The following is a 72,089-nucleotide window of genomic DNA, read 5'->3' as shown; positions in this document are numbered from 1 at the left end:
TCAGGCCATCATCATTCCCCCTGTCTTCCTCCTAGAAGTGGCCGTCACAGCCAATAACCCAGGCCTCTCTGTCACTGAGGACTGTGGGTGCCATGTGAACGAGCCAGGTGAGAATCAAGGAACTCTAACTCAACACCCGTAATGAAAGTATAATTTGGAATTAGAAAAATACTCAAATTCTCTTGCAATCCAATGAGGGCTATGGCAAAAACTGACTTTTCTTCAAAAAATTAATGTTTAAATGGCTAAATAATTGAACAGTGCACCAGAAGTACTTGCTACAGTGATTCCTGAAATGCAGAGCCTGTTGGAGTATTTTTCTAACCCCAAATTATACTTTTGTTACATTGTTTTACATTGACCACCAAACGTTGCCAATGCTAGCTAGCTAGCCACTTAATGTCACTTGTTTTCTCAAAATGTATGTTAGCTACCTAAGTTATCCATGTTACTAATACAACTCCCATCTGCTGTCAACATCAGGATACGATTCGAGAGCACTAGTTACCTCCAAAAGTGTGTATAGCTTTGACTGCATGCTGACAGTGAATTCAGCATCATTCATTGGCTAGCTAGCTACAGTACAAACATCATTTGACCAGGATCCCATGAAGGAATTGTAATGACAGTCCACCACAACACACAACATACCCAAAAGTTTCCTGATTAGCAAGCCATTGTGTATTAGAAACACAGTTTGAAATCATTGTGAGGGGATTTCGCCAGTGGTTCAATGGGGAATTGGGCAAAAAGTTGTTTTGAGGTTGCATCAGTAACCAAGGGGGGTGGGGCTTAGCGAAGGGTCAATTGTTTACGCCAGGGATCATCAGCTAGACTTAGCCGCAGGCTGATTTTTCTTGTGTGGATAGTCAGGGTGCCTGAACATAATTACAAATCATTTGTAGACTGCAAATTGACCTCACGAAACTCATGCAGACATAGCATTTCACTAAAACATATTCATTTCAAACCTTGCTAACATTTGCATGGGATCACATATCTCGCTCTATTAAGCGTGGGAATACTTTGGAACCGATTTCCAAAAATAAAATCACTTGGAGCTGATTCGTTGGTGTTTTTACAGTCTCTTATGCCCAACAATAAAAACAAAAATTAAATAAACTGTTACTTTGCTCATAAAACTTGGGGGGGGGGTACAATCACCCGCAAGCTAAAATTCAGCCCACGGGCCACCAGTTGGGGAACGTTGGTTTATGGTATTCACCTTATGGTGCCCCGCCCACTTGACCCAGATCCCGGTGGAAAGTGATTGTTTTCCTTCTTCCACTCCATTCACAAACACTGCATGAAAAGCAGAGTTCCTGGGTGAAAGTGGATCTTCTATTGTATATTGGAATCTAGAGAAGTAGAACGAAAACAAGACGTTGAATTCCACCCACCTGAATTCCACCCACCTGAGTGGCTGCTAACCTCCGTAGTTCAATTAATCACTGATTGCTGTACTTTGTTGGAAACACTAATTGCTTCTGTAACTGCATGGACTGTTTCACTGAAAATAACATTAATCATGAGCTTGGTACACGTTTTGTCACAAATTCTGTTTAAGACTCTAGTCCAAATCAAATCAAATCAAATCAAATTTTATTTGTCACATACACATGGTTAGCAGATGTTAATGCGAGTGTAGCGAAATGCTTGTGCTTCTAGTTCCGACAATGCAGTAATAACAAGTAATCTAACTAACAATTCCAAAACTACTGTCTTGTACACAGTGTAAGGGGATAAAGAATATGTACATAAGGATATATGAATGAGTGATGGTACAGAGCAGCATAGGCAAGATACAGTAGATGGTATCGAGTACAGTATGTACAAATGAGATGAGTATGTAAACAAAGTGGCATAGTTTAAAGTGGCTAGTGATACATGTATTACATAAGGATACAGTCGATGATATAGAGTACAGTATATACGTATGCATATGAGATGAATAATGTAGGGTAGGTAACATTATATAAGGTAGCATTGTTTAAAGTGGCTAGTGATATATTTACATAATTTCCCATCAATTCCCATTATTAAAGTGGCTGGAGTTGAGTCAGTGTCAGTGTGTTGGCAGCAGCCACTCAGTGTTAGTGGCTGTTTAACAGTCTGATGGCCTTGAGATAGAAGCTGTTTTTCAGTCTCTCGGTCCCAGCTTTGATGCACCTGTACTGACCTCGCCTTCTGGATGATAGCGGGGTGAACAGGCAGTGGCTCGGGTGGTTGATGTCCTTGATGATCTTTATGGCCTTCCTGTGACATCGGGTGGTGTAGGTGTCCTGGAGGGCAGGTAGTTTGCCTGGTGATGGTAGTTTGCCTGGTGATGCGTTGTGCAGACCTCACTACCCTCTGGAGAGCCTTACGGTTGAGGGTGGTGCAGTTGCCATACCAGGCGGTGATACAGCCCGCCAGGATGCTCTCGATTGTGCATCTGTAGAAGTTTGTGAGTGCTTTTGGTGACAAGCCGAATTTCTTCAGCCTCCTGAGGTTGAAGAGGCGCTGCTGCGCCTTCTTCACGATGCTGTCTGTGTGAGTGGACCAATTCAGTTTGTCTGTGATGTGTATGCCGAGGAACTTAAAACTTGCTACCCTCTCCACTACTGTTCCATCGATGTGGATAGGGGGGTGTTCCCTCTGCTGTTTCCTGAAGTCCACAATCATCTCCTTAGTTTTGTTGACGTTGAGTGTGAGGTTATTTTCCTGACACCACACTCCGAGGGCCCTCACCTCCTCCCTGTAGGCCGTCTCGTCGTTGTTGGTAATCAAGCCTACCACTGTTGTGTCGTCCGCAAACTTGATGATTGAGTTGGAGGCGTGCGTGGCCACGCAGTCGTGGGTGAACAGGGAGTACAGGAGAGGGCTCAGAACGCACCCTTGTGGGGCCCCAGTGTTGAGGATCAGCGGGGAGGAGATGTTGTTGCCTACCCTCAACACCTGGGGGCGGCCCGTCAGGAAGTCCAGTACCCAGTTGCACAGGGCGGGGTCGAGACCCATGTGCTAGTCCACATGCCTGTAGCTCTGTGCACTGACAGTATCAAATTAAAAACTGGTAGCTGGTTTGATTATAATGACCTTTGGGTAGGTGTTTTGGGGAGATACATTGAGTGTATGTAGCCAAAGGCTTGTGGAGCCTCTTCCAACCAGGTGGATGGAATTCAACTGTTGTTTTCACAGTAGTCCCATATTGCCAATAAACAGTAATTTCACAACATATAAAAACGTGTTTGGGGCAAATTCAAGCTAAGTGATGAAGGTCAAATGGGAGAATTTCCCTTTACTATATCTCAATCTGTGTGTTGGATAAAGTTCCCCTTTTTATATTAATTATACAAAAATTCATGACTTGAGACTGATGCAAATGGTACTATGACAGCCTAGATGCACAGTGGAGAGTGCCTGCAGAGGAAGGAGAGAGGCATCTGGAGAGGAGTTCATGTGGACCTGATAAAAGGTGAGGAGGATGGCCTGCAACACGGCAAACTGACGTGGCTCATCAAGCCCTGCTACCAGAGCTACTTGACGAGCCACACCACACAGATCATGTCTGAGGAGTTATCGTCAAGGCAACCTACAGTGCCTTCAGAAAGCGTTCACACCCCTTGACTTTTTACACATTTTGTTGTGTTTACTGCAGCCTAAATTTTAAATATACTGAACAAAAATAAACGCAACATGTTTCATGAGCTGAAATTAAAGATCCCAGAAATGTCCCATATGCACAAAAAGTGTATTTCTCTAAAGCACTCTGTACATATATACAAAAGAGCATTTCTCCTTTGTCAAGATAACACATCCACCTGACAGGTGTGGCATATCAATAAGCAGATACTTTATTTAACTAGGCAAGTCAGTTAAGAAGAAATTCCTATTTTCAATGACAGCCTAGGAACAGTGGATTAACTGGCTTGTTCAGGGATAGAACAATATATTTTTACCTTGTCAGCTCGGGGATTTGATCTTGTAACCTTTCGGTTATTAATCCAACACTATAACCACTAGGGCACCTGCCGCTACCTGCGGTGATTGAATAGCATGATCATTACACTGGTGCACCGTGTGCTGGGGACAATAAAGGCCACTCTAAAATATGAAGACAACACAATGTCACTGATGCCTCAAGTTCTGAGAGATTGTTAATTTAATGTAATGTTAATTTCTCTACCATAAGCTGCCTCCAACGTAGTTTTACAGAATTTGGCAGTACGTCCAACCGGCCTTACAACCACAGACCACATGTAACCACGCCAGCCCAGGACCTCCACATCCGGCTTCTTCACCTGCGGGATCATCTGAGATCAGCCACCCGGACAGATGATGAAACTGAGGATTATTTCTGTCTGTAATAAAGCTCTTTTGTGAGGAAAAACTAATTCTGATTGGCTGGGCCTGACAACCCAGTGGATGGGCCTGGCATCCGGCTTCTTCACCTGCGGGATCCATAGATTAGGGCCTAATGAATTCATTTAAATGTACTGTTTTCCTTATATGAACTGAAAATCAGTGAAATCATTGAAATTGTTGCATGTTGCGTTTATATTTTTGTTCAGTATATGTTGAGAAATATTTTCAAAAAATTGTCCCACCCCTCCGACGATCCCGCAGGTATTCTTTATATCGGACTGAAAATGCTACACATATTAATGAAATGATGCTAGTAGCCTAGCATTTCACTCCATTGAATACAGGCGGTTGACCTCACAACCCTCATCTAATATTTTAAAAAAGGATTACAATAATGAGATGTATCCACCAATCCAAAGAAATGATAGGTGGGACCGAGAAAGGCAGCCGTGCCCATTGTTAGAGCGGAGAGAGATACATCTTGTCAGTATATCCATAATATTTAGTTATGTGAAGCTTGAGACAGGCATTTGTAGTTCTGCAGTTAATAAGCATTTCATTTTTGGGGGGGTAAATGCAGGTGAATATATTGATAAAAGCCATCTTGTCTGAGAGAGATTTACAAGGTTATGCCAGGGGGAGGCTACACAAAATACAGCCCCTATTTGAAGTGTTTCAAATTCCCCTATGGGAAAAATGAATAGTGGAAACAGGATTGGAACCATTTCCGTGTTTGACCGCTTGGTTTTATGGGTATTTTGATTCATACTGTGGTACTCTTGTAGTGGCAGATATTGGCTAGGATCTCACCTGTTTGGTGTACTTACTGTATCCATTTTTGTATTGATTGGTGATGTACTATAATGTGATGTATTAAACTTAAATATCTGACGCAAAGCTGCAAAATCGCTGTCAATTGGGGGGAATGAGTGCATGAAAGATTCTAGAGTTGTAAAATGTGCTTCACAGACCAGTTATCTACCACGACACTACGCTTGAGAAGAGAGTGAAATATTATTTTGTTCTGCAGCTGAAGATGTGTTCAGTGAATGTCAACGGGGACATGCTCACCAAGGAACAACATTAACATTCATGTCAGGGTGAAGACACAGGTGTAACATTACTAGAACACATCCACCATGTTGATTGCAGATTTTTCTCCGCTAACCTCTCTAACTCATTCAAACAGCCACACTGCCATCTTGTGGAGGTAGATATAATGGCATGCAGGGTATTGTTGATTACGGGCTGAGTTCCAAATCTGCTTCGTTATCTCCTTGGGGTGCATCTTAAAAATTGTCTAGAGTGGTTTCCTTTCCTGTTGCTTAGAATGGCTGTAAATGAAGGAGAGGAGACAAGAAGTGGAAATCACTTTAGACTGTTGTGGGCTGGCTGGTAGCCTAGCTGTTAAGAGGTTTGGCTGGTAACCAAAAGTTTGCTGGTTCATATCCCCAAGCTGACTATGTGTAATCTGTCAATGTGCCCTTGAGCAAGGCACTTAACCCTAGTTGCTCTGGATAAGAGCATCTGCTAAATATGTGAGATGGCGCCAACCATCTTCAGTTTTTTTTTTTTATGAGTCATCCCAATAGAGTGTTGGGTACAGATAGATTTGAATTATTTAGATGTTTGAAAGTGAGTTCATGTGACATTCTATGTTCTTGCCATTCTATTTCTTTAGTACAGTACTGTTGTCTTAGGAGGTTAGGAGTGGTAAAATGTTAAATCATGAACACAGAGGTGTAGAAATGTAATGGAATTCTTAAGTACGCTAGAGAATGATCCTTACCAGGCGGTGTCAGAGTATGGCCCTAAAATAGACTCCATTCACCCAAGACTGTTCTCTCTACTACTGCATGGCGAGCGGTACCAATGCACCAAGTCTGGAACCAACAGGACCCTGAACAGCTTCGACCCCTAAGCCACACGACTGCTAATAGTTTGTCTGGGTATCTATTGGACAATCTCTATTGACACTTTTTGCACTAGCTCTTTTGACTCATCACATACACTGCTGTTACTGTTTATTCTATATCCTGTTGCCTAGTCACTTTATCCCTACCTATATGTACTTATCTACCTCAATGACCTCGTACCCATCAACTTGGTACTGGTACACCGTGGATATAGCAATGCTATCGTTACTCATTGTAGATTTATTCCATGTGTTATTATTTTTCTATTATTATTTGTTTGGAAGGATTTCACTGTTCGTCTTTTTTTTTAATTTTTAGATTTAACCTTTATTTAACTAGGCAAGTCAGTTAAGAACAAATGCTTATTTATAATGACAGCCTAGGAACAGTGGGTTAAATGCCTTGTTCAGGGGCAGAACAAGGCAGGGATTCAATCCACCAACCTTTCAGTTAGTGGCCCAACGCTCTAACCACTAGGCTACCTGCCACCCCAGTCTACATCTGTTAGTTATGAAGCATTAGATTTGACCTCGACTCCAATGATTTCAGAGCAGTCATTGATGTTATTGATCATAATTTTTCATTGAAAAAACTCCCTTGCTATGGCTTTACATCACCTGCCCCCACATGGTTGGAGAGTTACTTATCCAATAGAACTCAGAGAGTGTTCTCAAGTGGAAGCTTCTCTAACATCAGAAATGTACAGTGCGGTGTCCCTCTGGGAAATTGCCTTGGGCCGTTACTCTTCTCTAGTTTTACAAAATATTTGCCACTTGTCCTACAGGAAGCTAAAATGACTGCATATGCTGGTGATTGCACACTATACACATCAGCACCTACAGCCAGTGAGCTCTTAGCAAGGAGCTACAGTGTCAGAATGGGTAATTAACAGTAAACTGGTCTTAAACTTAAAGATTTGTATTTGGTTCAAAACATTCTCTAAGACATAAACCTCAACTGGAGTTGTACATAAAGGGTGTGACCATTGAACAAGTTGAAGAAGTTGAACTCCCAGGAGTAACATTGGATGGTCAGTTATCATGGTCAAGTCATATTGACAAACTTGTTGTGAAGATGGAGAGGGGTATGTCTGTTATAAAAAATATGTCCTGTGTTTTTGACACTGAAATCAACTGTACTATTTGTTCAGGCTCTGGTCTTGTCCCATCTTGATTACTGTCCGGTAATATAGTCAGGTGCAGCACAGAAAGACCAAGCAAAGCTGCACCGGACTCAAAACAGAGCAGCACGCCTTTCCCTTAAACTAAACGTACAGAACTGACATCACAATAGTCTTTCATGGTTGAGAGCTGAGGAGAAATGTACTTTTTTAAATAAACATTTGTGTGTTGAAAATACCACTAATCTATTTGAATACACTTCAGACATACAGTACAAGTCAAAAAGTGTGGACACACCTACTCATTCAAGGGTTTTTCTTTATTTTGACTTTCTACAATTTGACTTTCTACATTGTTTTCTACATTGCATAATAATAGTGAAGACATCAAAACTATGAAATAACACATATGGAATCATGTAGTAACCAAAAAAGTGTTTTACAAATCCAAATATAGATTTTAGATTCTTCAAAGTAGCCACTCTTTGCCTTGATGACAGCTTTGCACACTCTTGGCATTCTCTCAACCAGCTTCATCACCACCAAAAACCCTGACATGTCTATCCCTAACTATAAACATTTTCCGCCAAGATAGAACTGCCAAAGGGGGCGGTGTTGCAATGTACTGTAGAGATAGCCTGCAGAGTTCTATCTTACTACCCAGGTCTGTACCAAAACAATTTGAACTTCTACTTCTAAAAATTCACCTTTCCAGAAACAAGTCTCTCACCGTTGCCGCTTGCTATAGATCACCCTCTGCCCCCAGCTGTGCCCTGGACACCATATGTGAATTGATTGCCCCCATCTATCTTCTGAGCTCGTGCTGCTAGGTGACCTAAACTGGGACATGCTTAACACCCCGGCCATCCAACAAGCTTGATGCCCTCAATCTCACACAAATTATCAATGAACCTATCAGGTACAACCCCAAATCCGTAAACACGGGCACCCTCATAGATATCATCCTAACTAACTCGCCCTCCAAATACACCTCTGCTGTTTTCAACCAAGATCTCAGCAATCATTGCCTCATTGCCTGCATCCGTAATGGGTCTGCAGTCAAACGACCACCCCTCATCACTGTCAAACGCTCCCTAAAACACTTCAGCGAACAGGCCTTTCTAATCGACCTGGCCGGGGTATCCTGGAATGACATTGACCTCATCCCGTCAGTAGAGGATGCCTAGTTATTCTTTAAAAGTCACAATCTTAAATAAGCATGCTCCATTAAAAAAAATAGAACCAGGAATAGATATAGCCCTTGGTTCACTCCAGACCTGTCTGCCCTTGACCAGCACAAAAACATCCTGTGGCGTTATGCATTAGCATCGAATAGCCCCCGTGATATGCAACTTTTCCGGGAAGTTAGGAACCAATATACACAGGCAGTTAGGAAAGCTTAGGCTAGCTTTTTCAAACAGAAATTTGCATCCTGTTGTACAAACTCAAAAAAGTTCTGGGACACTGTAAAGTCCATGGAGAATAAGGGCACCTCCTCTCAGCTGCCCACTGCACTGAGGCTAGGAAACACTATCACTACAGATAAATCCACAATAATTGAGAATTTAAATAAGCATTCTTCTACGCCTGGCCATGCTTTCCACCTGGCTACCCCTACCCCGGTCAACAGCCCTGCGCTCCCCACAGCAACTCGCCTAAACCTCCCCTCCTCCACCCAAATCCAGATAGCTGATGTTCTGAAAGAGCTGCAAAATCTGGACCCCTACAAATCAGCCAGGCTAGACAATCTGGACCCTCTCTTTCTAAAATTATCTGTCGAAATTGTTGCAACCCCTATTACTAGCCTGTTCAACCTCTCTTTCGTATCATCTGAGATTCCCAAAGATTGGAAATCTGCCGCGGTCATCCCCCTCTTCAAAGGGGGAGACACTCTAGACCCAAACTGCTACAGACCTATATCTATTCTTCCCTGTCTTTGAAAGCCAAGTTAACAAACAGATTACCGACCATTTCGATTCTCATCGTACCTTCTCCGCTATGCAATCTGGTTTCAGAGCTGGTCATGGGTACACCTCAGCCACGCTCAAGGTCCTAAACGACATCATAACCACCATCGATAAGAGACATTACTGTGCAGCCGTCTTCATTGACCTGGCCAAGGCTTTCGACTCTGTCAATCACAACATTCTTATTGGCAGACTCAACAGCCTTGGTTTCTCAAATGTTTGCCTCGCTTGGTTCACCAACTACTTCTACGATAGAGTTCAGTGTGTCAAATCGGAGGGCCTGTTGTCCGGACCTCTGGCAGTCTCTATGGGGGTGCCACAGGGTTCAATTCTCAGGCCGACTCTCTCCTCTGTACACGTCAATGATGTCGCTCTCACTGCTGGTGATTCTTTGATCCACCTCTATGCAGATGACACCTTTCAATGCCATACAACTCTCCTTCCAACTGCTCTTAAATGCAAGTAAAACTAAATGCATGCTCTTCAACCGATTGCTGCCCACACCTGCCCGCCAGTCTAGTATCACTACTCTGGACGGTTCTGACTTAGAATATGTGGACAACTACAAATACCTAGGTGTCTGGTTAGACTGTAAACTCTCCTTCTAGACTCACATTAAACTCCAATCCAAAATACATCTAGAATCGGCTTCCTATTTCACAACAAATCCTCCTTCACTCATGCTGCCAAACATAAAACTACCATCCTGACCATCCTACCAATCCTCCGTTTTGTCACCAAAGCCCCATATACTACCCACCATTGTGACCTGTATGCTCTCGTTGGCTGGCCCTCGCTTCATACTCGTCGCCAAACCCACTGGCTCCAGGTCATCTACAAAGATTGTACTTTTAGGAGAAATGTTCTCTGGTCTGATGAATCAAAAGTATAACTTTTTGGCCATAATGACCGTCGTTATGTTTAGAGGAAAAGGGGGAGAACTTGCAAGCTGAAGAACACCATCCGAAACCGTGAAGCACGGAGGTGGCAGCATCATGTTTTGGGGGTGCTTTGCTGCAGGAGGGACTGGTTCACTTCACAAACTAGGGAGGAAATGAGGGAGGAAAATGATCTGGATATATTGAAGCAACATCGCAAGACATCAGTCAAGAAGTTGAAGCTTGGTCGCAAATGGGTCTTCCAAATGGACATTGGCCCCAAGCATACTTCCAAAGTTGTGGCAAAATGGCTTAAAGACAACAAAGTCAAGGTATTGGAGCAGCCATCACAAAGCCCTGACCTCTATCCTATAGAACATTTGTGGGCAGAACTGAAAAAGTGTGTGCGAGCAAGGAGGCCTACAAACCTGACTCAGTTACACCAGCTTTGTCAGGAGGAATGGGCCAAAATTCACCCAACGTATTGTGGGAAGCTTGTGGAAGGCTACCTGAAACATTTGACCCGAAGTTAAACAGTTTAAAGGCAATGCTACCAAATACTAATTGAGTGTATGTAAACTTCTGACCCACTGGGAATGTGATGAAAGAAATAAAAGCGGAAATAAGTCATTCTCTCTAATATTTCACATTCTTAAAATAAAGTGGTGATGCTAACTGACATAAGACAGGGATTTTTTACTAGGATTAAATGTCAGGAATTGTGAAAACTGAGTTTAAATGTACTTGGCTAAGGTGTATGTAAACTTCCAACTTCAACTGTAAGCATCAAAAGTAAACGTATAAACCATTTCAAATTCCTTATATTAATCAAACCAGACGGCACAATTGTCTTGTTTTTTTTAATTGACGGATAGCCACGAGCACTCTCCAACATTCAGACATAATTTACAAATTAAATATTTGTGTTTAGTGAGTCCGCCAGATCAGAGGCAGTAGGGATGTCCAGGGATGTTCTCTTGATAAGTGTGTGAATTGGAGCATGTATCTGTCAAAATGGAACAAATACTTTTGGGTGTCAGGAAAAATGTATGGAGTATATTTTATTTAGGAATACAGTGAAGTAAAAGTAAAAGTTGTAAAAAATATAAATAGTCAAGTACAGATACGCCGAAAGTAGTACTTTAAAGTATTTTTACTTAAGTACTTTTCACCACTGATGAATATGTATGGATACTGTGTAGTAGTTGTCCCTTGGTGTCTTTCCAATATATAACTCTTAGAATTTTTTCCTTTTTTTCATGTAATATCTTATGTTGTTCTTGTCTATAACTGTTCTGTACTTTGTAATGTATTTGTACGTTTTATGTGAACCCCAGGAAGAGTAGCTGCTGCATGTGCATTAACTAATGAGGATCCTAATCAACTAAAATAAACTATGACCCTCAGTTTATGGTGATATTGTCGGAGTCACAGATCGAAGTAGGTGTATGTGTGCATGTGTGTGCGTGTGTGAGTGTCAGCCTGTGTGAGTTTGAGCGTGTGTGCGTGTCAGCGTGTGTGAGTGTCAGCGTGTGTGAGTTTGAGCGTGTGTGAGTGTCAGCGTGTGTGAGTTTGAGCATGTGTGCGTGTCAGCGTGTGTGAGTTTGAGCGTGTGTGCTTACAAGGTCACTTCAGTCAGCTTGAGAAATATTCCCTGCACAAAACACTAAAAACTCAAACTAATTTGAACTGACAAGAAAACAGATCTCTCTCGACAAAGCTTGTTCAGCAATCTGTTAAATTATGGATTCATAAAACACTGCATTTTCTGGGGAGAGGGGGGTTCTGCACATTTGAGAGTACAGTACAGAGTTTGCTTACAAGGGGCAAATCACAATTTTGATCACACAGCAATCTCCTCTATTTTACAGTAGTGATCCCTGGGCTGCCGGTCACCTTTCTATAACAGTAGTGATCCCTGGGCTGCCGGTCACCTTTCTATAACAGTAATGATCCCTGGGCTGCCGGTCACCTTTCTATAACAGTAGTGATCCCTGGGCTGCCGGTCACCTTTATAACAGTAGTGATATAACAGTAGTGATCCCTGGGCTGCCGGTCACCTTTCTATAACAGTAGTGATCCCTGGGCTGCCGGTCACCTTTCTATAACAGTAGTGATTCCTGGGCTGCCGGTCACCTTTCTATAACAGTAGTGATCCCTGGGCTGCCGGTCACCTTTCTATAACAGTAGTGATCCCTGGGCTGCCGGTCACCTTTCTATAACAGTAGTGATCCCTGGGCTGCCGGTCACCTTTCTATAACAGTAATGATCCCTGGGCTGCCGGTCACCTTTCTATAACAGTAGTGATCCCTGGGCTGCCGGTCACCTTTCTATAACAGTAATGATCCCTGGGCTGCCGGTCACCTTTCTATAACAGTAGTGATCCCTGGGCTGCCGGTCACCTTTCTATAACAGTAGTGATCCCTGGGCTGCCGGTCACCTTTCTATAACAGTAGTGATCCCTGGGCTGCCGGTCACCTTTCTATAACAGTAGTGATCCCTGGGCTGCCGGTCACCTTTCTATAACAGTAGTGATTCCTGGGCTGCCGGTCACCTTTCTATAACAGTAGTGATCCCTGGGCTGCCGGTCACCTTTCTATAACAGTAGTGATTCCTGGCCTTGTAATAATCCACCTTGGATAGACAGAGTTGTTTGCATATGCAGATTTCATAAAGTGTTGTGGTAAAACTGAGCAACTCAATCAGGGAATAATGTATGTGACCAACTGGATGCGCTGGTTGCTTCCACAGACTGAGCCTGGCCCCCTATCTGTTAATATAACATAGAGGAGCTAGAGCTTCTTCCCAGGCACTTTAAAAATGTCGCCTGTAATTTGTCATATAGACCTGCCAGATGATCTGCAACAACCATTAGGCCAACCTTTTCCACCCGACAACTCCATATCTCTCAATTTCTCTATGGGTGAATGTGTGCTGTTATCACCCTTCCTGTTATGAATAGTGATGCCTCTGCTGTGGTATACAATGATCCCACACCATTACAGGCTACAGTATTAAAACATAAACAACTTCCTGCTTTCCCACAGCGCACCACATGCTCAATGAAAGATGAGCTCCACGTACAGAGACAGAGCCATACAAATCCCAGGGTGAAACACAATTAAATCAATTCCTATACACAGCAACTTCTCCAGTTTCAAAAATAAATATATATATATATATATATATATATATAAATAACAGAGTGTTAAATCAACAGAGAATGGTTGTTGCAAATAAATCATCCTAGTCCTATGGACTTCACCAAGTGAGATCCGAAAATAATATTTTATCATTAGAAAAATATATATTTAACACAATACCATACGTATTTCATAAGGCCTTATTTTGAGGTCCAATTTTTACTCTAATACAGGTTAAGGGGATATCTCGTCAGTTGCACAACTGAATGCATTCAACCAAAATATGTCTTCCGCATTTAACGCCACCTCTTTTAATCAGAGAGGTGTGGAGACTGCCTCAATCATCTTCCATACACATCACTATTCAGACCCTTTACTAAGTACTTTGTTGAAGTACTAAGTACTAAGTACCCTTTGTCAGCGACTACAGCCTCGAGTCTTCTTGGGTATGACACTTCAAGCTTGGCACACCTGTATTTGGGTAGTTTCTCCCATTCTTCTCTGCAGATCCTCTCAAGCTCTATCAGGTTGGATTAGGAGTGTCGCTGCACAGCTATTTCCAGGTCTCTCCAGAGATGTTCGATCGGGTTCAAGTACGAGCTCTGGCTGGGCCACGAAAGGACATTCAGAGACTTGTCCCTAAGCCACTCCTGCATTGTCTTGGCTGTGTGCCAAGTCCTGTTGGAAGGTGAACTTTGCCCCAGTCTGAGGTCCTGAGACCTCTGGAACAGATTTTCTTCAAGGATCTCTCTGTACTTTGCTCCGTTCATCTATTCCTCAATTCTGACTAGTTTCCCAGTCCCTGCTGTTGAAGAACATCCCTACAGCATGACGCTGCCACCACCATGCTTCCCTGTAGGGATCGTGCCAGGTTTCCTCCTGATGTGATGCTTGGCATTCAGGTCAAAGAGTTCAATCTTGGTTTCATTATGGTCTGAGAGTCCTTTAGGTGCCTTTTGGCAAACTCCAAGCAGGCTGCCTTGTGCCTTTTACTGAGGATTGGCTTCCAACTAGCCACTCTACCATGAAGGCCTGATTGGTGGAGTGCTGAAGAGATGGTTGTCCTTCTGGAAGGTTCTCCCATCTCCACAGAGGAACTCTGGAGCTTTGTCAGAGTGACCGTCGGGTTCGTGGTCACCTCCCTGACCAAGGCCCTTCTCCCCCGATTACTCAGTTTGGCCGGGCGGCCAGGTCTAGGAAGAGTCTTGGTGGTTCCAAACTTATTCCATTTAAGAATGATGGAAGCCACTGTGTTTTCGGGGACCTTTCAATGCTAAAGACATTTTGCTGTACCCTCCCCCATATCTGCGCCTCGACACAATAATGTCTCGTTATATAGACAGTTATATAGACAGTGTGCCTTTCCAAATCATGTCCAATCAATGGAATTTCCCACAGGTGGACTCCAATCAAGTTGTAGAAACATCTCAAGGATGATCTATGGGAAACAGGATGCACCTGAGATCAATTTTGAGTCTCATAGCAAAGGGTCTGAATAATTATGGAAATAAGATTTATATATATTTTTTTTTAAACATTTGCACAAATTCTAAAAACCTATTTTTGCTTTGTCATTATGGGTTATTGTGTGTAGATTGATGAGGAACAAAAATATATTTTTAGTCCATTTTAGAATAAGGCTGTAATGTAACAAAAAGTGGAAAAAGTCGAAGGGTCTGAATACTTTCCGAATGCACTGTATAGATAGGGGTGAAGGGACTAAACAGGATAGATAATAACCAGTAGCAGCAGTGTATGTGATGAGTCAAAAGAGTTGCCATACAGTTGCCATACCAGATACCATACAATTTCAGTAACGGGTGGAAAAAAATCTAAATATCTGGTTGGATTAGTTTAGAAAATATGATATGTTATTTATCTTTGTGTACCCCAATCAATCAATCAATGTATATGCACAAACATGACATTGAAAAAAACACATGATGGACGTGGTTTTGGTTCAAAGTGATGTGTATGAGTTGCAGGCCCCTCTATTAGGGTAAACTTAGGCCCTCAAAATAAGGCCTTATGAAATATGTATGGTATTATATTAAATAAATCATATTTGCTTAGGATCTCACTTGGTAAATTCCATAGGACTGGAAATTGATGAATGTCTTTGTCACTAACAAATACAGCCATTTGTGCTAATTACAATTCTTTCCAAAGACAAGGCACTCTGGGAAATATTTGAATAAGACTTTACACTAAGCAGTGCGTTAATTTTATCACTGCTCCGGTGTCTATATGGGTCCACAGACTGAACACTTTCAGTGTTGATTTATCTTATTTTTTTAACACTGGAGAATTTGCTGTGTACCACTTAGTCTGCCTACTCCACCTCCCCAGGGGAGATTTATAGTAGTCCTAGCCCCATAAAACACAACAACTATCTGCGTTCGCACACGCGCACCCACACCCACACCCACACACACACACAGAGAAGCGTAACTAGATTTAAGGAGATGAATGAATAATGATTACGATAAACAGGCGCTCTGGAATAGAACCTCACTTAAACATGGGTATTAAACAGTACGACTTGGCTGTAAGAGGCTCCTAATCCTGGCCTTAAACGCTGCTAAAAATAGGACTGGGAATAGCAGTCATCCAGAAAGCAGAGAGTCAGGAGATTAGGGGAAGGGATTAGCTATCCAATTGTTCTCTAAGTGCAGCCGCTCGGTGAGCGCTGTGGATTGGGAAGGAGAGGTAAGAGAAAAGGCTTGGAGAGGTTCTGGCTGCTGGTGCTCTGTTCAGCTCGCCTCGCCTGCCTGGAAAGCTAATGCTTGTTATTCCATTAGACATAATGAGCTGAGAGAGAGAGGGAGCACAAGAGGAGGAGAAGAGAAGCTGAAAGGGTGATGGTGAATCATGGTTTATGGATGCAGAGAGACAAGGGAGTAGGAGGGAGGACAAGAGGGTGACTAGTGAGATTTCCACACATAGTTGTGTAGAGAATGGATGTATTTTATGTCACTCCAGGGGAGTGTGCATGTGTGCGTGTTTGTGTGTGTAGAACCTGTGTAGCAACATCCCATGTTTTTGTATAACTGCACTTCCTCCATCCTCTACCTGTCTAATGATAACAGTAAGGGAGCTCCTCTACCTGTCTAATGATAACAGTAAGGGAGCTCCTCTACCTGTCTAATGATAACATTAACGGAGCTCCTCTACCTGTCTAGTTATCACACTAAGAGCTCCTCTACCTGTCTAATGATGACACCAAGGGAGATCCTCTACCTATCTAATGATCACAATAAGGGAGCTCCTCTACCTATCTAAGGATCACAATAAGGGAGCTCCTCTACCTATCTAAGGATCACAATAAGGGAGCTCCTCTATCTAGCTAATGATAACCCTAAGGGAGCTCTTCTACCTGTCTAATGATCACAATAACCACCAGGGAGCTCCTCTACCTGTCTTATGATCAGACTAACCACCAGGGAGATCCTCTACCTGTCTAATGATCACACTAACCACCAGGGAGCTCCTCTACCTGCCTAATGATCACACTAACCACCAGGGAGCTCCTCTACCTGTCTAATGATCACACTAACCACCAGGGAGCTCCTCTACTTGTCTAATAATAACACTAACCATCAGGGAGATCCTCTACCTGTCTAATGATCACACTAACCACCAGGGAGCTCCTCTACCTGCCTAATGATCACACTAACCACCAGGGAGCTCCTCTACCTGTCTAATGATCACACTAACCACCAGGGATCTTATCTACCTGTCTAATAATAACACTAACCACCAGGGAGCTCCTCTACCTGTCTAATGATCACACTAATCACCAGGGATCTTATCTACCTGTCTAATAATAACACTAACCACCTTGGAGCTCCTATACCTGCCTAATGATAACACTAACCACCAGGGAGCTCCTATACCTGCCTAATGATCACACTAACCACCAGGGAGCTCTTCTACCTGTCTAATGATAACACTAACCACCAGGGCGCTCCTATACCTGCCTAATGATAACACTAACCACCAGGGAGCTCCTATACCTGCCTAATGATAACACTAACCACCAGGGAGCTCCTATACCTGCTTAATGATCACACTAACCACCAGGGAGCTCCTATACCTGCCTAATGATCACACTAATCACCAGGGAGCTCCTATACCTACCTAATGATAACACTAACCACCAGGGAGCTCCTATACCTGCCTAATGATCACACTAATCACCAGGGAGCTCCTATACCTGCCTAATGATCACACTAACCACCAGGGAGCTCCTATACCTGCCTAATGATAACACTAACCACCAGGGAGCTCCTATACCTGCCTAATGATCACACTAACCACCAGGGAGCTCCTATACCTGCCTAATGATCACACTAACCACCAGGGAGCTCCTATACCTGCCTAATGATCACACTAACCACCAGGGAGCTCCTATACCTGCCTAATGATCACACTAACCACCAGGGAGCTCCTATACCTGCCTAATGATAACACTAACCACCAGGGAGCTCCTATACCTGCCTAATGATCACACTAACCACCAGGGAGCTCCTATACCTGTCTAATGATCACACTAACCACCAGGGAGCTCCTATACCTGCCTAATGATCACACTAACCACCAGGGAGCTCCTATACCTGCCTAATGATCACACTAATCACCAGGGAGCTCCTATACCTGCCTAATGATCACACTAACAACCAGGGAGCTCCTATACCTGCCTAATGATCACACTAATCACCAGGGAGCTCCTATACCTGCCTAATGATAACACTAACCACCAGGGAGCTCCTATACCTGCCTAATGATCACACTAATCACCAGGGAGCTCCTATACCTGCCTAATGATCACACTAACCACCAGGGAGCTCCTCTACCTGTCTAATGATAACACTAACCACCAGGGATCTTATCTACCTGCCTAATGATCACACTAATCACCAGGGAGCTCCTATACCTGTCTAATGATCACACTAATCACCAGGGAGCTCCTCTACCTGCCTAATGATCACACTAATCACCAGGGAGCTCCTATACCTGTCTAATGATCACACTAATCACCAGGGAGCTCCTCTACCTGTCTAATGATCACACTAATCACCAGGGAGCTCCTATACCTGCCTAATGATCACACTAATCACCAGGGAGCTCCTATACCTGCCTAATGATCACACTAATCACCAGGGAGCTCCTATACCTGCCTAATGATCACACTAACCACCAGGGAGCTCCTATACCTGCCTAATGATCACACTAATCACCAGGGAGCTCCTATACCTGCCTAATGATCACACTAACCACCAGGGAGGTCCTATACCTGTCTAATGATCACACTAACCACCAGGGAGGTCCTATACCTGTCTAATGATCACACTAACCACCAGGGAGGTCCTATACCTGTCTAATGATCACACTAATCACCAGGGAGCTCTTCTACCTGTCTAATGATAACACTAATCACCAGGGAGCTCCTATACCTGTCTAATGATAACACTAATCACCAGGGAGCTCCTATACCTGTCTAATGATCACACTAATCACCAGGGAGCTCCTCTACCTGTCTAATGATCACACTAACCACCAGGGAGGTCCTATACCTGTCTAATGATCACACTAACCACCAGGGAGGTCCTCTACCTGTCTAATGATCACACTAATCACCAGGGAGCTCCTCTACCTGTCTAATGATCACACTAACAACCAGGGAGCTCATATACCTGTCTAATGATCACACTAACCACCAGGGAGCTCCTATACCTGTCTAATGATCACACTAACCACCAGGGTGCTCCTCTACCTGCCTAATGATCACACTAACCACCAGGGTGCTCCTATACCTGTCTAATGATCACACTAACCACCAGGGTTCTCCTCTACCTGTCTAATGATCACACTAACCACCAGGGTGCTCCTCTACCTGACTAATGATCACACTAATCACCAGGGATCTCCTATACCTGTCTAATGATCACACTAACCACCAGGGATCTCCTATACCTGTCTAATGATCACACTAACCACCAGGGAGCTCCTCTACCTGTCTAATGATCACACTAACCACCAAGGAGCTCCTCTACCTGCCTAATGATCACACTAACCACCAGGGAGCTCCTCTACCTGTCTAATGATCACACTAACCACCAGGGAGCTCCTCTACTTGTCTTATAATAACACTAACCATCAGGGAGATCCTCTACCTGTCTAATGATCACACTAACCACCAGGGAGCTCCTCTACCTGCCTAATGATCACACTAACCACCAGGGAACTCCTCTACCTGTCTAATGATCACACTAACCACCAGGGATCTTATCTACCTGTCTAATAATAACACTAACCACCAGGGAGCTCCTCTACCTGTCTAATGATCACACTAATCACCAGGGATCTTATCTACCTGTCTAATAATAACACTAACCACCTTGGAGCTCCTATACCTGCCTAATGATAACACTAACCACCAGGGAGCTCTTCTACCTGTCTAATGATCACACTAACCACCAGGGAGCTCTTCTACCTGCCTAATGATCACACTAACCACCAGGGAGCTCTTCTACCTGTCTAATGATAACACTAACCACCAGGGCGCTCCTATACCTGCCTAATGATAACACTAACCACCAGGGAGCTCCTATACCTGCCTAATGATCACACTAACCACCAGGGAGCTCCTCTACCTGTCTAATGATCACACTAACCACCATGGAGCTCCTATACCTGTCTAATGATCACACTAACCACCAGGGAGCTCCTCTACCTGTCTAATGATCACACTAACCACCAGGGAGCTCCTATACCTGCCTAATGATCACACTAACCACCAGGGTGCTCCTCTACCTGTCTAATGATCACACTAATCACCAGGGAGCTCCTATACCTGCCTAATGATCACACTAACCACCAGGGTGCTCCTCTACCTGTCTAATGATCACACTAACCACCAGGGAGCTCCTATACCTGCCTAATGATCACACTAACCACCAGGGTGCTCCTCTACCTGTCTAATGATCACACTAATCACCAGGGAGCTCCTATACCTGCCTAATGATCACACTAACCACCAGGGAGCTCCTATACCTGTCTAATGATCACACTAATCACCAGGGATCTCCTCTACCTGTCTAATGATCACACTAATCACCAGGGGGAGCTCCTATACCTGCCTAATGATCACACTAACCACCAGGGAGCTCCTCTACCTGTCTAATGATCACACTAACCACCAGGGAGCTCCTATACCTGCCTAATGATCACACTAACCACCAGGGTGCTCCTCTACCTGTCTAATGATCACACTAATCACCAGGGAGCTCCTATACCTGCCTAATGATCACACTAACCACCAGGGAGCTCCTATACCTGCCTAATGATCACACTAACCACCAGGGAGCTCCTCTACCTGTCTAATGATCACACTAATCACCAGGGAGCTCCTATACCTGCCTAATGATCACACTAACCACCAGGGAGCTCCTCTACCTGTCTAATGATCACACTAACCACCAGGGAGCTCCTATACCTGCCTAATGATCACACTAACCACCAGGGTGCTCCTCTACCTGTCTAATGATCACACTAATCACCAGGGAGCTCCTATACCTGCCTAATGATCACACTAACCACCAGGGTGCTCCTCTACCTGTCTAATGATCACACTAACCACCAGGGAGCTCCTATACCTGCCTAATGATCACACTAACCACCAGGGTGCTCCTCTACCTGTCTAATGATCACACTAATCACCAGGGAGCTCCTATACCTGCCTAATGATCACACTAACCACCAGGGAGCTCCTCTACCTGTCTAATGATCACACTAACCACCAGGGTGCTCCTATACCTGCCTAATGATAACACTAACCACCAGGGAGCTCCTCTACCTGCCTAATGATCACACTAATCACCAGGGAGGTCCTATACCTGTCTAATGATCACACTAATCACCAGGGAGCTCCTATACCTGCCTAATGATCACACTAATCACCAGGGAGCTCCTCTACCTGTCTAATGATCACACTAACCACCAGGGAGCTCCTCTACCTGTCTAATGATCACACTAACCACCAGGGAGCTCCTATACCTGTCTAATGATCACACTAACCACCAGGGTGCTCCTATACCTGCCTAATGATCACACTAACCGCCAGGGAGCTCCTATACCTGCCTAATGATCACACTAACCACCAGGGAGGTCCTATACCTGCCTAATGATCACACTAACCACCAGGGAGCTCCTATACCTGCCTAATGATCACACTAATCACCAGGGAGGTCCTATACCTGTCTAATGATCACACTAATCACCAGGGAGCTCCTCTACCTGTCTAATAATAACACTAACCACCAGGGAGCTCCTCTACCTGTCTAATGATCACACTAATCACCAGGGTGCTCCTCTACCTGTCTAATGATCACACTAACCACCAGGGAGGTCCTCTACCTGTCTAATGATCACACTAACCACCAGGGAGCTCCTCTACCTGTCTAATGATCACACTAACCACCAGGGAGCTCCTCTACCTGTCTAATGATCACACTAACCACCAGGGAGGTCCTCTACCTGTCTAATGATCACACTAACCACCAGGGATCTTATCTACCTGTCTAATGATCACACTAACCACCAGGGAGGTCCTCTATAAATACTCCAGTCTGCAGAAGCTGCCTTCCTTGTTTAACAGTCAGTCAGCCTGCAGAGAGGGAGAGAGACTGGTCTTAGCAGACATTAGATCACTGACTTGGATACAAGCCAAGAGCTGGGATGAAAACTTAATGTTTAATAAAAGTAGATTCCATCTAAGGGGGAGATTTGAGTCAGTATTGAGATATCTAATATATTTATTCTAAAAAACCTCAGGGGAGCTTCTCGACAATTCTCAGTCCATTTCCACAGAATTAAATTTAAGTTACAAGGAGAGGAGATGTTTGTAGATTAATGTAGATCCTATATCTCGATGTAGATCTCATCAAATCTGTGATTAGACTGTTTCATAAGAGGCAGCTTATGAGGATTTCCATCAGTGAAATGTTATTCAATGAGAAATGTAATGACATCATAACTCTTCATAGATTAAATGTCTCTGCACTGTAGCGAGAAATGTCAGATGCCACAAGATTAACTTCCATAAGATTAAAAGCGGTACCCATTTTATGCAGCATTACAGCCTTATAGGAAACTAAACTGTATTAAAAACATGTTATAAAATGTAATAAACATGTGATGAACATCATGTAATATGTTTAAAGGTATACATTATCAGGTGGTGAGTCTGTTTTAGTCAAAACAGTGTTGTAGGCTACTTTTTATCATAGAGGACCATCTTTGGAAACAAGTGTTTTAATTAATACTGCTAAATGCTGTCCCCCGGGAATACAATGTACAATGTCCTGTATATGTTTTTAACCAAATACATTTAATTAAATTCACACCATCACCTGACTGAAGTCAGAGAGGTCATTATCTTACAGGACAGCATGGGATGTCTAGTAGGGATCCATTTCAATAGTCTACAATGGCCTCCCTGGTTTCACCTGTCCAGCTCTTTCACACCATTGTAATGTACTTTTACTTAGGAGAGGAGATGAGGAGAGGATGCCACATTCGACTATTGAGATGCAGACATTAGCCTCCTGCCAGACTGAGACAGCCCGGTTGGTGACCTAGGCCAGTATCTACAAAGCATCTCAGAGGAGGTATGCTGATCTAGGATCAGGTTCCCATCTGTCCATATAGTCTTATTCATTATGATATAAATAGCTAAACTGATCCTACACACTACAAAAAAAGGATTCCAAAAGGTTTTTATGGCTGTCCCCATAGGATAGCCCTTTTTGTTCTGGGTAGAACCCTTTTTGGTTCCAGGTAGAACTGATTTTGGTTCGACATAGAATCTTCTGTGTAAAGGGTTCTAAATGGAACTCAAGGGTTCTACCCGGAACCAAAAAGGGTTTCTTCAGAGAGTTCTCCTACGGGTCAATACAAGTCTGCCTAGTAGTCCTACTGTCTGTAGCCTACCTATTTTACTTGCCTGAGAGTTCATTTTTACCTTCATTTTAATTTAATGCAACATTTTCACCCAATTATGTTTGACTCAAGTCCGTTTGTTCACCTGTGTAATCTATTGTAAAAAAAACATTATAAAGATTGAGTCAAACATTTAGCCTGTTAAATTAAGTAATTCATTGGATATCAACATCAGGGGGCCTTTACTGGTAGTGTTGCCAAAATGCACCATGGCTCGCACGAGACACACAAACAATTAGGGTTCCTCAAAGGTTATTGGAAAGGGTGATGGTTCTATGTGGAACCATACTGACTCAATGAACCCATTGAGCCCTTCAATGGTTATTTCTTATTTTAGTGATAATTTAAAGGTTAGTGCAATCCGGGATCATTGGGATGTCCCTACCCTAAACCCTATCCTTCCCCTAACCTTAACTATAACCCTTACCTAATCCTAACATTAACCCTTACCTTAACCATATTAAATTTCAACTTCAATGGGATAAGGTCCCAAGGATCCCATTTAGACTTAAAATGTAGGGGCGGCGACTCATTAGAATATTTTGGGTCATAGTTTGTTCACAGCTCTTTTTGTGCAACCGTGAGTGAGAGTGTCCTTCCAGTTGATCTAATCTGTTGTGTTATGCTATTAATTATTATGTATGACTACAGCCAGTAGTGTCTTGTGAAAGAGTCATGTATGACCTTGTGCTAATTGAGAACTGCTGAATAAGTCAGCAGTTCTCAACTGTCTCCTTGGGGACCCAGCTGTTTCAGAGCTTGCACACCTGATTTAACTTGTTAATATAACACAATAAAACCTATGGAATTTTAACAACATATGGCTACTACACCAGAATAAAAAACCATGTATGTTTCTACAAAGAACCTTTGAGATTTAGAAAGGTTCTTTATAGAACCATTCTCCATAAAGGTTCTATAAAAAAAACTTTTAAAGGGTTCTATATAGCTTTTAAAAAAGGGTTTTAACAATAGTGGAACCCTTTTTTGGTGCTAAAGAAGCTTTTTTAATGGGTATTTATAGAATTTTAGGAAAGGGTTCTTTACAGCACCGTACAGATTCCATTTGAGCATGGTTATTCATAGAACCTTGAAAAAAAACATGTTCCATATAGCACCACAAAGGATTCTGCTATGGTTACGAGCCACTATAGTAGAGAAACATTTGTTTTTAGCGTGTAGCATGCCACAGTTGTCACCATTTTTAAAGACTGCGCACCTAAAAGAAGGCTACTTGTTTCAATAATGTTCATATAATCTCAATACTCCCCATACCCATTAGGTTGTTGCGACCCACATAAAGAGGGAGGTGGTACAACACGGATAAACCAACATTTATTCGTTCCAACTCATGTATTTCGTTGAAACCGGTATGGCAGTCCCCGCCTCCGTGTATAAAAGCAAGAAACAAAGAGTACAATCTGGCCTGGATTACTGGGAGCACAGCATTAGCGGAAGTAACCCGCCTAGCTCACTGTCCGTCGCGAACACGCTCAGTCACCAAGGTACAGTAAAACTACTTCATAGTTTATATGATACCTCTTGCGACCAATGTAACGTCAAAAATACATTGCATGTCTTCAACTGGTATATTTCAGACCTAATTCGTTTCTATATTCCATGTATATAATCGTTTAATATCGCGGTAAACATGTCGTAGGCTAGTTGTAGCTCTTCTAGACAGACAACCTTTACCCTCTCGAATGGCGATGTCATCTGGCGGGAATAAATTTGCTGAGTGATTTTCCACATAGTTTTACCTGGAGACGCACATGGGTGCCATTCGGGATATTATCCTACAGAATATATGAATACATTGGTGTTTTTATGACATTGTATTTGTTCAGTGTTGTAAAACGGTGTGTTGGAACGAATCCGGGTGTATTGATGCTTTGATTTATTAGGATCTCATTAGCCGACGCCTTAGTTTTACTGGGATCCGACACATTGACTACAAATACATTAGTCAAAGTACTCTTGCGCTCATTTGAATGAGTTGCAACTCCCATTTTGTAGGAATTTGCAAACATGTTACATTGTGTTGTGTTATACAAGTGTTCAACATTAATTGTGCTCTAACACCGATTACAGTAGTGTATATTGAGGTCATAAAGCGAGTGCGCAGAAAGTAGCCCACTTGCTCTTCCTGGTTCGTGGCACCACGCTGGGCGTTGGCGATGATGGCAAATTCTGGCACTCCAGTTCTCTCACTTGTATAGGCTTGCACTGTAAAGGCGAGGGAGTGAATTTGACAGTAATTTACAGGCAGCTCAGCTCAGTAAATTACTGTACTTCATATTGCATTACATCTACTCTAATCTAAAAACAGTGACAAAGCAAATACTATGTAAAGGCACACTGTACAATACCTAAGAAATAACCTTTTATCTATTGTTTAAAAAAAAAAAATGCTAGTTGTAAGTAATTAATTAATGGATAAAGGAAGGAAATTCATTGAGGGGAAGGGTTTTTATGTTTGACTGCATTTTACTTTAATTACTTAGCTTGATTGCTTGCACCAATCCTAAGTAATGTGTTTACACATTACATCATATCATACATCCCTGCTGTTTCATTACAATGTCAATGACTATTTGGTGTTTTATATCACTTGTATAAGCCTTAACCAAGGCTTCCAAACTGGTAGTGACTACAGGGCAAAACAGACCAAAAGGACAGGGCAAAATGCTCAACCAGTAAAGTTTAAGACTGACACTCCAATCTGTCCCCTAAATTGATGAGGCACTATAACAACAGGGGGTAAATTGGTAGCTCATTCTCACTAACTGCTGGCACAAATGTAGCCTCTTACAAGGCACACCTCAAAACGATACATTGCACCCACTAGTGGTCAAAAGGTTTTTGGCTGTCCAAAAATACGGTACACTACTGTATTCTGTGGGGTGGAATCACAGTACCATTTGAAATTCAGCAATTCTTTCCCCACCCACAACATTTTCCCAAAATGCACCATCATTTACAGTATGATGCAGTAAAATGTTTCAATGTTTTTATGTTGATCAAACCCCAAAATGACTGTAATAGTTTTTTTTTGTGTTTTTTTGTCATACACCGTATAGGTGCAGTGAAATGTGGTGTTTTACAAGGTCAGCCATAGTACTACAGCACCACTGGAGCAAATTAGGGTTAAGTTCCTTTCTGAAGGCCACATCAACAGTTTTTTTTTCCCGTTACAGTGGCTACTTCTTGGCGTAGGTAGCTATTTAAACGTAAAGAGGATTACGTGCATACTGAGCGGCACACTTCTGGTCATGCGCAAACGTGATTTTGATGCAGGTGATTCTGGAAGATTATCTTCTGGCAGCGAGTCAAAGACCTTACAGAGCATGACAGTTGTCAGATGCAAAGTTAGAGGTTTTACCTTGCAATGGGAGCCCGGTGTGCACAGTGTCTGTGTCTCTATTCATGAGATTGTCCCGTGATGGGGTCGAGGGCCTCGGCACCGCAACTCAAAACCCAATTTGCCAAATGCAAGTAAGTAACGTTGTCTGCACTGATATTCAGTGGAATTTGCTTGTTTATTTACCCTTCTCTCTCCTCTACCCCCCCCTCTTTCTCTCTCCTCTACCCCCCCCTCTTTCTCTCTCCTCTACCCCCCCTCTTTCTCTCTCCTCTACCCCCCCTCTTTCTCTCTCCTCTACCCCCCCTCTTTCTCTCTCCTCTACCCCCCCTCTTTCTCTCTCCTCTACCCCCCCTCTTTCTCTCTCCTCTACCCCCCCTCTTTCTCTCTCCTCTACCCCCTCTCTTTCTCTCTCCTCTACCCCCTCTCTCTCTCTCTCCTCTACCCCCTCTCTCTCTCTCTCCTCTACCCCCTCTTTCTCTCTTAACCCCCCCCCCCCCCCCCCTCTCTCCTCGTCACTGTGTACCTCTCTCTTTTTCTACTGTCATGTTCTTCTGTCCTTATAGCGCCATGTCAAACGAGGAGCGGACGTTCATTGCCATTAAGCCAGATGGAGTTCAGAGGAGGCTTGTCGGAGATATCATCAAGAGATTTGAGCTAAAGGGCTTCAAACTGGTGGGGATGAAATTCATCCAGGTACGTTATTCTACTTACTGTAATCTCTTTTATTTTATTTCAAATGTTATCTATATAATCCTTTTCACTTTCAGGACATTATTAACCAGTAATTAGGACTGAATGGCAGGCCTATCCATTATGTAAATCAGCTATCTGACAGATATTCTTAAAAAAAACATGTATCTTGAACCTTGACAAAAGTCAACTATAGTTTGTGTGTATGCATTGATACGTAGTCTACGTGTGCCTTTAAAAATATATTTGTAGTGCTGTTCTTTTCTATTGATGTTCTGTATTATGTTATTCTGTATTATGTTTCATGTTGGACCCCAGGAAGAGTAGCTGCAGCTTTTGCAACAGCTAATGGGGATCCTAATAAAATACCATCTAAGCAAGAACTTGTGCCAATACACAATGATTGGACATACAATACAGTAGAGTACAGTAGGCTACAGTATAGTAGAGTACATTAGGGTAAAGTCGGGTACATTAGAGTAACTATAGAAAATATATTCACGTCACCAGATAATTGATTAAAATACATTGTTTTGCAATAAAGGTTTACAGTAGCTTCAACAGCACTCTGTAGGGTAGAACCATGGTGTAGCTGGAGGGCAGCTAGCTTCCGTCCTCCTCTGGGTACATTGACTTCAATACAAAACCTAGGAGGCTCATGGTTCTCACCCCTTTCCATATACTTCCACAGTAATTATGACAACTTCCGGAGGACGTCCTCCAACCTATCCAAGCTCTTGAAGCATGAACTGACATGTTGTTCACCCAATCAAAGGATCAGAGAATCAATCTAGTACTGAAAGCATAAGCTACACCTAGCTAGCACTGCAGTACATGAAACGTGTTAAGTAGCTGACCCAAAGAGGGAGGGAGAAAATAGTTGAACAGAGAGGGATGCTCTTGAACAGAGAGGGATGCTATGTTAGCTAGCTGGCTATGGCTATCCAACAGAGAGGGATGCTATGTTAGCTAGCTGGCTATGGCTATCCAACAGAGAGGGATGCTATGTTAGCTGGCTGGCTATGGCTATCAAACAGAGGGATGCTATGTTAGCTAGCTGACTATGGCTATCCAACAGAGAGGGATGCTATGTTAGCTAGCTGGCTATGGCTATCCAACAGAGAGGGATGCTATGTTAGCTAGCTGTCTATGGCTATCCAACACTGGAACTCTTCCAAGGTAAGCTTTTGGTTTAATTAATTTATTGCCACCGGGGCCTCTGGTGTAACTGACTGTATTCGTTCCACTAATTCTGTTGAAAAACTTTCTCAAAAGCAGAAGCAAACATAACGAAACGTGGATCAACCAGTGGAGGCTGGTGAGGGGAGGACGACTCATAATAATGGCTGGAATGGAGTAAATGGAATGGTATCAAACACATGGTTTTCATATATTTTATTTACTCCATTCTAGACATTATGGGCCGTCCTTCCCTCAGTAGCCTCCACTTGGATAAACATACCTGAATTTGTCCATTATAAACTCTCTTATTTTAAACTGTTGGACTAATGATTACACCCTAGATTATCTAGATGCAGGCAAGAGTGTGCAAGGCGGTATTGAATGTGTCACTGTCTGTCACCTTGAATACTCAAATTTCTCTCTACCTGAGTGCGCCTACGTTGTAAACTTTCATTCATAGGCTAGGTTGTAGCAACCTCGTGGTGGGTATAGGGAAAATTAGAGTAACATGTAGTAGCCTAAACCTATCATTTTTACATTGAATATGGTGTATTTAGAATTAAAGCCATGCTCATAAAAAAAATGATCGTCCTGCCTCATCTTAAAAGACACCAACCACCACTGAGTGCGGTAGGGTACATTAGGCTACATTAGGGTTCTGTACAGTAGACTAAATTAGGATGCTGTACAGTAGGGTGCTGTACAGTAGGGTAGAGGACAGTGCAGAGGATCTTGCTGACTGTTCTTATCCACAGGTGTGATTAGCATTGAGTGTTGTCTCCTGATTCTCTGTGTGTTGGTCTGTGGCCAGGAAGGCTGCCTGTGACCCCCGAACCCAGGGATCAGGAGGGCCCACTGATAATAGTCACTCTGTTTACGGTGGGCTATTTCAGGGTTAAGCGCTTGGTTCCTGGTTACAAGCTCTGGTGACTTCCTGTGAATGTACAAAACATAAAGATCTCTTTCCATGACATAGACTGACCATGTGAATCCAGGTGAAAGCTTTTATCCCTTATTGATGTCGCTTGTTAAATCCACTTCAATCAGTGTAGATGAATGGGAGGAGACGGCTTAAAGATGGATGTTTTAAGCCTTGAGACAACTGAGATATATATTGTGTATGTGCCATTCGGAGGGTGAATGGGCAAGACAAAATATTTCAGTGCCTTTTTGAACAGGATTTGGTAGTAAGTGCCAGGCGCACCGGTTTAAGTGTGTCAAGAACTGCAACGCTGCTGGACGATTCATGCTTAACAGTTTCCTGTGTGTATTAAGAATGGTCCACCACCCAAAGGACATCCAGCCAACTTGACCCAACTGTGGGAAGCATTGGCGCCAACATGGGCCAGCATCCCTGTGGAACGCTTTCAACACCTTGTAGGGTTCATGCCCCGATGAATTGAGGCACTTCTGAGAGCTAAAAGGGGTGCAACTCAATATTACGAAGATGTTCCTAATGTTTGTACACTGGAGCTCTCCAGATATTGGCTGTAGCTTTACCAAACCCTTGTATGGAGAGCGTCTGCTAAATCCCCCCCAAAAATGAAATGCATGTTGTCGACGTGATTGTTACAGGATCCTTTGCGCCTGGCGATTCTACGACTGATGTTCAACATAGCCCAGTGTATTTTGCCGTGATATGCCTTGTGTGTGTGTCCCTATGATTATGATGGGTTATTGACGGTTGTGGCTGTTGTGTCTGACTAACCCAGGCCCCAGAGTCTCTGCTGAAGAAGCACTATGCCGACCTGAAGGACAGACCCTTCTTCCCTGGTCTCGTCAGCTACATGGCCTCCGGCCCAGTGGTGGCTATGGTAAGACAAACGTTCCTTGTTGTGTTCATTGACATGATGTAAGCATCTAGTTTCTCCTACAAGAAGACAGAAAAGACTACACATTCTAATGCTGTGGTTCCTAATAGCACCTGTAACGGGAATCTGTGGTTCCTAATAGCTCCTGTAACAGGGAACTGTGGTTCCTAATAGCTCCTGTAACGGGGAACTGTGGTTCCTAATAGCTCCTGTAACGGGGAACTGTGGTTCCTAATAGCTCCTGTAACGGGGAACTGTGGTTCCTAATAGCTCCTGTAACGGGGAACTGTGGTTCCTAATAGCTCCTGTAACGGGGAACTGTGGTTCCTAATAGCTCCTGTAACGGGGAACTGCACCATAAACACATTCGCTATCTGCACCAATGTCAGATCATAACTTTGATCCTCCAGGCGTCAACATATTAACCCTCCTGTTGTGTTCGCTTCATGTTAATTGTGTTTCCAGTCCAAAATGAACTCCCCATTATAGCTGATTATAAATCCATAATACATACATTATCACCTAATGTTGTGTTAGTTCTTTTTATCAACTTAAGTTCTTGTGAACATTACAGGTTTTGAACTTCTATTTCCTATTCATGGCCTGTAGGCCTTATTGACCTGAGCTCATACAACTCATTTTTGAGTAAAAAAAGCATAATGTATGTATTATTTTGACTATAACAAATACTCAGATGAAACATATTGTGGTATTTATCACAGACTACTTTGTGTCAAAGTTTAACAAGGACTCTCCTCCTCACCAGTGTCATGATCAAAGATATGACCAAGAGCCTCACATACAGTATATTGTTTGGTCATTGTGCTGCCACAGAATGAATTGTGATCAAGGCCTCAAAAAAGCTTTATATACCAGAGCTGCGAGAAAAGTTCTATATATATATATTATTGAAACAATGTTGCGATTGTTTGTGAGAATGCCAGCAGATGTGGTTCCCCGTGGGGGTTGCCATGGAAGCCAAGAAGGTGTGAGTGTGTGTGTGCGTGCTCAAACACACATGCATGTGAGGCATCTGGGAGAGGAAGTGTGTCCATCTGATGAATGGTCATGTGGCTGAACTCAGTTTTATACACTAATTCTAGTCTCACCCATTCATTTCTAATGACCGGTCAGGAACACCACAGGTGTTCAAAAGTTAAAATAAAACATCCAAAACGTTATGAAAATAATCAACATGTATTTTGTGTGTTCAGATGCACTGTGTGGACAAAGTCATGGAACCTTATGACAATCAGATTAAATGAACTACATTTTTCAGAGAGAACTTGTAAATCGGTCCAATACGACTGGAACACAGCAGGAGGGTAAAGACTAGTACTTCTATCTTGAAATGTATTTGACCGCTGTGCATAGAAATGGAAGATCAGAAAGAATACTGTGTTTAATAAAGCGTTATCCCTCTGTGTGTGGGGTGCCAGGTGTGGGAAGGGTTGAATGTGGTGAAGACCGGCAGAGTGATGCTAGGAGAGACCAACCCTGCCGACTCCAAACCCGGCACCATCCGAGGAGACTACTGCATCCAAGTGGGCAGGTGAGAATCAATCGCAGTACGAGACATAACACAGTGATCCTATAATGTAAAGATTCTATGAAGCCTCAACCTTTATGATGGATAATAGGTTTATCATCAGGGCCAGGACCATACCAGTATCGCGATACTCGTTATATATATATATCACACACACACTTTATGGGGTATTTTCACTTTTTATTTAGACAGAGATTTGAAGTGAGAGGGGAGACCGAGAGAGCGAGGGAGATGCAGAGCGGTGTCTGAGACAGGATTCGTACCCATTCTGAGGGTGTAGTATTTGTGCTGCATGGCGGTGTAGTATTTGTGCTGCAGGGCGGTGTAGTATTTGTGCTGCATGGCGGTGTAGTATTTGTGCTGCAGGGCGGTGTAGTATTTGTGCTGCATGGCGGTGTAGTATTTGTGCTGCATGGCGGTGTAGTATTTGTGCTGCATGGCGGTGTAGTATTTGTGCTGCATGGCGGTGTAGTATTTGTGCTGCATGGCGGTGTAGTATTTGTGCTGCATGGCGGTGTAGTATTTGTGCTGCATGGCGGTGTAGTATTTGTGCTGCATGGCGGTGTAGTATTTGTGCTGCATGGCGGTGTAGTATTTGTGCTGCATGGCGGTGTAGTATTTGTGCTGCATGGCGGTGTAGTATTTGTGCTGCGTTACCTGTGCAGGTTGACGCTTATTGTCATGCGTCTTCTCCTGGAGGCAGAATTGAGCCATTTCTCCTTAAATAGGCCGGCTGCAAGGTCAAAATTGTTTATATTGTAAACATTTATGAAAAGAAAAATGTGCTTTTTGGTCTTAATGTCAGGTTAGGCATTAGGGTTAGCAGTGTAGTTAAGGTTAGGGTTCAAATCAAATTGTATTTGTCACATACGCTGATACAACAGGTTAGACCTTACAGTGAAATGCTTACTTACAAGCCCTTAACCAACAATGCAGTTTTAAGAAAAAAAGTATTTACTAAAATAAACTGAATAATAAAAAAATGAATTTAAGGAGGAACAATAAAATAACAGTAGTGAGGCTATATACAGGGGGTACCGGTACAGAGTCCATGTGGAGGCTATATACAGGGGGTACCGGTACAGAGTCCATGTGGAGGCTATATACAGGGGGTACCGGTACAGAGTCCATGTGGAGGCTATATACAGGGGGTACCGGTACAGAGTCCATGTGGAGGCTATATACAGGGGGTACCGGTACAGAGTCCATGTGGAGGCAAATACAGGGGGTACCGGTACAGAGTCCATGTGGAGGCTATATACAGGGGGTACCGGTACAGAGTCAATGTGCGGGGGCTCTGTTTATTCGAGGTAATTAAGGTAGTATGTACATGTAGGTAGAGAAAGTGACTATGCATGGATAATAAACAGAGTGTAGCAGCAGTGTAAAAATGGGGCAGTGATGTACTGGGCCATACGCACTACCCTCTGTAGTACCTTGCGGTCGGAGGCCGAGCAGTTTCCATACCAGGCGGTGATGCAACCGTTCAGAATGCTCTCGATGTTGCAGCTTTAGAACCTTTTGAGGATCTGAGGACCCATGCCAAATCTCTTCAGTCTCCTGAGGGGGTAAAGGTGTTGTTGTGCCCTCTTCACGACTGTCTTGGTGTGTTTGGACCATGATAGTTTGTTGATGTGGACACCAAGGAACTTGAAGCTCTCAACCTGCTCCACTACAGCCCCATTGATGAGAATGGTCCTCCTTTTCCTGTAGTCCACAATCTTCTACTTTGTCTTGATCATGTTGAGGGAGAGGATGTTATCTTGGCACCACACTGCCAGGTATCTGACCTCCTCCCTATAGGCTGTCTCATCATTGTCGGTGATCAGGCTGTGTTGTCGGCAAACTTGATAATGGTGTTGGAATCGTGCTTGGCCATGCAGTCATGGGTGAACAGGGAGCGCTGGAGGGGAATGAGCACGGACCCCTGAGGGGCTCCAGTTTTGAGGATTAGTGTGGCTGATGTTGTTACCTACCCTTACCACCTGGGGGCGTCCCGATAGGAAGTCCAGGATCCAGTTGCAGAGGGAGGTTTTTAGTCCAAGGGTCCTTGAACTTTTAGGGCACTGGTCCTAGACCTGTGCCTGGGGTTATGGTTAGGTTTAAAAAAACAGATTTGTATGACTTTGTGGCTGTGCCAGCTAGTGACCACTGCAGCGCTGCCTTCAGAACAAGCTCTCCTGCATTATCAGCCATCAGGCACTATTTACATCGCTTTGACAACTACAGTACTTTCAAACTCTATCCATAGTCCTTAAATATAATTATCTTTCCTTATGTCATTAAATGATAATAATTGTTCTTTCCTTATTGTTTCAGGAACATCATCCATGGCAGTGACTCCGTAGAGAGTGCTAACACAGAGATCAACCTGTGGTTCAAACCTGAGGAGCTGTGCAGTTACACTAGCTGCTCCAGCAGCTGGCTCTACTGAGGAGCTGAAGGCTACAAGTTGCCCCCAGGCACAGGTCTAGGATCAGTTTACCATCCATAAACCATAACCATCAGCATTAGAAGTGGGAATATAAATCTCTTCCTGGCCACTGAGGACCACACCACTTCCTGTTCATCTTCTGTACCCATCTGTAATTGGTCCATCGCTGATTCCATTCATTCCTCCGGACGTACAGTTGTCATAGTGAAAATGTTTTTTTATTGTCATTTGTTCAGCTTTCCAATAAAAAAAATCACAACCCCTTATTTTTCCTTGTTGTTGATTATAACACATCATTTTCTATAGATATTATTGTACTTTACATCATGAACATAAACTTTTCTTTGAACATAGACAGTTTAATAGTGCACCCATGTCTTGTGTGCTTCGGTGCTGTGACCAGATTGACATTTCAAACATTAACAGGCAGGCCTCGTCACTGCCAACATTAAGAGGGATTAGCCGGCTCCATAATCTCAGATTGGGATTAACTGTAGATCTGCTGCTTTGCGCAGTTGAGCTAACGGTCAACCTAATGGTAGAGGAGTGGTTGGGACCTGGGATGACACTAAAGTTGGAAGCATCACGCACGTGCACTCCCACAGAACAGAGAATATGCTAAGAATAGTGCTGGTGTCATTGGGAAGGTGTGACCTGAGATGCCTATCGTGAAAACACCTGAGCCCGGCAGGGTCTTATCTGACAGATATCTGTAGTCCGTCTCATTGCAGGGGTCTCCAGAGACTCACTGGGTGTCCACTACAGGCTACAGTGACCTCGGAGCTCCAATCCTCAGGTCTGGCTCTCATCTCCAGGACGTTGCCCACAAGTCCAAAACCCCATTTTGGCTTATCTTATCTGCCGGGGACTCATCAATGGCCTTCTCGGCGTTCTGTTGAACCGACTCAAACAAGTTGATGCATGTGTCCATTTCTGATGGATTTATAATGATTTGAGGCGAAGCTGTGGTTTAAAAGGTGTGTGCTTCATAATGGACAGTGGTGTAAAGTACTTAAGTAATTAAGATGTTTTTGGGGTATCTGTACTTTACTATTTATATTTTTAGACAACTTTTATTTCACTACATTCCTAAAGAAAATTTTACTTTTTACTACATTTTCCTTACACGGTACATTTTGAATGCTTAGCAGGACAGGAAATGAGAACATCTCTGGTCATCCCTACTGTTTCTGATCTGGCACACTCACTAAACACATGCCTTGTTTTTAAATTATGTCTGAGTGTTGGAGTGTGCCCCTGGCTCTCCATAAATAAACTGGTTTGCTTAATATAAGGAATTTTAAGTTATTCATACTTTTACTTTTGATACTTAAGTATATTTAAAACCCAAATACTTTTGACTTTTACTCAAGTAGTATTTTACTGGGTAACTTTCACTTAACCTTGAGTCATTTTCTATTAAGGTATCTTTGCTTTTACTTAAGAACTTTTTCCACCACTCATAATGGAACACCATATTACCTCATTCTACTTCATACGACTTTTTGATCACATCTTTCATTTCCTGTGGTGTTTAAACCAAAGGAGGCTGGTGGGAGGAGCTATAGGAGGACAGGCTCATCGTAATAATGGCTGAAATGGAATGCATGGAACAGAGTCAAACGTGGTTTTCATGTGTTTGATACCGTTCCGTTTATTCCATTACTATAGTTCCTCCCACCAGCCTCCTCTGGTTGAAACAGCATCGAGGTGAAGTAACCTATAGAACTACAAAGAGAGAAGAAGAAAAAATTCGGCATTGACAAATATGGTAATTTATAAGTATCATTTTAATCAGCGTAAAAAAATGTTTCTTACAAAAATGGTTAACAGACACCTTTTCACAGCCATGCGGAAACAGTTTGCAATACTTGGAAACAAAAGACACAAAAATAATACAACCAATATTACGTCCCCAAACATTTGGTTTATTTACAAATTCAAGGTATTGTCTATCAAACCTCGATCACAGCACAAAATGACCAGAAGAAAGAACCTCTTGTATCTAGAGAGATGTACAAACCACATTGCAACCAAATTTCTACCACAAGGGTCAGTGTTTATAATTTCAATACTATAATGTTTTTTTTTAACAAATCATTTAGTTATTTGTATCCAAAATAAAACACCAAAACATAACTTAAGCCCCTCCATAATTACAGTTAATGAGAATTATTTCCCCAATAAAATAACTACATCACTTTATCAAATATATATATATAGCACCATGATATATAAGGGTTGAATATAGTGGGGTTGTCACATACAAAAAGAGACCCGTGTTAGTATTCAAAGAACAAACAGACACCTCATTCTAGATTGACTCCCCGCCCCCTACTTCCACTACACATTTAAGATCCGAAAGGTTTGGATAGGTGTAAGCAATATGCCTCAAAATGCCACTAAGCCTATCAAAAGGGCAAAATGGAGCTTGTACCATCTTTCTCATACCTATCCAATCCTTTCGGCTCTATAGGATACATAGGATTAGTGGCTAGGGGTCGATTTTAGAGTGAGCGGTAGGTAGCACGACTAAAGACCATAACAGCAAACCAAGCTCATTGTTGGTCCACAGAAAGACCATACAATTTTGCATGCACTAACTCAATTGATCCGGTCCCAAATCAGCCCCTCCCTCCACACACTTCCTGAATCGCCCCTTGTACACCTGAACAAGTAGGTGTGAGCCTATAATGGCATCCTGTTATTTCAGGTCTCTTAGGAGGGATTCAGAGGTGTTGATTTTGGATTGGGCATCTCGGTGACATTCCTACATCCATTTCTAAGAATAAAGAGTCATTGTATCACTGAAAAAGAAACCCCTCTCTCCAAAATGTGATTGTGCATTAGGAATTATTTGGGTTATTTGGAAGGTAGCAGCAAAGTTAGTCTATTAACAGTTGTGTCTTTTTGTTTTTCTAAGATACGTAATTTGATCAGTTAATTGGTTAAGATTACCACAATCGTTTCACGCTTTCTTCATTCTCATCTAGTTCGTCATAGTCTGTGACAGATCTGATTACTTGAAGTTAACAAAAAAAAACAAATCCTGAACTCCAAACCTTGTTCACATAAGAGGATAGTGACACACTACATTTAATTACTCTGCTGGACATTGTATATAACCTTAATTAATATTAACAACTCAATCTAAAAACCCAGAGACAGGAAACGGTAGAAACTATTGATCGTACATCCGTTGGAAAAGGAACTACACATGGAAACAATAATTGAGGGTAAAAACCTAGCTACACAAAGCATGTCGTCAAACTGAACACTGATCAAGGGGTTCTCAATGCATTGTAAATCATTAGGACATGAAGGGTTTATGTAAAATACCTCACCAAATCAACAGAACAATCATAATACAAGAAACCATATAAAAAAACAGGGGAGAAATCAACATTCAGACATGGGCAAGAAGAGACATTCATTTGTAAAGCAAGTTATTCCATTAAGACTTTCCTTTGAATAACTTTATGCAAAATGTCATTCTGTTTAATTTTGACTGTAATGCACTTTGCTTGACCCTTGCAGCCAAGAAAACACCTTAGAGAAAAATGCAAACATTTCCTGAGAAGTTAATTGTCAACCTTACTGGTATAGAAAGAGAGATTGTAGGTCATTTCCCATCCACTGCAACAATAGCTGAGCTCAAACAACTTTTCTGTACTATTCTATTTATACATAGTGGGTTCAAATAACATCTATTATATTCTGTTTATAGACCATAGTTCACATAGTTGCCATAGTTAGGCAATAGAATGTAGGTCAATTGAAGCAAGTATAATATATTGCATGTACCTTAATATCACTTCAGGGTGTTGTAATTCAGCGATCTGACATAGCAAAATACAGAAAACATTATTGCATATTATTCCATTTCGAGGACTACCTCAAAATGTGCTGTTACAAATATCTGTGTTCGGTGTCTGGTCAGACATATGAGGATATCATTATTTTTTATTTGCATATGGTATATCAAGTTGCCCAAACCTGCATCTCAGATTAGTGACACGTTATGATGTCTCTATTTGACTGCCAAGCTCATCAGGAGGTAGTACAACAATATAACATATCACTGCGAGGGAAGAGAGGAAGTCTAGATACAATTGTCACCACTAACTACCAGCTACAATGCACAAGCACAAGCAGATTCAGGAAGTTGGGAGGATCTCCAACCAATCAGGAATCTAGCAAAAAATATATGCGGTCTAATTGGTGAATAAAGAAGCCAATGGGAAAGGTTTTCTCCTGCTATAGCCTACTCCAATCAGATCCCATTGGTTTTGTGAACGTACTCTTACAAAAGGCTATCAACAAAGCCATGTTTAATAAACGGAGACATTAACACCGACAACGTTGTTATCCAGTGACTCGGTTGAATACTTAACCAGTTCACATCCATTTGGCTCTGAAATAAAGAATTAGCCATAAACAAGAGGGGGGGATCCCTAATCAAGCGGTTTTGCATACCTCGATGTCGTTCTTGACATGTAGCCTACAATGTTTTATTTCTGATTGACATCATTTTAGGATTAAACTTTCCTCGATTGATAGAAATTCTCTCTCTTTTAAGGGACAGATTTATGAAGAGTTTGCACTTGTTTTCTTAGAAGAAAATAGGTTATGACAAGGAATAAGACATAATGGTTGAGTGTAATAACGAGTATCTAATGTGGTTTAGCTTTGTTTCTGGAGTTGTTTTCCTAGTTAAAAAAACAGACGCAAACACTAGAGAAGTCTGGTCTTTCTATTCTAAAGCTGCTGCCATGCTAGAGGTAAGGATGGTTCCAACAAGCCAAAGAGACTGGCTGTTTGCTCCTGTAGTGCAATCTGTGACTGTGTTTATCTAGTGTATCCCATTACACACACTAGCATACTACATAGTATGCATAGACAATACTAAGTAGTATGTCAGTTAACCTATTGGGGCACAACCCCCATCTAGTCCTATCACAAGGTTTCAAAACCCACTCAGGCCAAATAACTTTCCTTAATATCTATATAATCCTATATTGAATAGGTCTCGTCTATGAATATGTATCCTTACTATAATATCCACGCCACTCCCCCAAAGAGCTGTTGATAACAAATCAGCATTTAAGACAAAATAACAACCCTCCAATTTAAAAAGTACAAAAACTAACAAAAACAGAAACTTTAACAAAACTTCAAGTACTATTAGCAAATCAAAGCAAGTCCACCTGGCAAAATTGTTGGAAAAAAGATTCCTGTTTTATACAGCTTTTTCCCTCCCCCTCCTTTCCTCGCTTTCAAGACCGCGTGAAATAAAATCCCTCCTTCCTTAGCTCTCTTACCTGAAAGAAATAAACCAAAGACCTATATATCTGTCACAGTTAGTGCAGGTGTCTGTGTGTGTGTCCCCGAGTTGTGTCAGAGGTCCTGCCTGGCCAACGGCAGGGTGGTGGGAGAGACAGAGTACCCAGAGAACAGACTTCTGTAGTGGGCATCCAGAGCTCCAAGGCCCCCTGCCTAGATGCATTTATGGAGGAAGACAGAAAGCCACGGTCATATCCAATCATTCAGGGATGTGGGATTCTGATCAGGTTGTCCAGGTATCTTAGCCCTCTTCCCGGGCCAGTGGCTTTAGGAAGTGTCCAGTTACCCGTTGTTTATATGGTATGTCAGTCTCACTGAATGAGTGACTGTCCATCAGGGCTCCAGGGTTTGATGTTGTAGCTGCTCAGAAGTGTTCTTCTCCCCTGGATGGTTTTGGGGAGACCTAAGTAGCTCCCTGTCTTGATTTTGTGGGGTAAGGGTTTGGGTTTCAGGGCATGTAGTCACTTAGTGTTTTTGGTTACCAAGTCCCCCAGCAGTATTCTCCCCTGATTGCAGTGTTAGAGGGCCATCTTTTCTGGACAAGGTTTTTTAGAGCTCTCCCTGCCCTGTTGCTCTTGTCTTGGTTTAGGGATGTGTCTTGTCTTAAGTTGGGGGGTTGTAGGCAGTGTCTCTCTGGATGTTGGATTTCAGGGGTTTCTATTGTCCAGATCCCCCTACCCTCCCAGGCTTAGCCCCGGTCCCCTGTCCCCCCTGTCAACAGGGCTCCTGTTTGATGTAGTAGCTGCCAGAGCCGATGCTCTCCTGGTCTGAGACGCCATGGGAGAAGGTGAACTCATCCACCTCAGCCTGTTCCTCCTTAAGACATAACAGAGACTCTAGAGTGAGGGAGAGAGAGAGAGAGAGGGAGAGAGAGTTAGCAAAATAGAGGGTTACATAATTAAAAAATAATACTTTTTAAAAAATAGTCGAAACCCTGTTCAGCATACCAAGACAGAAGAAAATGGCGAAACAACCATTTAAATATATATATATATATATATATATATATATATATCTTAGGGGGTAAACAACCATTTTTAGTCACAAAACACTTTTCAGCACAGGAACAGCTATCCTTGTTAATACCTAGCCCTCCATCTGAGCCTGTAGTTCCTGTAATGAAACCAGACTTCTAAAGTATATTATATCACCACTTTTCCTCCTTCCTGCAGACGGCCTGCTCACCTAGTTTATTTATTTATTTTTCACCTTTATTTAACCAGGTAGGCCAGTTGAGAACCAGTTATCATTTGCAACTGCGACCTGGCCAAGATAAAGCAAAGCAGTGCAATACAAACAACAGTCAATAATACAGTAGAACAAAAGAAAACAAAAAGTATATATACAGTGAGTGCAAATGAGGTAAGATTAAGGGTTAAGGCAATAAATACGCCATGGTGGCGAAGTAATTACACACTGGAATGGTAGATGTGCAAAAGATGAATGTGCAAGTAGAGATACTAGGGTGCAAAGGAGCAAGATAAATACAGTATGGTGATGAGGTATGTAGATAGATGGGCTGTTTACAGATGAGCTATGTACAGGTGCAGTGATCTGTGAGCTGCTCTGACAGCTGGTGCACAAAGCTAGTGAGGGAGAAGAGGGAGTCTCCAGCTTCAGTGATTTTTGCAGTTCGTTCCAGTCATTGGCAGCAGAGAACTGGAAGGAAAGACGACCAAAGGAGGAATTGCATCACGAGGTGAGAGGAGAAATTGCCATTTCTCACATTAGTACTTTCACTTCAATAACATGACACAGAAACAAGTGAATAGAACTTGCTTTCATGCAGGTGTATCCAACACACAGCGATCGCCCTGCAGGGTCAGCACCTACAGTGGCTGAGGACTGACCCCTGTTAGCACCCTCTGTCTGTGTGGAGGTCTCAGTGGTTATTTATTGGCAGTGTTACCTGGTTTGTGGGTGTGATGGTGGTGGTGGTAGTGGTGGTGGGTGCGGGACCGGGGGGCCAGAGTGGGGCCCTGGTTGGAGTAAGGGGGCGGACTCTGCTCTTCGTCCTCCCCTGATAGGCTCCTCCTCCTGCCTGCCTGACTGAAGAGCCGACGACCAACCGGAACCTTCCGCTCTAGACACCAAGTTAGACTCAGGTAAGCTACTAAGGGTGCTTTCAGGTTGCTACCGCTCCCAACAGTGTAGATTTGAATGTTCGGTGGCATAGGGTTACTTTATATGTATTTTGAATAATAAAATAAATGCTAACTTATTAACTAATTAATTACAGATCCTATTGTGTGTGTGTGTGTGTGTATATAAAGGTAAATGGCCTAGATAATCACATGATGTAATAAATTATATAGCATGTACAGTTGAAGTCGAAAGTTTACATACACCTTAGCCAAATACATTTAAAATCAGTTTTTCACAATTCCTGACATTTAATCCTGTTAAAAATTCCCTGTCTTAGGTCAGTTAGGATCACCACTTTATTTTAAAAATGTGAAATGTCAGAATAATAGTAGAGAATTATTTATTTCAGCTTTTATTTCTTTCATCACATTCCCAGTGGGTCAGAAGTGTACATACACTCAATTAGTATTTGGTAGCATTGCCTTTAAACTGTTTAACCTGGATCAAACGTTTCGGATAGCCGTCCACAAGCTTCCCACAATAAGTTGGGTGAATTTTGGCCCATTTTTTCTGACAGAGCTGGTGTAACTGAGTCAGGTTTGTAGGCCTTCTTGCTTGCACATGCTTTTTCAGTTTTGCCCACAAATTTTCTATAGGATTGAGGTCAGGGCTTTGTGATGGCCACTCCAATACCTTGACTTGACCTTGATGTCCTTAAGCAACTTTGCCACAACTTTGGAGGTATGCTTGGGTCAATGTCCATTTGGAAGACCCATTTGCGACCAAGCTTTAACTTCCTGACTGATGTCTTGATGTTGCTTCAATATATCCACATCATTTTCCTCCCTCATGATGCCATCTATTTTGTTGAAGTGCACCAGTCCCTCCTGCAGCAAAGCACCCCCACAACATGGTGCTGCCACCCCCGTACTTCACGATTGGGATGGTGTTCTTCGGCTTGTAAGCCTCCCCCCTTTTCCTCCAAACGATGGTCATTATGGCCAAACAGTTCTATTTTTGTTTCTTCAGATCAGAGAACATTTCTCCAAAAAAGTACGAACTTCGTTTTTTTTCATGGCGGTGTTGGAGCAGTGGCTTCTTCCTTGCTGAGCGGCCTTTCAGGTTATGTCGATATAGGACTAGCTTTACTGTGGATATAAATACTTTTGTACCCATTTCCTCCAACATCTTCACATGGTCCTTTGTTGTTGTTCTGGGATTGACTTGCACTTTTCGAACCAAAGTATGTTAATCTATAGGAAACAGATTGTATCTCCTTCCTGAGCGGTATGACGGCTGCGTGATCCCATGGTGTTTATACTTGCGTACTAATTTTTATACAGATGAATGTGGCACCTTCAGGCGTTTGGAAATTGCTCCCAAGGATGAACCAGACTTGTACAATTTCTTTTCTGAGGTCTTGGCTGATTTCTTTTGATTTTCCCATGATGTCAAGCAAAGAGGCACTGAGTTTGAAGGTAGGCCTTGAAATAAATCCACAGGTACACCTCCAATTGACTCAAATGATGTCAAATAGCCTATCAGAAGCTTCTAAAGCCATGACATCATTTTCTGGAATGTTCCAAGCTGTTTAAAGGCACAGTCAACTTAGTGTTTGCAAACTTCTGAAACACTGGAATTGTGATACAGTGAATTATAAGTGAAATAATCTGTCTGTTAACAATTGTTGAGAAAATGACTTGTGTCATGTACACAGTAGATGTCCTAACCGACTTGCCAAAACTATAGTTTGTTAACAATAAATTTGTGGAGTGGTTGAAAAACACCTACCTAAGTGTATGTAAACTTCTGACTTCAACTGTACATGTTCAAGTTATTTTATTCTGTTTAAATACAGTATTTCAAATACACCAATCATGTTTCAAACGGTTCAGAAGACGGTTCTGATTTATTTATTTTATTTTATTTATCCGTTATTTTGCCAGGTAAGTTGACTGAAAACACGTTCTCATTTGCAGCAACAACCTGGGGAATAGTTACAGGGGAGAGGAGGGGGATGAATAAGCCAATTGTAAACTGGGGATTATTAGGTGACCGTGATGGTTTGAGGGCCAGATTGGGAATTTAGCCAGGACACCGGGGTTAACACCCCTACTCTTACGACAAGTGCAATGGGATCTTTAATGACCTCAGAGAGTCAGGACACTCGTTTAACATCCCATCTGAAAGACAGCACCCTACACAGGGCAGTGTCCCCAATCACTGCCCTGAGGTATTGGGATATTTTTTAGACCAGAGGAAAGAGTGCCTCCTACTGGCCCTCCAACACCACTTCCATCAGCACCTGGTCTCCCATCCAGGGACTGACCAGGACCAATCCTGCTTAGCTTCAGAAGCAAGTCAGCAGTGGTATGCAGGGTGGTATGCTGCTGTGAAATGTTCTAAAACATGTTCTGAATACACCCAAGGTAAGCCAGACTCAAGTAAATCAGCTAGCGTGGTGTGTGACCACATGTCTACACATAGCCCTGCTAAACCACTTCCTAAGACGTGGAACAAGCTGTGCTTGGAACATAGAGGTAGACAGATGGCTCTAGATGGATAGAACCAGTTTTAGCATGGACATTGCCATCGAGGCCTTCCGCCATTTTAAAGTGGCCAACTGGGTGGGGATTCCTATGGGTTGGGAGTGATCAGCCAAAGATCAGAGCATTGCCTCCTTCATATTGGTTTGAAAATGGCGTTAAGCTATATCACTGACATTTAGTGGCCACGAATGAATAACACACAAGAAGACTCCAACACAGCAGGGGACGATAAATCAACAATATTATCTTTATGCTTTTTCAAACACAACAGAATAACATTCACTACTTTAAAATGGAGAGAGCCCCAATGGCACTGCCTATGTTGTCACGGACACCATAATGGCACAGACAGAAAGATAAGTCCTATTTTTTATCAGTGTTACAACACCCTCGCCACCTTTTTGGCACTCGCCCAGAGTACCGCAGCTTCCTGTCATGGGACTCATGCCAACCAATCAGATCCCAAAGAACAGACAAGAAAGAAAAAACTAAACATTAACAGAAATTCTAAGCTAGATAGATTTCCCCCCACCAGAGTGTGGAACAGTGGAGGCTGGTGGGAGGCACTTTGGGAGGACAGAGTCATTGCAATGGCTGGAATGGAATCAGTGGAACAGTATCAAACACACGGAAACCATGTTTGACTCCATTCCACTGAATCCATTCCAGCCATTATTACAATGAGCCCATCCTTCTATAGATCCTCCCACCAGCCTCCACTGGTGTGGACCAGGGAAAGAGGGAAGCGAGTGATGATGAAAGAGAAGAGAACTCACTTTTCTTTTGTCCTTTGTATTGTTGGGCTTTCTTCTTGTGCTTAGGTACAGCTGCTGGGATTTCTCTGGCCACTGAAATGACAGAAAATGGAGGAGCAAATAAACAGTGGCCTATTGTTTTACACTAATGTTTCTGCCTGTTAGTTTGGGACTCCAATCGCATGTTATCAGGTAATTGGTCACGTATTAGCTGGAACTTAATCCAATCCATCAATGAGAGCCTAAGTGGTAGTTGTTTGGTTTATGTGTTACATGGTGTGTTACATGTTCCTGTGTTACATGTTGGTGTGTTACATGTTGGTGTGTTACGTGTTGGTGTGTTACATGTTAGTGTGTTACATGTTGGTGTGTTACATGTTGGTGTGTTAGTGTGTTACATGTTGGTGTGTTACATGTTGGTGTGTTACGTGTTGGTGTGTTAGATGTTAGTGTGTTACATGTTGGTGTGTTACATGTTGGTGTGTTAGTGTGTTACATGTTGGTGTGTTACATGTTGGTGTGTTACGTGTTGGTGTGTTACATGTTCCTGTGTTACATGGTGTGTTAGTGTGTTACATGTTGGTGTGTTACATGTTGGTGTGTTAGTGTGTTACATGTTCCTGTGTTACATGGTGTGTTAGTGTGTTACATGTTGGTGTGTTACATGTTGGTGTATTAGTGTGTTAAATGGTAGTGTGTTACATGGTAGTGTGTTACATGTTGGTGTGTTACATGTTGATGTGTTACATGTTGGTGTGTTACATGTTGGTCTGTTACATGTTGGTGTGTTCCTGTGTTACATGTTGGTGTGTTACATGTTGGTGTGTAAGTGTGTTACATGTTGGTGTGTTAGTGTGTTACATGCTGGTGTGTTAGTGTGTTACATGTTGGTGTGTTACATGGTAGTGTGTTACATGGTAGTGTGTTGCATGCTGGTGTGTTACATGCTGGTGTGTTAGTGTGTTACATGTTGGTGTGTTAGTGTGTTACATGCTGGTGTGTTAGTGTGTTACATGTTGGTGTGTTACATGGTAGTGTGTTACATGGTAGTGTGTTGCATGCTGGTGTGTTACATGCTGGTGTGTTACATGGTAGTGTGTTACATGGTAGTGTGTTACATGGTAATGTGTTACATGTTAGTGTGTTGGTGTGTTACATGTTGGTGTGTTACATGCTGGTGTGTTACATGGTAGTGTGTTACATGTTGGCATGTTAGTGTGTTGGCATGTTGGTGTGTTACATGTTAGTGTGTTACATGGTAGTGTGTTACATGGTAGTGGGTTACATGGTAGTGTGTTACATGTTGGTGTGTTAGTGTTTTACATGTTAGTGTGTTAGTGTGTTACATGCTGGTGTGTTACATGGTAGTGTGTTACATGTTGGTGTGTTAGTGTGTTACACGTTAGTGTGTTACATGTTAGTGTGTTACATGTTAGTGTGTTAGTGTGTTACATGTTGGTGTGTTACATGTTGGTGTGTTATTGTGTTACATGTTGGTGTGTTACATGTTGGTGTGTTAGTGTGTTACATGTTGGTGTGTTACATGTTGGTGTGTTAGTGTGTTACATGTTGGTGTGTTGCATGTTGGTGTGTTAGTGTGTTACATGTTGGTGTGTTAGTGTGCTACATGTTGGTGTGTTACATGTTGGTGTGTTAGTGTGGTACATGTTGGTGTGTTACATGTTAGTGTGTTACATGTTGGTGTGTAAGTGTGTTACATGGTAGTGTGTTACATGTTGGTGTGTTACATGTTGGTGTGTAAGTGTGTTACATGGTAGTGTGTTACATGTTGGTGTGTTACATGCTGGTGTGTTAGTGTGTTACATGTTGGTGTGTTACATGTTGGTGTGTTAGTGTGTTACATGTTAGTGTGTTACATGTTGGTGTGTTAGTGTGTTACATGTTAGTGTGTTACATGTTGGTGTGTTAGTGTGTTACATGTTGGTGTGTTAGTGTGTTACATGATGGTGTGTTAGTGTGTTACATGTTGGTGTGTTACATGTTGGTGTGTTAGTGTGGTACATGTTGGTGTGTTACATGTTGGTGTGTTACATGTTGGTGTGTAAGTGTGTTACATGGTAGTGTGTTACATGTTGGTGTGTTATTGTGTTACATGTTGGTGTGTTACATGTTGATGTGTTACATGTTGGTGTGTTAGTGTGTTACATGTTAGTGTGTTACATGTTGGTGTGTTAGTGTGTTACATGTTAGTGTGTTACATGTTGGTGTGTTAGTCTGTTACATGGTAGTGTGTTACATGTTGGTGTGCTACATGTTGGTGTGTTAGTGTGTTACATGTTGGTGTGTTAGTGTGTTACACGATGGTGTGTTGGTGTGTTACATGATGGTGTGTTGGTGTGTTACATGTTGGTGTGTTACGTGTTGGTGTGTTACGTGTTGGTGTGTTACATGTTAGTGTGTTACATGTTGGTGTGTTACACGTTGGTGTGTTACATGTTGGTGTGTTACATGTTGGTGTGTTAGTGTGTTACATGTTGGTGTGTTACATGTTGGTGTGTTAGTGTGTTACATGTTGGTGTGTTATTGTGTTACGTGTTGGTGTGTTGCATGTTGGTGTGTTACATGTTGGTGTGTTAGTGTGTTACATGTTGGTGTGTTACATGTTGGTGTGTTATTGTGTTACATGTTAGTGTGTTATTGTGTTACATGTTAGTGTGTTGCATGTTGGTGTGTTACATGTTGGTGTGTTACATGTTGGTGTGTTAGTGTGTTACATGTTGGTGTGTTACATGTTGGTGTGTTAGTGTGTTACATGTTGGTGTGTTACGTGTTGGTGTGTTACGTGTTGGTGTGTTAGTGTGTTACATGTTGGTGTGTTACATGTTAGTGTGTTACATGTTGGTGTGTTATTGTGTTACGTGTTGGTGTGTTAGTGTGTTACATGTTGGTGTGTTATTGTGTTACATGTTAGTGTGTTATTGTGTTACATGTTGGCGTGTTAGTGTGTTGCATGTTAGTGTGTTACATGTTGGTGTGTTACACGTTGGTGTGTTACATGTTGGTGTGTTACATGTTAGTGTGTTACATGTTGGTGTGTTATTGTGTTACGTGTTGGTGTGTTACATGTTGGTGTGTTAGTGTGTTACATGTTGGTGTGTTACATGTTGGTGTGTTATTGTGTTACATGTTGGTGTGTTAGTGTGTTAAATGTTGGTGTGTTACATGTTGGTGTGTTACGTGTTGGTGTGTTAGTGTGTTACATGTTGGTGTGTTACATGTTAGTGTGTTACATGTTGGAGTGTTATTGTGTTACGTGTTGGTGTGTTACATGTTGGTGTGTTAGTGTGTTACATGTTGGTGTGTTACATGTTGGTGTGTTATTGTGTTACATGTTAGTGTGTTAGTGTGTTACATGTTGGTGTGTTAGTGTGTTGCATGTTAGTGTGTTACATGTTGGTGTGTTACACGTTGGTGTGTTACATGTTGGTGTGTTACATGTTGGTGTGTTATATTTGGGTAGAACTGTGGTGTTTGATCTCACTCTGTGCGGCGGGGGGCTGTAGCTGGTAGCCGGTCAGCTGACACCAGCCCACGGGGTAGAGGTCAGACGACTGACAGTCCACCCATTGGTCGTACTCGTCCTCCCAGCCGTCAAAGTGGATGCGCAACAGGCGGTGGACGATCCGAGTCACAGTGGCAACACACACCAACCTGGGCTCCATCAGGTCCACGGCCTCCAGCTTCATACCCTGACGGAAGCCGTGGTTTGGAACATCCTGGGCAGGGGCAACAAGATGGCGGAGGCAAAGACGAGAGACATTTTTATGTTCGTGGTCAATACAGTGTTTTTTCCATAACAATTTTTGACAAATGTATTACATCAAACATGTATGTAAGCGAAAAATAGATAAATAATTTGCCTTGTTGGTAATGCCTGCTTGTAGTCGTTTTTATTTGAAGTATAATTTTCATGTGATCATAAAAAGACAGAACCACAGGACTGCGCTAACCAACAAAACACAGCCACGATGTCAGGAATCAGTCCTACCTTGTTAAAGAGCTTCACAGGAGCGGCTATTGAACTTGTTTCTCTGAGGTAGTCAAACCATTTAAATGGCAGTTTAGTGTACCCTGTGGGCAGAGTCAGTGGTAAGGCTGGGTTAACACATAACCCTTGACCAGAGAGGCCAAAGAGGAAGAGGAACAAGAGCTACCTTCAACAACTGGGACAAAGAGACTATCTCAATGAGACTATCCTTAATTAAATAAACAACGGTTGAAAAAAAAAAAATACCTGAGTGAGGGAATGTTGCAGTCTGTAAATGAAGGAAAATAAAGATGGGGTAAGAAGTGTACCTCTAGGGTGTGTGAGTTCGATGTTGTTGATTTCACAGAAGCCGGCAGGGAAGATGGAGGGAGAGGTGGAGTGGTAGCAGAACCAGTCTGAGCCGTCCGTCACCTCCGACCCGTCAACGCCGATCATGAGGTACCCGTCTGCCAACACCTGAAACAGACAGCAAACATCAATCTAAGATGTATACAACTCAAAACCTTAACAGGTGACCGGGGACTGAAAGTAAGTAGAGGGAAACCCCAATCCAGGGGAGCCAACAGCGGAGTAGTATGACCCTTGAATTCTACCATGGAAACGACCCAAACTGTTGCCATGCCTTTATTACAGTGGCTACACAGAAAGCGGAGAAGTGAGACAGTTACCTTTCTTACAGTGGCTACACTTATAGCTGAGAGGTTTAGAGGGTCGATGGCCTCTAGTTTCATCCTGTCCCTGAACCATTCACCATTCTGGTCCACGTCTTTCACCTGAGGAGATATCACAGATTCATTCATCATTCTGGATCCGTACATTGGAAAATAATCAATACAAACCACAGAGGCAAAAAGCCTTGGGGCATTGTAAACATGTGGTGTATTTACATTACCTTGGCAAACAGCTGGGCGGGGGCATCCATTTGACCATCGATTTTCTTTGACACATCTGGGAAACAAACATTGTCAGCGGAGTCCGAAAACAAACACATTGGACTAACTATCTACCTAGGCCTAACTCACTAACAAATTAACTACCAACTAACTTAACCAAAACCAACTAACTTAACCAAAACCAACTAACTTGACCCAAACCAACCAACTTAACCAAAACCAACTAACTTAACCCAAACCAACTAACTTAACCAAAACCAACTAACTTGACCAAAACCAACTAACTTAAACCAAACCAACCAACTTAACCAAAACCAACCAACTTAACCAAAACCAACTAACTTAACCAAAACCAACTAACTTAACCAAAACCAACTAACTTGACTGACCGGATCGTTTGAAGCGGTGTCCGATGCTCCGGGACCATCCGATGGCGTGTATGAGCGGGGAGTACATGTGACACCAGAAGTCGTCAGAGCCCTCCTCGTAGACGAGCCTCAGCCGTCCCCCAATCACCTGTTCCACCAGGGCCACCCGTGTCCGGCACAGGTGAGTCTTATCCACCACCTCCACACGCATCAGCTTCTTAAAGGGGAACTGCATGTTCTCGTGGACCTGGGTAGAGAGGGGGGAATGAAAGGAAGCGCTAAGAGTGGGTGCTTTTAGAGAACTAGGGAGAGTTTAAGCCATCGTCCTTACCAGTGTTTACATATTGCAGCTCAATATGATGAAATCTTACCTTGGTGACAAAGTCTGGTGGTAGCGTTTTGGCTCCAGTGAGACGCTTCACAAGGAAAGCTTTCCAGTTAGAGTACTTTAGCTGTATCGCTGAGAGAGAAACCAGAAACATAATCCATCATCAGTCTATCAATCTGTTTTCCATCTTCTGTTAAAAGGCCTGTTAAAAAGGCCTGATATGAAGGCCTGATATAAAGGCCTGTTAAAAGGCCTGTTAAAAAGGCCTGATATAAAGGCCTGATATAAAGGCCTGTTAAAAAGGCCTGTTAAAAAGGCCTGATATAAAGGCCTGATATAAAGGCCTGTTAAAAAAGGCATGTTAAAAAGATATGTCAAAAGGCCTGTTAAAAAGGCCTGATATGAAGGCCTGATATAAAGGCCTGATATAAAGGCCTGTTAAAAAAGGCATGTTAAAAAGATATGTCAAAAGGCCTGTTAAAAAGGCCTGATATGAAGGCCTGATATAAAGGCCTGATATAAAGGCCTGTTAAAAAAGGCATGTTAAAAAGATATGTCAAAAGGCCTGTTAAAAAGGCCTGATATGAAGGCCTGATATAAAGGCCTGATATAAAGGCCTGTTAAAAAAGGCATGTTAAAAAGATATGTCAAAAGGCCTGTTAAAAAGGCCTGATATAAAGGCCTGATATAAAGGCCTGTTAAAAGGCCTGTTAAAAAGGCCTGATATAAAGGCCTGATATAAAGGCCTGTTAAAAAGGCATGTTAAAAAGGCCTGTTAAAAAGGCCTGTTAAAAGCATGTTAAAAAGATATGTTAAAAAAGAAAGCGTATTACTATGACCATGATTATGGAATGATGTTTACATTTGGGAGGTACGAGCGGTTTCCCGCTGGATGCACACCACCCGACGTGGTGAATCTCTGGAACACAGAGGTTACACCAGAAGTCTCTGCTGGTGTCGTTGTCAAAACCCTCGTACCGCAGCAGAGCCTTGAACCCTGGGAAAGAGAACAGAAACAGTAAGAGCCTTTCATGGGACATCTTTACAACCCCATTACTGTGCCTTCTTCAAAGAAATATTAACAACAGTCTGCTCATTATGGCAACAAAAAAACCAACAACAATACTTTCAAAATGTTAAGAACTGTTTTGTTACACGGATAAAAATCCTTCAAGTGGTTAGATGTGTTCTTACCTGACAGTTTGACGATCCCTGCAATCCAGTAGACTTTAGTAGAGAGGTTAGTATCGGAGTTGAGCACCTCGACCATCACTCCTTCAGCTAGGTCTCCCCAGCACGTACCCATAGGGACCTGAGACACCGAGAAATAACGAAATGTTACATAAGTTCATAATATATCCCACAAGGTACACTTGTGTTGATCAAAACCAGGTAGATTTACAGACATAGAACCTTAGCATCTGCAATACTTCAATACAGGACCATTTGAACGCCTAGCTGTTGTTAGCTGTTGTTTAAACGTACGTGCTTGAAGCAGCTGACTGGTGCTCCAACCAAGTTATTGCTACAGATGTACCGTCCCCAGTCAAAGCCTTCAACAGGAACCACTGTAGGGGAGAAGGAACAAGGTCAACATTAACTTCACTATACTGGGTCAGGACAGAGAATGTGTGTTCTTGTGACTAAAACCATCTTCCATTCAAGGCCATTCTTCTGCATAACAACAATATGAGAGATTGTGTGTTCTGACTATAATATAATATATGCCATTTAGCAGAAGCTTTTAACCAAAGCGACTTAGTCATGCATGCATACATTTTACATATAGACGGTCCCAGTATCCTGGCTTTGAAGCGCCATGCTCTACCAACTGAACTACAGGTGGACTCGCCTGCTTTTGACTTAGCCTGGTTCTGTTGTTGTTGACTTGCTTGGTACTGGGCGTAAGCTGCCAACTTCGCCATGAGAGGCTGTTTCTGTAACACCTTGGCCTTTTTCGTAGGTGGTTTACCCTTTAGTAAAAAGCACAAAACATTAACAGTGAGATTAGATTGAAGAAACAAAATATGCCCACACTTTCTACTGGTTATGTTCTCTTGCATTTCCAAAGGAAATAGAAGATGTTGTTCTAATTCTACTATCTGGCTACAACAAATAACATACAGAACATAGTATGGGATTATAAGGTTACCTGGAGTCGAGCCAAGATGCTGGCTTTTTTAGAGTTGGAGGAGTAACTTCTAGAGCAGGAGACGCTGCAGAAGCGTTTAGTCTTGGAGTAGAAGGCGTCTCGCACTCCGACCATCCCACACATCTCACACGTGGCTGGAAAACAAGGCAACACAAAAACATTTCCTGGAAACTCAGAATAAAGCAGAAAATTCTAATTAATTCAAAGCAATGTAGTCTTCTTTCATCAGTTATTTTTCTCAACTATATTGTATGAAATGACAGGATAACTATGACAGTAGCAGGCCGGGATCTAAGTCATTTACAGGCAGCCACTTAATTCACTCGCTCAACCGGTTTTGTGCAATCACCCCAGAGACACTGACTGACCCATAGGATTCTTAACTGATTTATATCTATGGATTCTATATCAATATTTCCCTGTACTGACCCATGCCGGTCTTGCCGTCGGGATAGGTGTAGACCTGTCCATTGTTTTTGATGATGGGCAGGCTGGCGGGGATGGAGGGCACCTCGTCCTCACTGTCATCTGAGCTGGAGCTACTGGTGCTCTCCTCACTGCAGCTGTCGTACCGGTCAAACATCCCAAACGAGTCCTGGCGCTTACGCTCCGAACGCGGGGTGCGTTCAGCCTGGAAGGAGCAGAGAGAGTGAACGCATGACGCCCTACTGACACCGATTGTACAGTGAGGGGGATATAATATAATTTATTGACACTTGTTTTTCTTTCAACAAGTGAATAATCACAAATAACATGTTTTATTATGGCATATTAGTCCTAAAAGAAGATTGTTTACCGTACACCGTTTCCAAGTATACCAATGTGATACAACAGCCACGCTGATATGTAGCAGATATAACTACCATGGCTACGCATATGTACATGGCTACAGATGAGATGAGAAACATCCATACCAATACAGTTACTAGCATCGGATAACAAAATGTAACTGAGCAATAACTGAGTCTTACGTATATATATATATATATATAGAATACAATACCAGTTTCCTTGCTATATAATCACAAAGCCGCCTAAGAGTGTTCATTTATTTACCACCTCTGCATATAATAGTAGCTGGTAGCTAACGCTAGCTTGCTAACTTAGCTGTCTGGAGAAACACCTAAACGATCCTTTCTCCCTCATCTTAATCACACTAACGTTACTGGCTAACTATTTATGTTATCGTTAACACGTAGCTAGCTAATATTGTTAAAACGGATTTTGCGGAATGAATGTGAGAGACATGGGCTGGGCCTTAGCTAGCAAACCTGTTATTCCAGTTCTAGCGTTAGTTACTTGGCTAGCTGACCTAGCGTCAGTTACAAGACACCGCTTGCAATAAATTATTTAAATTATTAGCCATTTAGCATGTAAAAACCGAATAAAGTATTCACATATTCATTTTCCAATAAAATAAGAGCTGTTTGATATTGCTATTTTGTAGTTTAGGGGATTCAATCAGCTGTTACTACAATCCGATAACGAAAGGGAGGCGCTAGCTAAGGCTAAAGTTAGCAAGCTTGCTACACAACAAATCGGATACGGACGGACCACATCGGGAAAATTAACTCACCAAATCCCTTGTGTTCTCCATCAGCCCTTCATATAGTTACAGTATTTTATTGGCTCAATTAGAATAGTAAACCCCCCAAAGTAGGGGGTTTAATAGCTTGAAAAAGCTAAACTCAGAGCCCCGAAAGGAACTCAAGCAGGATAGTATCAACAAAAATACAATGTATCAAATGAGCATGCGCGTTCAGAACCCACTTTGCTGTGATTGGTCAGTGCTGAACGACAACACACAGAAACAAAACAATTTTTTTAAATAGTCCACCCTACTTTCATTAAATGTAATTTACTAATATCACAATTTTCGATTGTAATAGTAAGAGCAAGTGACCTGCCAAAAGGTTCATAGTCAATACTGTAAAAGGCATTTGTAGAGTGGAACAGACGAGGCACAGCTATACTTTGAAATCAGAAAAATATGTTAAATGTCAGAATGCTTAAGTGTAATATCTTTATTTTCACAACATAAAACTAACACAATAGTACAGAGGCTTACATTTTGATTTACAGATTGATTTTGTTCTAACAGCCACAATCACCTAATATAGGGCTCGAATGACTCCTATCACAGTGCTTTATCTTAAACAATACTGGCATTCGACTTCTTTTTCCTCCATCTCCTCTCAGCAACTTAAACAATAAACACAGCAGCACAAAGCATAACTGCATGAAAGGCATAAAGGAATAACCCAAATCAACCCGTATCGGGGAAAGACCACAGTTCAATGAAATTGGCTGGGAGAACTGCTGCACAGTCTGCAGATGCTAATCATTCCTGCAGATCAGTAGTGATCAGATTGGTTCAGGCCACATGGTAACTGGCTAAACTTGCCCGCTGAGGTTTTGAAAAAAATTATCATCCAATTGTTTCAGATAAAACAGAAAATGCCAAGGAGTATGGGGCTAATGGTTCATTTGGGATTCAGCATGAGTCAAGTAAGGCTTCATGAAGAGGACGAGGGGGTTGGTGGCGTGGGGGGGGTGAGGGAAGGTGTCCACTTCATAACATGGAGTTGATGCAGAGAGTGGATGGTCAGTGCTGAAAGAAAGGTGAGGAAAAAATTAACAGGCCAATTTTAGTACAACACATCCCACTACACACGTCCAATAAAAATACATGTTAACAAAAAGTCAACCCTTTGAATTTGTATCCATTCATCATTAAATTAGATAAATTACATCAGTGCATATTTAACAAAAACATTACAAAAACCAGGGAAGGGTATACGGAACTTGACATGTCTGTCTTTGGTCTCAGACGAACTCGTCCTCTAGAACATCATCAACGCTTCCTGAGATTGAGGCCACTTCTGAAACAAGAATATAAAAACACATTAGGTAAAGTAATAAATAAGCATCGTCATTCTGGTTTCACATTTAATTCACCACCACATCTCAGTGAATTGTCCAGACAGTGTTCCACGCGACCCCTGATGAACGACAGGAAGTGCCTTGGTGATTCAGAGGAGTGACGCAGGCCCAAAGACACACAATAGCCATGTGACAAATCAACCCTAGTTGTGAAAAGTGGAGTCCCTCTGAAATTCAGCTTTACCTCTGTTTGGGATAGACTCCTTCATAGGTCATAATTCCTGAGGGCTCGCTCTCCTGTCATTTGCTTCAGTGCAGTTGGGCTCCTTGTTGAATTGCTCGGCGGTTCGCAGACCACTCCTCTGATGCGGTGGCCACTCTGCAATACCCAATCTTCCACTCTCCGTCCCAACCTCTGGTGAATGGAATCCCGCTGAAGGTTCGTTCCTGTGTTCAGATCCTGCCTCCTTCCCAAGTGGACTCTTCACTTCCTCCATCTCGTGTTTGTCCAGTCGGTTTCTCTGTTCCTCAGTCTTCTCATCCATTCCAGCTTGGCTTTCCAGGGCATTCATGTCCATTGCCTCCTCAGAGAGGTGGAACGATAATCTTGTTGCTTTCCTCTTCCTCTGTGGGTTGCCACCATCAACATTAGGGCAGGACACAGCCTGACCCGTCTCCCAAGCAGGCGCCACTGACCCCATATAGATAATATCACTCCCACTGCTACTGAAACTACTAGTGCTACTGCCAACTACAACCACACTAGGACTTTCAGTGCTATCTTCACCACCCCCATGCCTGCCCTCTTCCAGCCACGAGTGCCTCTGTGTGGGGAAGGTAGGAGTGGAACCGATGTCGATGGCCCCCTCACTGTTCTGCTCCTCGTCCACTTCCTCCTCCAGACTGTCACCTCTAGTCGACCACCAAGTTGAGTTTCCCCCAGTTGTCTCCACTTCTCCGGAAGACGAAGTTACGCCACATTCCTCATCCCCGTCATAACTGGAGCCCTCCAGGAAGACGTTGTCACTCAGCATGACCGAACCCAACACAGAGGTCACGACCTCCAGAGGCGACGAGGAAGTAGACGAAGAGGTACAGGAGGACATAGGAAGTGTGTGTGTGAGTTGCAGCTGGGGCACTGAGAAGCTGTAGAGGTTGGTGGTTCGGTTGAGTGTGTGACAGCGCTCGTCCGGGACCTGGTGGTCTGGGGAGAGGGGGTGTTCAGAGGGGCTGGGGGACTCCAGGATGTGGGAAACCAGGTCCACCAGGGCTTGCTGGGCCGGGGTGGAGTGGGTCAGCCCAAAGCCAAACCCAGAGGGGCTGTCATCAACATCAGCCCGCTGCAGCTCCAGAGGGCTCAGAGAGCCTGAGAATGACAGTGTGGCCAGCTTTAACACCCACTCGTCATTCTGATGACCTGTAACTTAAGACATGTGCCGCCAAATCACACTGCGAAAAGAGAAAACACCTGGGGACAACGATTTGATTTTCTAGGGCCGTGTTTAGGGCTGTGGTTGTCACGAAATTGCATCAGCCGGTGATTGTCAAGCAAATAACTACCGGCCTCAAGGTAATTAACAAACATTTAGCATCTCCTGGCTTCCACAACCTACAACCCTCTTTAAAAACTAATAAATCCATGTAATATAGCCTATACATCCATTATTGATTTTAGACAGGTCTAAAGAAGCATGACATGAAGAAAATGTAGTCTATTTCAGAAGAACAGAATACTCTGAGTTGTCCTTATGTGGCTATGTCAAATGGCTGTGGGCTACACTAGTTCATTTAGCAGACAAGATTTGCTTAGAATTCCGTGGCATTATTTTATAGTATGAAGAATACAATTAAACAAAGCTGAATAAAATATAAATATTGGCTGCAAATGATTTGAGGGTTTGCACATGTTGCTATTCTGTGTTGAGCTGTTAACAAAGAAACAGGTACTCCTATATGCTTAATTTAGAGTTATTAATGCAACTTCATACAAACATTGGGCTGTTTTAATACATTGTAAGGCTGCATGAGACTAATGATTTGAAAAAAGTCAATTGATAAGGCATGAACTCTGCTTTGTTTTTTTTGCGCAGGCTGCACACACTCCAATAGTCTCTCATTCACAATTTGATAAGCACTTGCAAATGCCTCGAATTTCCTGGCGGAATCCCCCTCTGTGGCTCTCCGTCATGTGAAAATGACTTGTGTCATGCACAAAAGTAGATGTCCTAACCGACTTGTCAAAAGTACAGTTAACAGGAAATTTGTGGAGTGGTTGAAAAACGAGTTAGTGACTCCAACCTTAGAGTACGTAAACTTCGACTTCAACTATATCTACGCACTTAAAAAGCAAATGGAGGACACTTTCCCCGTGGATCATTTTCATGCCTGCCATGTAGGCTATATGCTCCAGTTGTAAAGAGAAGCAATGTGCTTAACATTAGGAAATTTGAGAAATAAATAGTAAGTCTAGTCTGTAGAAAGCTGATGGGATCCTCCTCTTTCTATTAGCGGCCATCACCGTTTCTCCCTCAATTGCATAGCCTATAGAACTGTTGAGCAACAAGTGTTTGATTAGATTTGCAAATACATTTGCATTGATGTCAGTGATTAGAGGGACAATGGAGCGCTGAGTACCATGCACTTAGTAGCCTACCAAACTTGCTAATGACCAGCAGCAGCATCAGAGCTTAGAGAAGCCTAATTACATGTGGAATGTGACTGCCTTCATGACTCGCGACCGCCAAATACAGTCACCGCAACAGCCCGTGTCATGTTCAACAAAGCGAATGAATGCATTGAAAAGGAACATGAGTTATTTCCCTCGCTCAGGTAGAACATAATCCATTTCAATGTTTTGTTGATTGACCTACTGAATGGAACCCTCAGTGTATACCCACCTGATAAGCTGATGCAGGACAGGCTTAGCTCTGACGTGGCTCCAGTCACATCATCCTAAAAGGAACACAGTGAAGTCATATAGTTCTGTACTTTAAATCTTCATCTCTAATTGATGGTCCCTCTCCTCTGCCTGGTGTTCTTACCAGCATCCTCTGTAGTGTTCCAGGGTCATCCCTGTCGCCACCCCCGTTCCCATTATCCTGGCTAGGTACAGCATGGCCCAGACTCACCATCTCCTCTCCTAGATCTACAGCCTGACAGAGAGACCACCAGACCAGGAAGTTCAAATGTTGACAATCGTAGGGGGAAGAAAAAAGTATGACAGGGCTATAAGAGCCTGAGGGGGAGAGAAAGTGTGAGTGAATGAGTGATAGTTGACAGCCATTTTCCATCCTAGTCCAGTACAGACCTTGCCCTCTGTGTTGTCGTAGAGCTGTACACTTGGCCAAGAGGAGACCTCAGAGTGTGTGTAGCTGCACAGTTTGGCCAGCAGGGGTCTCCACTCTGCAACATACGTCAAGCGCTCAAAGTCATCCAGGGCTTGGTCGCTCCACACCTCACCTGCAGGGTTGACTCCAGCTAGGCTGCACTCGATGGCCTGGAATGGTAGGCTGAGAAAGTCACTTCTAAAAGGGGCATGAGAGAAGACAAAACAGAACATTAGCCAAAGAGCCACTAGAGAAAGCTTTCATCTATGATTTATTAATACAATGAGGAATGCTGGACTATCGTCCAGCTCTTTCTGACCCCTCACCTCATACTTCGGAGACTATCCCTGGGTAGTTCTCCATTGTCTCCGAAGTCGACATAGTAGAGGTCCACCAGGCCAGAGCCCATCACCCCCAGGACCCTCGCCCTGTTCCAGGTGCCGTAGTCCCGGTACGGAGCTGCCACGATGTCCCCCACCACGATGGTCTCCACTCGCTGCTCCTGGAAGAGTAACACAACAGATGATCCTATAGAAAGTGTAAAAAAAACATCTCTGCAATGTAGAATGCTGTTTAGAGCAGACTATTTCAATGTTTTTTTGTAGGTGGAATCTAGACAGTTGTGTTCATTGAGGCAGGCAACGGGAAACACATGTGCATGTCTTAATGGACAAGACAAAAAAAGTCCCTTCCTGTTTCAGTCCGTTTTCACCTGTTGTTTGGTGTCTAAAGAACACAAGCAATGACTGACCTGCAGGGTGCCGTTGCTGTAGAAGCGGCTCATCTCGGCAGTAAGTTTGTCCAGCTGGAGGGAGCGGACCCCCAGGATCTGGATCCAGAAGTGGTGGGGGTTCTCTGACGCCGATACATACACCTCCAGGTGCTCATCTGGCTGGAAGCTCAGGTCTGGGCTGGGAACTGGATGAGATCAAATATGAACATGCACACCATTACATAGCCTGTGCTGCAGAGAATAGGAAATCTCATTCCGTAGTCAATGATTAAGGAAATTAGCACAGTCAATGGGAGAGGACCTGTACCCATCTCAGTATTGTACAGCCATTTTCAAAACGGCTACAACTATCCCAAAAATCAGAACATCAAAACTTACTTTCAAATTTAGAAACATCTGATAGGGAGTCAGGCGACAGAAGATCGTCCTCCTCTCGTGCCTCTGTAGCCAGCTGTACGGTCTCTCCTCTAGCCTGGGCAAGAGCTCCCACTGCGGTCTGGACACCGTTAGGATGGACCAGCCCCCCTTCCTCCATCCAGAGAGATTGTGGAGCCTCCTCCAGCTTCAGTTCCTGTGTGGGTTTGATCTCAGTGACCTCTGAACTTTGTAGCGACAGAGTAGAGTCCATACAGCCAGGTGCTCTAATACATCCCTATATAGGTTAACCATTAAATGTATGTGTTAGAGCATCAGGGCGTATGGGTCACTACATGACTACTATAGCAGGACTTCTGCACTCCAGAAAAGTGACGCGTTGGACCTTTGTTTACCTCAGACCTTTGATCCTGGGGCTCGAAGGGTCTTCGTTTCTGGCGCAGGGACGAGGACTGGGTAATCCTCCTCCTTACAGCCTCATCCTCAAATACCTTCTCTAGGATGAGCTCCTATAAGAATAATTAACATGACATTGTTTAAGTGTTAGGTACATAGCTGGTTATAACACTGCAGAACGTAAACATTCTTGCCCTTACCTTGGCCCGTCTGACCTCCAGTCTCGTCCCTGTGACAGACACCATGCCCTTCTCTAGGCCCCGCCCCCTCTCCCTGGGACATAGGACTCTTGCTCCTGTTGTCCTGGTGATGAGCTTCAGAGACTCCCCTCCACGACCTGAAGCACACAGTAATAGAAATCGTATGAATGATTGAATTATATCTATGAAACGGTGAGAACTGGAACAAGTCTATTAATAACCTGTTGGGGCTAGGGGGGGCACAAGGAGTTCCCTGAAGGGAACACACCCTCCCATTCAGCTGATAAAAATATTCTTTAGAAATATTTAACTTTCATTCATTTGCTGTATTGGACTTGTTAATGTAAGATAAACATCTTGTTAATCCACCCATCGTATCTGATTTTTTAAATGTTTTACAGCGAAAACCCAACATATATTTATTTATGTTAGATGCCCTCCAAATTCAAAAACACTGAGCGATATTTCAGTCACAAAAGCATAAATATAGATAAAATGAATCACTAACCTTTGATTATCTCCATCAGATGACACTCATAGGACATCATGTTATACATGTATTGTGTGTTTTGTTCGATACGCGTTACGCGCAGAAATGTTTTGATTCCAAAACATCCGGTGATTTTGCAGAAATACTGATAAAAGATGCAAGTGTTATTCACAGAATTAAAGATAAATGTATCCTCTATGCAACCGCTGTGTCAGATTTTTTTTTTTTACTTTCCAGACAAAGAATAATCTGAGAACGGCGCTCAGAACCTAAAGAAATAGGCGCCATTTTGGCATCAACAGAAGCTGCAAAAAAAAAACTATAAATATTCACTTACCTTTGAATATCTTCATCAGAAGGCAGTTCCAGGAATCCCAGTTCAACAACAAATTACTGATTTGTTCCATAAAGCCCATAATTTAGCCACTTGTTGTTAGCTTGTTCAGCCCAGCATTCAATCCTCAAAAAGCACAAGCAATTCCTCCAGACAAACTCAAAAAGTTCCGTTACAGGTCGTAGAAACAAGTCAAATGATGTATGCAATCCATATTTAGGATGTTTTAAACATTAAATCACTGAAGAAACGCAAGTACACTCTCGTGACCGCGCACAACGAGACTGAGGCTTTCTACCAGACCACCCACCAAAAGAGCTATTATGAGCCCCTCCTTCATAGTAGAATCATACAACCAGAATCTAAAGACGGTGACATCTTGTGGAAGCCCTAGGAAAGTGCATGCTCATCCATATCTAACATGGACATCCTATGGCACTGTTTTCTATTGAGTTCTCACTTCCTGTTTGGATTTCTTCAGGTTTTTGTCTGCCATGAGTTCTGTTATACTCACAGACATAATTCAAACAGTTTTAGAAAATTCAGAGTGTTTCCTATACAGTAATAATACTATGCATATATTCCCAAATGGGAAAGAGTAGGAGGACGTTTACTCTGGGCACGTCTTTCATCCAAAAGTGAAAATACTGCACCCTAGCCTCTTAACCTAGACACTGCAGTTTTTTACAGACATGTAGAACACCCTCTTTACCTATGATGCGTCCGAAGGCAGTCTGGGGTACCTCCATGACATCAGTGGTGGTCTCACAGTCTGCGGCCAGGTTCTCCAGGGAACACCTGGCGAGCAGCACCTGCTGAGGTGAGCCCTGCAGCAGGAAACACACGGAATTCTGGGAACTTTGCTCCCCCTCGCCTGCCTGCGAAGACTCAGAGAGCACCCTCACGTGGGCACCGGACTTCTGCATCACCTGGATGGAGGGAGAAAGAGGGACAGGTGAGAAGAGACCCTCCACACCGTCACACAGAGCCTGACAACATGATGAAATAGTAAGACAACCGGGCCAGGCAGGCTGGTAGGTCACTGACCAGGTCCAGGAAGGAGGCTTGGTACTTGGTAATAGTCCTGTAAACCTCCAGAGGTACTGACATCCTGGACTCCTCGGTGTTAGCCAGCGGAGCTATAAAATAAAACGAAGACACCACTCCATAACCCATAGTGTAAAAGATGGTTATCGAGTACCAATGAGATGCGAGACTCACGGCTGGGGCTTTTGATTTGCCGGTAGACAATGTATCCCACCGTCGCTCCTACAGACAGCCCCGCTGCCAGAGCCACAACTTTACCAGAGCTCAGGGTGCTCTTAGGGCCCTCCCGCACTGCCTCCATCACACGCCGCGTGCCCAGGGAGAGACTCCACCTACACAAAGCATGTTACGTCAGACACCAGTTAGACAAGTAGAACACGTCATAATTCAGATTACCTAGACAGACATCGGATTCCACCTGAAAAGCACGTGTTTAATGGCCTCCTGACAGTGGCACCCATTCCCACACGACACACTTGCTGTTGGAAACTGCACATCCTGAAAGCTCCATAGAAGCCATGCAGTGAAAATGTGAGCGTACAAACCAGTTGGCTAAATGATACTTACCATTGAAATTGGCTAAATAAAAATAGTTATTCCAAAGCAAGAGGGAATAAAACCATTTCCCTCAACATCTATACCGTGGAGATAGGAACAGGAACATGAAGCAATCGCCCCACTAATCTGATGTCTGATGTAGGCTACTGCATTCCTTCAGATCAAACCCACAACACAATAGTAACCTATGTGATTAGCCACTGAGCACGAACACACACAAAGCACTGTTCAGCCATAGGGCAGAGAGCATACTGCCTTTTGCCTCAGCCCAGAGTGGCGGCTGCAGACAGAACCTAGACGTGCTGTTAGCTGTGCAACAAACACCACAGTTGGGCCCAGCTCAATTCCTGCCATTAGAAGTAGACCACATGAGACCCGAAACACTATACAGATAAATACGTGCATCTTTCTAAACTTCGTAACTGGTCCAAGTACATTTATGTTAATGCGTTTGCTGCTTATGCTGGAATAGGATAGGACTGGAGAGGAGACTATAGAGTAGAACTGAAAGGATTTGGATTCAACTCGGTTTTGGGGCATACGTAACCCAACAGTGTGGTGTATACGGCCCACTCAGGCCTGAGGCAGCGGTCACACCATGCAGACTGAGGCGTGTGTGTCGTCTCACTGTGACAGGATGGCCCGCGGGCTGTAGTTGAGAAACACCTGGGACTGAGAGATCCCCAGGTTCCCCACGTCCATCTTGGCAACCCAAACAATGTCACTCCTCTAGAATTTGGGCTCTTTTGAGTTCACCAACCAGGAGAATTGACAGACAGGTAAGAGAGGTTATCAGCAAGTGGCTCATTTTACAGCAAAAATGAAGTATTTGGCACCATCTAGAGACTGTAGATACCTGCTTGCAACTGTGGAAAGGCCTAAGTTTGATCATACACTCATGCTGAGCTGGACTATTGTTTGGAATTTGGCTGAACGTCAGTGACCCTGCTGCATGCAGGAAGCTAGCTTGCCTAATAAAAATCAGACTGGTGGTAATTGGTATATAGTCAAACAAAGCACTTACAAGCCAGAATGTTGAATACAATTACATTTGTACTTACTCTACTGGCTCTCTGCGGGGTTGGTCCTTCAGCTGGTCGAAATCTGAGACAATAGCCACAGGAAAGCATTATCTACCCAGCATTTTAGAGCACCAGTACAGATGTTGAAATGTCTTTCACCTGACATGGGCAATACCATGCAAAACACCTGCAATACATAGTTCAGTATGCATGCTGCATGCCTCACCTGCATGTACATCCAAACTGTGCACGTGCTTTAAGAGGTTTGCTTCATGACCTGATTACCACACAGAGACCCGCATATTGAAGTGGGTCCAACCTCACGGACATTCGGCAGACTGAATACAATTTATATTTGAACAGACTTAAAACTAAACGTACCTTGTCTAAGTAAAAATGTGCGTGACTATGCTGTACAGGCAATTGAAAGCATCGCCACAATCGGGACTAGGTACCGCTGCAGCAATTAATCGGTAGTACTCAAAATGTACTGCGTCGTGTAAAACATTTAGCTCCGGAGACCACAAACTGAGATGCTAGCGTAGAGAACCTGGTTTTCAACGAGGACGTTCAAAATAAGCAAACATTATTTACATTTCCTTTGAGACATATGCTCAAGTTACATGCGGATGCAAATAATTATTTTCTTTCAGGCGTTAGTCATTCATTGCAATGGAGAAGCCCGTAACGTTACGTTTGGAGTGCCGCACTAGGCTGCGATGCGTTCTGTGTACCACATGCGTTCAATATTTTCAACTCGTGCGTTGCTTTATGGTGCGGTGGTAAACGGAAGTACAGACTCCAACTAGATAAAAACTATCTAGTTGAAAAGCGAAACACATGTACGGTAAATGCGGACTACACACCCGGCAAACCGCATATGCATCTGATGGACATCGGGCAGTGACCGTTTAGAAAGCAGTGTACCGACACTAGCTAACTCACTCAGAATGAGGTCTCAAGTCATTTGGTGCAAACGGAGTCGCAGTGACATTGTCTAGCAGCATTCGATATGTCAAACATGATCATCAATGTCAAATACATTAAAAGCAATCAAAACTAGTGTTAGTTATCGTTGACACTTACAAAAACACCTTCTCTCGTCCTTTGACCGCTCTTCAAAAAATCTTCCCCGTTCCAACTCGACGCATGGACGGACGTAAGTAATGTTATATCAAGGCAAACTCAATGCTATTTGACTGGTTGGTTAAGAATCCGAATACTGGTGATTTCAGCCAATCACAGCCGAGGTGCTCGGTTGGTCATGCTTTGGGGGAAGAGCTGTGGCCTAAAATAACCAATCACCAATCAAATGTTCAAATTGTCCTCAAGAAGGTGAATTGATGTTGCAGAAAAAACAATGAAATAAATATATTGTACATACAGCGCACGCTGTTGCACGTGTACAGTCAGGTCCAAAATGATTGCCACCCTTGATAAAGATGAGCAAAAAACACTGTATTAAATAACAAATACTGAGCTATATTGTATGCAAAAAAAAAGTGGGAATTATATTTTGTTATACTAATGCAATTGCTCAGATAGATTTAGTTTAACAAGTAATATTTATTCTGTAATAGAAAAGTGTCGAAATTATTTGCACCCGTTTTCAATACCTCACCTTTCGAGAATAATGCAACTGAGCCTTTTTCTTAAATGTTTTATGAGTTGGAGAACACATTGGGAGGAATCTGAGACCATTCATCCATACAGAATCTTTCCAGATCCTTGATAACCTTCATCTGCTCTTCAACTCAAACCACAGGTTTTCAATGGGTTTCAGGACTGGAGACTTTTGATTTTGTGGCCAATTAACCATTTCTTTGTTGATTTTTATGTGTGCTTGGGGTTATTGTCTTGCTGGAAGATCCACTTACCGGCAAGTTTCAGCTTCCTGGCAGAGGTAGCTGAGGCTAAAATGTCCTGATGCTGGGTAAAGTGCACAAACAAAATCTCTTTCTCTGAGCAATTGTAGTAGTATAATTATTATTATTATTTTTTAAATTGCATACAATATAGCTCAATACTTGTGTTATTTATTTTACAGTATTTTTTGCTCAAGGGTGACAATTTTTGACCGGACTGTAGGATGATTGGGCAGTGATGGCTTTTAATTTTCATCCAAGACCTTTAAATCATGAGGTTTCAGTGCCGATTTTAGCATGTAAATCTTGGTGGGGCAAAATAAAAATAAAAAGTGGGATGCATGCCAGCAAAGCCACAACACAACACTAAAGAATACACGAATTGCACTATAACGTTGACAAACGGTGCCCACAAACTGTTGGGGCCTACATAAAGCTGTCCCATCAGCAGAGTCCCAAAAACAGCCCTAACACCTTTCCACTGCTACACCTGGCTATCAGCGGAGCCTTGTCTGGCAGCGAAACAGTTAATTCGGCCTCATTTACTGCCTTTAAAAAAAGCATAGATGAAATGGCTGAGTTGTTGAAACAAATGTGGTTTCTGCTGACAATTGAGACGTACAAACTATGGCATAAAGGGAAGACAAGTGGATAAGAGGCAATCCATAATTTTGATTAAGACATTAATGAGCGATCTAGGACAGACATAGCCAATATAACTATTTGTTCAGCACTTTTGAAATGTACAGCTCCAGAATTCAGAACATGGTCCGTTCTTACATTATTCCCCCTGTACACCAAGTCAGAACCATAAGATAAATAAAGGGGTCTGCATATAAGCAGACAATAAAAGCTCTTACAATATTCAATGATTACTTTTCTCAAAAACAGGTAGGTGAAATTAAAAGGTGAAAATAGACCAAATTATTACTGTGAGGCACATGGGCTACTAACAGCTTACTACACAACATACAGTTAGTATTACTGTCTTAGCTACAGTAGACATATCTCCCTGGCATATTACATAATGTATGCAGCAGCATACAATACATTTTGGGACTTACCTTGTGGTGCTGTGCTCACCTGAACAGGACGGTGGCACGGCGGTCCTTCATGGGAAAATTTTGTCATCATACTTTGTCATCAAAGTCTGGCATTCTCTGGATTTATTGTGCTTTCAAGTGGGACCTCGAGAGAAAATAACAAGGTTGAATCATGATGATGTCAGTTCCCAGTTGTCTTGAACTCACTAAAGTCAGATTTTGCAGTTCCGAGTTAAGTTGTTTTGAGCCTGGCACAAATCATGCTTCATTGACAGCATGGCCAATGTTGCATGTTTATAATTTTAAACTAGAAAAAGAGACCCTTAATCTTAGACTTGGGACCACACAGCCACTCCACTGAATAGCAGGCTAATGATTGCTTTGCAATGCTTGCAGTTAGCTGCTGATTCTTTCCAAACTACTCATTGTTGAATTTGCGATTTCCAACTTGTGTAATTTTTATGTCCAATGGCCGATGAGCACCAATACCTTTTATCTGCCGGAGCGGCAGCGTAGCCTAGTGGTTCAAATCCCCCAGCTGACAAGGTACAAATCTGTCGTTCTGCTCCTAAACAAGGCAGTTAACCCACTGTTCTTAGGCCATCACTGAAAATAAGAATTTGTTCTTCACTGACTTGCCTGGTAAAATAAAATATCTATATATTTTTTTCATTATTTCTCTTCATGTGACAAGGACTAAGAAGTATTTTGTCGACTTGATTCATGATGGACAGCTAAGATTTTAAAGGTATGATTTTGAAATGATCAGTCCAATCAAAGCTACTGTAGATATAACATGATCTGACATCATTTTATCTGTGGCCAATGACCTTGAGCCTTCTTGGATGGACACTTCTAATGTAACTCTATGGCAGCCCCTTGGCTAAGGGGCTTGAACTTGAACTCGACCCTTAGACTTTAGCAGTGACGTAGTGTCCCCATGAGTGACAGAACCCTGAGCCAATCAAGGCACAACGCTCTGTATTTTCTGCTGGCTTGCCCCACCACCACAGAAAGCACTGAGCTAGGCTGAAACACCTGCATTTTACAGCTGCCCTACTCAAGAACACAAAAACGAGACCTTGTTTGTATGCGGCTTTATTAACTCAATGATATTTTTTTTATACATTGTTTGTAAATTGATGTGACAAGTATTAATGCAAAAAAATAACATTCAAAACAGGCAAGCCCAATATTGTTTTTGCAAAAAATGTGGGATCTCTGCCCCACCTGCCCTGAATGACAGGTCACCACTGAGGTTTACATTTGAGTCATTTTGCAGACGCAGAGCAACTTACAGAAGCAATTAGGGTTAGGTGCCTTGCTCAAGGGCACAACAGATTCTTCACCTAGTCTGTGACCTTTTGGTTACTGACCCGCTGTTAACCAATTTCTGTCTAGTCTGTGTACTGTTTCAGAGATGAAGAGGCACATCTTTGACTGTACTATGGTACTGTAAAAGCCATAGCTCCGATTTATAGGGTCAGAATACTAGTCTATCTAGTTTTGAATTACATTAAATAGTTGCTCTCCCATAGATTGTTATTCAAAGACATTTTAATAAGTGCATTCTATAGTCGTTCTCAACATGTCCTTCTCTAAGCCTCAAGCAGCATGCCTTAATTCTGCACAGGACATCCCTTTTGTACCTCAGAGGCCATTGGATGCTTTTCATTTGTGGAATACATACAATTAGGTGGAATAAATATTTATTTAAAAATACCATATGACATTACCATATGACATATTTTTGCACAAAAAAAAAACAATTATACATCTTTAAAAATATATACATTTATCAATACACCAAAAAGTCTCACATTTCAAGTCAATTGACACAAGGTTCAGCTTTACGCATTTTAATATGGACAAAGTTCCAGAGCCTTGGTTGTTCCACCAAAACTGCTGTTTACCCACCCCAATCCCGTACCTTCAACAACACCCCAATCCACCTACATCTCGTACCTTCAACACCACCCCAATCCACCTACAGCCTGTACTTTCAACACAACCCCAATCCACCTACATCCCATACCTTCAACACCACCCCAATCAACCCACAGCCCGTACCTTCAACACCACCCCAATCAACACACAGCCCGTACCTTCAACACCACCCCAATCCACCTACCTACCTTCAACAACACCCCAATCCACCTACAGCCCGTATTGCCTACACTGATCCAGTCCTTTCAGATCTACACATATCTAGGGGTCAATTTGGAGCTGGGTCGTAGAAGAGTGGTAAGAAGGTGTCTAGGTCGATCTGTGTAGTGAAAAACAACACCTGCAGGCCAAGCTCCACTGAGTTCACATTGCATACTCAAACTGAAAACATAAAAAAAACTGAAACCATATCATGACCAATACTTGGCATCTATAAGGTCTTATTTATGCATACATGTAAGCAATGACATGAGAAATATATATATTAGATACACACACAAAACTAGTCAAAAGTTTGGACACTCATTCAAGGGCTTTATTTTTTTTTACATTGTAAAATAATAGTGAAGACAAACTAATACAGGATCAAGTTGTAACCAAAGTGTTAAACCAATCAAAATATATTTTATATTTTAGATCCTTCAAAGTAGCCACCCTTTGCCTTGACAGCTTTGCACACTTGGCATTCTCTCAACCAGCTTCATGAGGTAGTCACCTGGAATGTATTTCAATTAACAGGTGTGCCTTGTTAATTTGTGGAATTTCTTTCCATCTTAATGCGTTTGTGCCAATCAGTTGTGTTGTGACATGGTAGGGTTGGTATACAGAAGATAGCCCTATTTGGTAAAAGACCAAGTCCATATTATGGCAAGAACAGCTCAAATAAGCAAAGAGAAATGACAGTCCATCATTACTGAAAGACATGAAGGTCAGTCAATCTGGAAGATTAAGAACTTTGAAAGTTTCTTCCAAGTGCAGTCGCAAAAACCATAAAGCGCCATGATGAAACTGGCTCTCATGAGGATGGCCACAGGAAAGGAAGACCCAGAGTTACCTCTGCTGCAGAGGATACGTTCATTAGAGGTAACTGCACCTCAGATTGCAGCCCAAATAAATGCTTCACGGGGGTCAAGTAACAGACACATCTCAACATCAACTGTTGAGAGACTGTGTGAATCAGGCCTTCATGGTCGAAATGCTGTAAAGAAACCACTACGAATGGACACCAATAAGAAGAGACTGGCTTGGGCCAAGAAACACGAACAATGCACCGGTGGAAATCTGTCCTTTGGTCTGTGTCCAAATTTGCGATATTTGGTCTTTGTGAGACGCAGAGTAGGTGAACAGATGACCTTCGCATGTGTGGTTCCCACCGTGAAGCATGGAGGAAAGGGAAAGGGGGATGCCTTCAACTGAAATACGTCTTCCGCATTTAATTCAACCCCTCTGAATCAGAGAGGTGTTGGGGGCTGGCGTCTTCGGTGCCCAGGGAACCGTGGGTAGATTGACAGATTTTTACCTTGTCAGCCTGGGGATTCAATCCAGCAACCTTTCGGTTACTGGCCCAACGCATTAACCACTAGGCTACCTGCCGGAGGTGGTGTGATTGTGCTTTGTTGCTGCCACTGTCAGTGATTTATTTAGAATTCAAGGCACACTTAACCAGCATGGCTACCACAGCATTCTGCAGTGATACACCATCCCATCTGGTTTGTGCTTAGTGGGACCATAATTTGTTTTTCAACAGGACAATGACCCAACAAACCTCCAGGCTGTGTAAGGGCTATTTTACCAAGGAGAAGAGTGATGGAGTGCTGCATCAGATGACCTGGCCTCCACAATCCCCCAACCCCAACCCCAATTGAGATGGTTAGAAATGAGTTGCACTGCAGAGTGAAGGAAAAGCAGCCAACAAGTGCTCATTATGTGGGAACTCCTTGAAGACAGTTGGAAAAGCATTCCTCATGAAGCTGGTTGAGAGAACACCAAGAGTGTGCAAAGCTGTCAAGGCAAAGGTTGGCTACTTTAAAGAATCTCAAATATAAAACATATTTTGATATGTAACACTTTTTTGGTTACTACATGATTCCATATTTGTTATTTAATAGGTTTGAAGTTCACTATTATTCTACAATGTAGAAAATAGTACAAATAAAGAAACCCCTTGAATGAGTAGATGTGTCCAGACATATATGGGAAACACATATTTTTTTTTAAAATAATGGATTGAAATGTACTTATGTGCAGTGTGTGGATGCATTCTATTGTACAAAAACCAACATCTTCAGTCTGTTTTCCCTTTTAAGATCGCTACGTTGTTCATTCAATAAGGATTTCTAAGTAGGCCAGCGCTTTTACATGACATCTACCTCACACACAGATCTAGCAGACCATGCAACTACCAACTCTTCTGTGAAATAGTGTCACTTAAAGTAAGTACGCTCCAACCAAAGGGAGCCTGTGAAGACCACAAGTGTGCGAGGCCCGATCCTGAGGTGTTAATCTAAAAAAAATAAGGTAGGCACCATGTTTTTATGCCATCTTGGGCCCTGCTCCGACCCTATGTCAATATAACGTATGAGCATTGTAGCCCGCATTCAAAACAGAGAGGGGTAACCAATACCAGAGCACGTGGTGAGAAGTCGAGAGGTGTGGGCGCACCACGCATTATCAGACGTATACAGTTTGACTGGGGCACAGGAGTTTTTTTCTGACCTCGTGATACAACCGGGGGAAAAACTCCAAACCGAAGTGCATAGGGTGCCGTTTGGGAAACAAGGATAAGAAGATCAACACGTCTGTAAAAATAAGATACAACAAAAATTAAAATAGAACAGTAGTGGCTGATCAATCTGTAGCTAGTCATCATTTGTAGAGTTCAAATGGGTCTACTGATATGATCACCCTGCAGACAGGTAGCCTGGCGGGTCTCAGTAATTCTGCTTTTAGGCCGGGCTTCAAATCCGAAAGCACCATTCAGTGCTTGAC

The 72,089-nt window shown here is 42.8% G+C and overlaps 3 protein-coding genes across 5 annotated transcripts; 1 reads left to right on the top strand and 2 right to left on the bottom strand.

Moving 5' to 3' along the window:
* The first annotated feature begins 24,743 nt into the window (after window positions 1-24,743).
* LOC139367933 (nucleoside diphosphate kinase A-like) lies at window positions 24,744-34,666 on the top strand. Its single transcript, XM_071106328.1, has 5 exons — window positions 24,744-24,875; window positions 27,298-27,427; window positions 30,319-30,420; window positions 31,857-31,969; window positions 34,286-34,666. Exons 2-5 carry the CDS (start codon window positions 27,302-27,304, stop codon window positions 34,398-34,400), a joined length of 456 nt encoding a protein of 151 aa, XP_070962429.1. The 5' UTR covers window positions 24,744-24,875; window positions 27,298-27,301; the 3' UTR covers window positions 34,401-34,666.
* A 1,506-nt stretch (window positions 34,667-36,172) lies between these two features.
* Window positions 36,173-54,625, bottom strand: LOC139367932 (mbt domain containing 1). Of its 2 annotated transcripts, XM_071106326.1 has the most exons (17): window positions 54,459-54,625; window positions 53,312-53,513; window positions 52,883-53,016; window positions 52,583-52,703; window positions 52,216-52,298; window positions 51,925-52,042; window positions 51,593-51,727; window positions 50,774-50,862; window positions 50,424-50,649; window positions 50,034-50,089; window positions 49,810-49,914; window positions 49,450-49,597; window positions 49,142-49,224; window positions 48,635-48,869; window positions 45,154-45,225; window positions 41,653-41,826; window positions 36,173-40,579 (listed from the first exon to the last, which is right to left on the bottom strand). In XM_071106326.1, exons 1-17 carry the CDS (start codon window positions 54,477-54,479, stop codon window positions 40,458-40,460), a joined length of 2,124 nt encoding a protein of 707 aa, XP_070962427.1. In that variant the 5' UTR covers window positions 54,480-54,625; the 3' UTR covers window positions 36,173-40,457. The 2 variants fall into 2 exon arrangements, with proteins under 2 accessions (XP_070962427.1, XP_070962428.1); XM_071106327.1 differs by lacking the exon at window positions 41,653-41,826.
* Window positions 54,626-54,894: 269 nt separating this feature from the next.
* Window positions 54,895-65,439, bottom strand: LOC139367929 (tudor and KH domain containing). 2 transcript variants are annotated; one of them, XM_071106324.1, is made up of 16 exons: window positions 65,333-65,427; window positions 64,286-64,328; window positions 63,853-63,967; window positions 62,841-62,998; window positions 62,667-62,758; window positions 62,332-62,548; window positions 60,796-60,932; window positions 60,595-60,708; window positions 60,203-60,395; window positions 59,843-60,009; window positions 59,418-59,593; window positions 59,073-59,289; window positions 58,807-58,917; window positions 58,663-58,717; window positions 55,688-55,764; window positions 54,895-55,493 (listed from the first exon to the last, which is right to left on the bottom strand). In XM_071106324.1, the coding sequence occupies exons 3-15, from the start codon at window positions 63,924-63,926 to the stop codon at window positions 55,709-55,711; spliced, it is 1,767 nt and encodes a 588-aa protein (XP_070962425.1). In that variant the 5' UTR covers window positions 63,927-63,967; window positions 64,286-64,328; window positions 65,333-65,427; the 3' UTR covers window positions 54,895-55,493; window positions 55,688-55,708. The 2 variants fall into 2 exon arrangements, with proteins under 2 accessions (XP_070962425.1, XP_070962426.1); XM_071106325.1 differs by lacking the exon at window positions 63,853-63,967 and having other exon boundaries at window positions 65,333-65,439.
* Between the last annotated feature and the right edge of the window lie 6,650 nt (window positions 65,440-72,089).

The sequence above is a fragment of the Oncorhynchus clarkii genome, chromosome 16 (genome assembly GCF_045791955.1).
Source record: "Oncorhynchus clarkii lewisi isolate Uvic-CL-2024 chromosome 16, UVic_Ocla_1.0, whole genome shotgun sequence".
NCBI classification, from domain to species: domain Eukaryota; kingdom Metazoa; phylum Chordata; class Actinopteri; order Salmoniformes; family Salmonidae; genus Oncorhynchus; species Oncorhynchus clarkii.
The sequence above is the reverse complement of the archived record's forward strand: the minus strand, read 5'-3'. Positions and strand labels throughout refer to the sequence as shown.

Bases quoted from the DNA above. Each gene is read 5' to 3' on its own strand.
- LOC139367932 (XM_071106326.1), bottom strand. From the start codon at position 54,479: ATGGAGAACACAAGGGATTTG. The intron at 52,043-52,215 runs GTACGTTTAAAC...TCGGTGTCTCAG, and splicing joins CAGTCAGCTGCTTCAAGCAC to GTCCCTATGGGTACGTGCTG. The intron at 50,090-50,423 runs GTCAGTCAAGTT...TTTGTTTCCCAG, and splicing joins ACACCGCTTCAAACGATCCG to ATGTGTCAAAGAAAATCGAT.
- LOC139367929 (XM_071106324.1), bottom strand. From the start codon at position 63,926: ATGGACGTGGGGAACCTGGGGATCTCTCAGTCCCAGGTGTTTCTCAAC. The intron at 62,759-62,840 runs GTGAGTCTCGCA...TTTATTTTATAG, and splicing joins GCAAATCAAAAGCCCCAGCC to CTCCGCTGGCTAACACCGAG. The intron at 60,933-62,331 runs GTAAAGAGGGTG...TGTGTGCTTCAG, and splicing joins TGCCTTCGGACGCATCATAG to GTCGTGGAGGGGAGTCTCTG.
- LOC139367933 (XM_071106328.1), top strand. From the start codon at position 27,302: ATGTCAAACGAGGAGCGGACGTTCATTGCCATTAAGCCAGATGGAGTT. The intron at 30,421-31,856 runs GTAAGACAAACG...GTGGGGTGCCAG, and splicing joins CCGGCCCAGTGGTGGCTATG to GTGTGGGAAGGGTTGAATGT. The intron at 31,970-34,285 runs GTGAGAATCAAT...TTATTGTTTCAG, and splicing joins TACTGCATCCAAGTGGGCAG to GAACATCATCCATGGCAGTG.